The sequence below is a fragment of the Alligator sinensis genome, unplaced genomic scaffold (assembly GCF_000455745.1).
Source record: "Alligator sinensis unplaced genomic scaffold, ASM45574v1 scaffold134_1, whole genome shotgun sequence".
Taxonomy (NCBI): Eukaryota; Metazoa; Chordata; order Crocodylia; family Alligatoridae; genus Alligator; species Alligator sinensis.
This window is the reverse complement of record NW_005841920.1, coordinates 1,736,570-1,808,658: the sequence shown is the minus strand read 5'-3', so window position 1 is coordinate 1,808,658 and position 72,089 is coordinate 1,736,570. Positions and strand designations below refer to the sequence as shown.

Below are 72,089 nucleotides of genomic sequence, written 5' to 3'. Positions count from 1 at the left end.
GGCAATATCTGCAGAAGAATCAGGGCACAAGCAGGATCCACAGGAAGGATTGGGGGCAGGTGGGATCAGCGGTGGTAAATGGGGTCCATGAGGTTGTTGGTGGAGTCCAGGAGGGTTAGGAGGATCACAGGGGCTCACAGGGTCTGTGAGGGAGCTTGAGAGGAACCATAGGCTATGTTTAGCCCCCCAACATCCTCCCCAGGGAACCTGCGACTTTGTACCTCCCACCCCTCTCCCTAGGGATACTTTGGTCAGCTCCTGGCAGCAGCATTGATAAAACTGGCACGGGGAGTGACCTCTGGAATGCGGGGGCTGGCTGGTCTATGTGGGGACATGACAAAGGGCTGGGGGGCTAAAAATAGCCTGGTGCCAGGGCGACAGGTATGAAAAGCACAGCCCTGGGACTGGGGCCAGAAGCTGGACTTTACCAGTCATGAGGCTGCACAGGTAACTATACTGAAGTTCCATGAACTAATCTAACCTAGATCAATTAAGTTTGTGTGTACATCGATCTATCTTAGACCATGTTCCATCATTTTTAGACCTTTCTATTAGGGGTGTGCAAAGCTTCGGTCGCTGATACAATTCGGAGAAGATTTGGCCCTATTTGGAGGTCGAATCACCAAATCCAAATTGAATTGGGAGACAACCCCAATCAATTTTGAGCCTCCAAATCGATTCGGAAAAAGATTTGGAGATTTGGCAATTCGGAAGGCAGTCTTGCGGGGAGGTGGGGTGGGACTGATATCTGTAGCTGGCCAGTGACTGTGATCTTTCCTTGAGTCCCCTTCCAATCACAGTGCTCTGGGGGTAGGACGTAGAAACAGCACATAAGCCTCTGTCTGCAGCCTTTCTGTCCCTTTTGTGAGCTGTTTCTACCTGAGCATTGGGCCCCCTGTTACAGGCTACCATACCTGCTGTTTCCATCCTGCTGTGCCTTAACACACACACTCGCCCATGTCACAAGTTTTGCTTGTCAGCACCTTGAGGTGCAGTTTCCCAGAAACCCCTGCACCTATCTCCTTGAAACCGAGCAGGCCTCATGCCCTCAGAAAGGGCTACCATCCCTGCTGTTTTCATCCAAATCTGCCTTAACATACACACATGACACGAGTTTTGCTTTCAGCATCTTGAGGTGCAGTTTCCCAGAAACCCCTCCACCTATGTCCTTGAAACTTGACAGGCTTCATGTCCTCAGAAGGGGCTACAATCCCTACTGTTTTCATCCAAATCTGCCCCCGAATGACAAAGTTATAGGTATTTCAGTGATTCCCCATTATAATCTACGGCTGAATCACCGAATCTCTCTGAATCAGTGCAGAATTGATTCGGGACAGTGATCCAAATCTCTGAATCGAATCATTGTCCTGTGAATCAGCCAGATCCGAATCCGAATCGAATACTTCTCTTTGCACAGGCCTGCTGTCTATGTGTGCAGAACTTCTGTACTATTACAGGTTTAGATTGATTTCCAATCATTGAGATCAAGTGTAAGTGTAAGGTCTACACCTGCGCAAACTGTTAGTTTGGGTGGCCCTTTTTAACCCAATCTAACCCCCAGCCCTGCCTCCCCCGCCCAATGTCTGCACTTAGCTGTGAGGGCTAGAAACGAATGTTGCAGTGCTTGGCTGTTTTGAATTAGCATGGACTGCAACATTGGTGTCAGTTTTCAGATTTCAAAGTTATGGAATTTTAAATTGAGAAAAAAAAAGTTATTACATCACTAAAGTAAGGCTGGCTTCTTCATTCACTTTGGATTTACTTGCGGGTAAATTAGAACAGAAGGTGGCCCATACTTAGTGCAGTGCAGTACAGTGCTAAGCAAACACTACAAAATAACTTCAGTATGCTCCCAGGGCTAGGGGCCTCATTCTGATTTCACACCAATATAAGTCAGGAACAAATCCATTAGAATCAATGGAGTATTGTGAGATCAGTATCACACACATTGTCTGGAAGGAGGGAGCACATCCTGACACTGTATAGTGATCTCTCTGACTAACTAACGAACTCTGCAAGGAACAATGTCCATATCTGCTTTGAGCCAATTTTTGCCTCATCTCCTCTGACAGCCAGTATTTAACTTCTTGAATAGTCCATTGATTTCAGTGGTACAACTTGTAGGCCTAAATGTCAGTAAAGATGGCAAATTTTGAATTGCAGTAACTTGAAAAAACTGGGGAAAAAAGGAAGAATTAGAGTACCTCTGGAGAAAACCAAAGTTCAATGTGTTTAGGATTATTCTCCCCTTACTTTTACAGAAACCTTAAATCATATTTACTCTTTGTACCTATGTTTGCTATTGTCTAGCAAGGAAAGAATCTCCATTTATGTAAAGAATGCTTCTCTACCTAGAGGCACACCCCACTCGGTTTACTCAAACAAGCAGTGCCATTGACTTCAGTGATTGAAGCTAGAAGAATTTGGCTTCTAAGCCATTAAAAAAAAGTTTGTACTTTGTGAATTGCTAACAAAGCTTGCTATTCATTACCCTAAGGCATATAATTACACAATTGTTTTTGCATTTTGAGATCAATTTAATCTATGCTTAGTATTTTGTTCCCAGCAAGTATTTAAAAAAACCTCTGTCTATTTTTGCAGAAAATAGATGCTCAAGCTATTGAAGAATTCTATGGTCTGACCTCTGATATATCAAAAAATTCAGAATCTGGTTATATTTTATTCTATCAGTCACGAGAATGACTTGGAGAACTGTGAAAATGCTGCAAGTGGAGAAACTGATCAGCACTGTTAACTGACCACATCTTAATAGACTACATCTTGTATGGTTGAACAATTACCTACCATGTCTCCTACTAAATAGTTGATGTGTTTTTGACTATAACCATTCAATTTGACATGCAGCGCTTTGGGTTTCTTTAGTCTGACTCAAGAGTTAATTGCAGTCAGATCTTAGTAGAATTTATATGGACTAATATTTACAGATAACAGGATTTGAGGTCATCTGTTAAATACAACTGAGCTGGAATCACTTTTTCTATGGATGTGTGCATTATATGTAGGGCAAATTGTTTAAACTTTCTAAATGGCTTTGAAGTGTCAAATTAAAAAGCATTCCTTTGAACACATACTAAAATGTAGTTACCAGTGTTCAGTGTAGTAGGGATTTTGTCACATTACCTTCCACTGCTAGAAAGATATTCTTCCCAAATCCTTTAATCTTGGGTTATTAAAACTTTAAATGGGTAACCTCAAGACTAAAATCCATATAAAGAGATTTAAATCACAGTGGAACAAAATAATACTATGCACCTGGTCTTCTTTTTTTCATGAAATAGTACAGATGAGGTGATTGACAGTTTTTGATTCCAAGGCCTAGAAAGGTGCTGAGTGTTTTGTGGGGAAAAGTGAGAGAGAAGTTCTTCTGTATATGACACAGCTGAGGTACTTGTATAAAGAATGATCTTATCTTTCTGCTAAAAGGAACAATATGATGCTTTGTTTGCATAGCTGAATTTGCAGATCTTCCAATATTGTTTGCACAAAACATGTCTCATAAATCAGGGCTACAATTACACAACCTAGTTAAGTGATGCTGCTGGCATGGTCTATAACATTGATCCCATAGCATGCTGAGTACCAACAGCTTCAATTGGCATCGGTGGGATCTGTAGATGCTTGACACCTGCTAGGATGGGGACCATGCTTTTACAATTTAGAGCACCTTTAAAATAATATAATTAATAATTCATACTTGTAGTGATAGGTTAACTACATGCAGCATCAGGAGTAGGTGGGTGGGTCATGCTTCTCACTGGTGTTCCTGAGAGTGCTGAGGAAACAATGGAGACTTACCCTAAGGGTCAAATTCTGTTCCCAGTGAAGTCAATGATAAAGCTCCCATTATCTTTAGAAGAAGGATTTGGCCCTATAGGAGAGTTCAGTACCCGTGGAAACTGTCATCATTTCACAGTATTTACTTTGACTTATTTTCACTTTGTATGTATGTATGTAAATATGTATGTAGTAGAAATTCTTGTTCCTAGTAGTCTCTTTTGAGATGGCCGACTGCAATTTTATGGCTGAATCTCTTCTTTTTTTTTTTTTTAGATATATTGTTTAAAATACTGTTGAATCTTGAATCTCCATTTCTCTTATGAGAGTGAAAAACCTTCCTGGCATTACACGACTACTGTGAATGTGAAATTATTTTTTATTACTTTATAGTGAACATGCAATATTAGCCTTTGATATAACATGGTTTGAAGCTTATTTGGAACGATCACTGGCCATTTTGTAACATAAGGAAACAGCACTTTACAGTGGAGGGGAAAAAAACAAACGTGGATTTTTCATCTGTAAACGTGTAAACTATTTCTCATGCTGTTAGAGAGAGCAGACCCACAATGCAGCCTTATGGCCTTTATTTATATGGTAATCCCAGTGTTCTAATAGGAGCTCTCATACAAGTAAAGATTGGGAAATTAGGTTAAAAAAGTTATAGACACTTCTTTCTTTTATTCACAAAGGGTGTATCTACATAAGACGTTTATTATGCAGTTGCCTAATTAGCTCCACAGTAAAATGTCAGCAGCTACAAGTGCATTGCTATTAGGGCAGAGTAAACTAGTTAACTCTGCCATAGGATAGTACTGCCTGATACAAGTATTATCCTATAATGGAGTTATTTTCTCCTCTACAATGCATGTATAGACACTGACAGGGCTGGCTGAGACATGAGGGTGCTTCAGCATTGGGCCTGCCTGTCAGTTAGCCCCACAGTGAAGCACCCTTCTACTCCAGCCAGCCCCTCCACAACAGGTTGAGTTGGGCCAGAGCAGCCCCAGGCTGGCAGGCTGACCCCTGGGACCCCCGGCCAGCTGGGGCTCAGCTACTCCAGCACAGCGTAAGCAATATTATAAACAATATATTTAAACACTCCACCTGTGCAAATGGCGCGTCCAGGAGCAATTAATTCTGATGTGAACTGTGCTGGAGTTTATTCAGGCGCACTAATTGCATGTATAGATGTGCCCAGTGAGATACAAATGTCTATCTTTCAACAAAGAAGACAAATACTAGTTTTGGGTTGGCCTAATAAAGGTTGTTAGTTGTCTTTGAAGTCAATGAGATCCTTCTCCATTGATGTCCGTGGAGTTGCATTAGTCGCTGAAGCGAGTAAAACTGTCTTCCGTAATGGAATTTTAATGAACATTCATATCTTCCTGTATAATTAATATATCTACAACTTGCCTGGTGATTGAGACTATACTCTAGTTGTGAATAAATGCACTTTCTAAATCAAAGTTAACTAGTAAGACACATGTCCTGTACTTTGCAATTTTCTCACAAACGCGTTCTAGCAGCTTTGTTAAACTTTAAAATATACCACCACCACCAATGTATAACTTGAATATTTAGGGTTCATGTATGTATGAAAAACAGTTTTGCATTTAGAGATGATTTAAAGTGGAGCTAAATTTTGGGAAATGCTTTAGATATTTGGATTTACTTTACTGAAAAATATTTTTATTTAGTTAAATTCTGAATACTGAAGCAATATTTACGAAATAAAATCTAGGATTCTACATCTACTAATTTTTTAATTTCTCTGGATACAAGACGAGACTAACGGTGGATAATAAATATAGATAGTTACAGTATGCTAGTTGACAGTAACATTATTATGATAGGATTTTTCACATTTTATGAAAAATGAATAAAACAAAGTGTCTATCAACATTTTTGTGATACATTAGTAGAGACCCAAACGATTTTTATGAACATGCTGCAGGGATGTTAAATCAGAAAGTTTATGTTAGCTCAAGAAAAGATTTAAAACTTTGATACAAGTCCAAAAATCAATAGCCTGACATCAGCCTTGTAAAGACTGTAAAGTACAGGATGCTGATACTAATTTTGTTTTAGCACCAGTTAAAACAGGGAATCCTTGCTTTGACTGGTGATTATAAAATCATAACTTCATTTTTTTTTTATTATCCTCGGTTCAAAACTAGTCCTACAAGACGCCAAAACACCTTGATCCTGGCTTGCTTAACCATGCGCTATTTTAGGCAGATGTCAGTGGAAACATTGCTTGGTTTAAGTCAAGCACATTCTTAAGTGTTTTGCTGGATGGAGGCCAAGATACTCAGCTGCTAATAAATGCATAATGCCTTTTCCACATGTTTTTATATACATAATTCCAACCCATCAGGAAAGACTTGAAAAAATCTGGGACAATCAAAGCTTTTCTAGCCAACAACTGAGGGGTGTGGGGATAAAAGAGAAATTGTAGCACAGATGTTCAACAACATTTTGTGCTCCTATGCAGTGTCAGTTCTTAGTGTATTGAGCTTTGCCTAGATTAAGTCAAAAGATAACTGAAGTTCATTATTTGTGTCACATGCCATTGCATGAGATCCATTTTCTGTGTAACACTTTTCTTGTTAGTTGTATATTAATATGTGTTATTGCAATGTTCTTATTTATAGGAAAGAACATTTTTGGTTCTATTCCACTAAGCCTAAGGAAGCTTTTTAGTACACTCTGTAATCAGTTATCATAGAGGGTAAGCTCAAAACTGAACTTTTGTGTGTCATAGAATAAGCTGTCAGTATTTTGGATATTTTTTTATTTCTGGAGAATAGTAGTTGGCAATAGAAGAAGGGCTTAGAGAAGAAGTAGGTTAATGAAAGCAGGATATTTAGCTGAAAATAAAACACCCACAACCATCCCAGCCACCCATGCCATTTCAATGGATTTCAAGTGTATTTCAATAAAATAACATTTTCAAGTCTGATTCCTTTAGCAGCTGCAGCAAGAAAAAGCAACAAGTGTCTCTTATGCACTGAATTCAGTGAAGACAGTAACATGTGTACACAGTGCTGGAGCATGTTTGGGAGCACTGCTCTGAAAATGCCCCACCAACTTGCTCTTGTTCTGTATGTACCACATGTTGAAAAAAATTGCATAGCTGCTACTAGAATAGAGCACGCCTAAAATTCAGAGTGGCTCTAGGTTAACCCTAAGCATGTGTCAGAAAGCAGCTACATGCTAGTTTTTAGCTGTATGTATGCACGGAGTAGAACTGAGTGGGTGGGGCATGTTTTCATGGCAGTATTCCCTAGCATCTTCTTACCTGGTGCAGGCATACCTGAACTAAGACGTAACTGGAATTTCTGTTATATATTATAATAGGTTCTAGCATTTGACTACATGTGGCTTTTGTCCTCAGAGATTGCATTGCATTGCATTGCATTGCATTCTCATTTGTATTCATGTTACAGTATTGTGTGCTTGGGGCCTGATCCTGAGAGCTGCTGAAAACTTGCACCTCCCAATTATTCAGCACTTCTCAGCAACAGGCTCTTAATGCCTGGTGTCTTGTTTGCTGTTTTGTGGCCAAGGAGTTTGGGCACTATCTTTTATAATTTGTGTTTAGAAGTTTTAAGAAATTTTGTCTTTATACCTGCTATATTCTAGTATCTTTTGTCAGTGTTATTTTTTAATTTATTTGCTTTTTTATTTCTCTGTAACCATGCTCTTTACTGTATTTCTATAATAATTTGTGTAGCTAATATTATTTAGCCTTATGTTTTAATTGATATGTACTTTGATTTTTAATGTAATCAACCCAAGCACTTTAAGCAATAATGTCAATCTTGTGAAATTTCAATCAAACACTTTGCCTTTGCCTCTAAAATAAAGTTTGTAAAAAAAATTCTCTATCTAGAGAATTGTCTGTGAAATATAGCACACAGTAACATTTGAGTTGTATGTCTGTGATTCTCCTAGTGAGTCAAAAGATGGTTTCAAGTCTAGAATCAAAATGTGAATAATACACAGTATGAATTTATGTATAAAATAAGTATTGATTATGCTTAATACACACGCATTAGAAGTATTACTCACATTTAGCTTTTAAACTTAAAGTCAGTCTTTAGACTGATCATATGTTCGGTGGTAGAATCAATCAAATTATATTTCCCCCACACATCTGCCAATCCATAAGGGACTGAATATTCCAAACAGCTACAAATAGCCACCATTTAAAAAATCAACTCCACAGAAATGTTTACTTATTTTTCCCATATACATTAATACCTTTCCTCCCAAGTTACACTTGCCACTCTTCTCCCCCTACCTACCTAAAAATTACTTGATCATGTGTATAATGGCTCCGGGTTGCCATTGTATCTGAGCACCCGGCAGTTTTTAATGTTTTAAGCTAAGGAGCTACAGCTGTCATTGTCCCTTGTACTTGGCAGTGGTTCTGTCCTCTGCACATTCCTCCCCAAGCGGTCTGTACACACAGAGACAAGAGATAACTGGGTAAGAGAAGTCTTGTGGTAAAAGATTGTCAAAGACACGAGATTTTTTTTAGGTCAGTGTCCATGCTATCTTTGGATTAGTATAACACGCCCTACATACCATGCCAATAAAGCTCTTTCTTCTTGTCTGAGCATATGTCCATTGTTTATAATATTGCTTAGAACAATCTTAGTACCATTTTGGATAATGTCCTTTGTTTTTGGGCAGTGAAAAGACCATAATGTCTCTCATTTATAACAGCTTCAACTACATACTGGTATTTTTCTTCATGATTTAACATAGCACCTAACTTCTAAATGTTGCTGAAGAAGCTCTGACAGATAGCCTTTTAAATTTTCTTCCAGTTAACACACAGTACTTCAAAGAAATAATTTGAGTTATTTCTGGATACAGGAACCTATTAGATTAACATACCACCTTTGCATACAAGGTCAGGATACTTGTCAGAAGGCATTCACCTTCCTGGTGTGGCCATCTGGGCTAATCCTAAGTGTTTTTTACACATTAATGATTCTTTTCCCCCAGGAGGTTTGCTTACTGGATTTGTCTGAGCAATTAGATCTGAGACCAAACATATTTCCCTTTATTCACAGTCTTAGAGTTACTATCATTCTTTGGGATTTTTGGTTGTAGCTGTGTTGGTCTAAGGACATAGGCTGACAAGGTTCTTTGGGTAAATGTGATATCTTTTATTAGACCAACTAAATAGTTGGAAAAATTGTTCTTTGCAAGTTTTCGGGCACAAGCACCCTTCTTCAGGCACAGGGTGAGTCTGTTGGTGTCTGTGCGCTCTCCTGAGTAGAACAGAAACCAAATTGCAATATGCAGGTCTGTGAAAATGCAATTACGTGGCAGTGATGATCTGAGGGTTCCACTATAACCAGCCTGCCATCCGATAATCCCAAGTAACCTGTCTGCATTTTACTAGCTATATTCTGTCACCAGTTCTACAGTCCTCCTTCCCTCCCCCGCAACCTGTCTCACACCTATTGTCTCCCAATCCCTCAGATCCTCACTGTCACACATTTGCATGTTCACAGACCTGCATTTTGCAATTTGGCTTCTATTTTACCTTGCGGCAAAACTCACCAACCGGGAAGCAGCCGCACTGCTCCCAGAAGCGGCCACAGTGCTTCTGGAAGTGGCCGCAGCGCTACATCCAGCGCTCCCACTCACTGGCCAATGCTCTCAGGGTGGGCACTGGCGCTCCTGCCTGCCCCCCCTGCCCATCACCTAAGTGGGGAGTGCGGCTGGTCAGGGGGTGTGCCAGCTCTGTCAGGGAGTGCACGTGCACCCCTGTGCACCCCCTACACATGGCCACTGCCCCCTGGGCTATAGAGCTATGTAAAATCAGGGTCTGCAGCCACAGCTTGAGCCAACCAGCTGGTGAGCTCAGAGCTCAAGGACCTGCCCCTGTGGATATCTGGATATAAAGCAGCTTTATGAGCACTCGTGGTGCTCTGGAGAGGTGCCGGAGGACTGGAAGAGGGCCAACGTGGTTCCCATCTTCAAAAAGGGGAGGAAGGAGGACCCGGGAAACTATAGGCCAGTCAGTCTTACCTCGATCCTGGGAAAGCTGTTCGAGAAAATTATTCTGGCACACATCCAGGAGGGGCCAGCAGGGAAATGCATGCTCAGGGGCAACCAGCACGGGTTCATCAGCGGCAGGTCATGTCAGACCAACCTGGTGGCCTTCTACGATCAGGTCACTAAATCATTGGATGCAGGGGTAGCAGTGGATATAGTCTACCTGGACTTCCGGAAGGCTTTCGACACTGTCTCTCACCCCGTTCTCATTAGGAAACTGGGGGACTGTGGCGTAGACACCCACAAAGTCCAATGGGTCGCCAACTGGCTAGAGAGCAGCACCCAGAGGGTGGTAGTGGATGGGTCTTCTCGGCCTGGAAGGACGTGGGCAGTGGGGTCCCGCAGGGCTCGGTCCTCGGGCCCGCCCTGTTCAACATCTTCATCAGTGATTTGGATGAGGGGGTGCAAAGCACCCTGTTCAAATTTGCTGATGACACCAAGATGTGGGGGGATGTAGGCACAATAGAAGGGAGCAACAGGCTACAGTCGGACCTTGACAGGTTACAAGGATAGGCGGAGGAGAACAGGATGGGGTTCAACACAGACAAGTGCAAGGTGATGCACCTGGGGAGGAACAACCAGCACCATACCTACAGGCTGGGGAACTCCCCTCTAGTCAGCACGGAGGTGGAAAAGGATCTTGGAGTCATTATTGACTCCAAGATGAACATGGCTCGGCAGTGTGGGAAGGCGGCTAGGAAGGCCAACTGTACCTTGTCGTGCATCCACAGATGCATTTCAAGCAGGACCAAGGAGGTGATCCCCCCCCTCTATGCGGCACTGGTCAGGCCGCAGCTGGAGTACTGCATCCAGTTCTGGGAGCCGCACTTTAAGAGGGATGTGGACAGCATCGAGAGGGTCCAGAGGAGGGCCACTCGCATGATCAAGGGACAGCAGGGCAGGTCCTATGAGGAAAGGTTATGGGACCTGAACCTGTTCAGCCTCCAGAAGAGAAGGCTGAGGGGGGATCTTGTGGCCTGCTATAAACTAGTCAGGGGGGATCAACAGGCACTGGGGGAGTCCCTGTTCCCCCGAGCGCCGCCAGGAGTGACCAGGAATAACGGTCACAAGCTGGCGGAGGGAAGGTTCAAGTTGGACATCAGGAGGCGCTACTTCATGGTCAGGGCGGCTAGGGTCTGGAACCAGGTTCCAAGTGAGGTGGTGCAGGCTCCCACCCTGGGGGTTTTTAAGAGGAGGTTAGATGACCATCTTGCCGGGGTCGTTTGACCCCAGTACTCTTTCCTGCCATGGCAGGGGGTCGGACTAGATGATCTGCCCAGCTCCCTTCCGACCCTAGAAACTATGAAACTATAAAGCTCGTTTTCCTCCACAACACCATTCAGATTGTGGGGGGAGGCAACTTCAGTCTGATTTTGAAGTAGTGAATGTAAGAATTATTTATTGTAGCACTATGAGTGCAATAAATAAAAAAAATTTTTTAAAAAGGGAAACTTGCCAAGCTGCTGCTGAAAATTGAGGTAATATTTGGGACATCTGCATGAGGGGACACATTTAGGTATTCTGTCTCATGATTCATTATAAAATTCAGCAGCTCAAACTCAAAGAAAACCATTTTTCAGCATTAAACATTTCTAGAGTGTAAGAAGTCCTTTTTTTTATAACCAGGAGGGGTCTTTACAGGATATGTTTAATAATGGCCATTTTTTCCTTTATCTGTTTCACCCATATAAATTTTTTATGCTGATTCAAGACTGATCATGCTTTCTTTTGTTATGCTTTGTGATTGCCTTCATGTCATTAATTCCAGTATTAGAAGTATTAGTTGTGGAATGGTCAGTTTGACCGAAGACAAGAAAACAGGAGGTTTTAACTGTGTTCCTTGTTTCTGGTTCTTTTCTTTCCTAAGGGATGCAGTCATAATAAGCTATTTCAATAATTTCCATGCACAATATCCACTTTGGTATCTAAGTTATGAATGGAGCAAGAAATGTTAACATTATTAACATTGATTTATGATCCAGCTTTAAAATACTGAGCAAGGTGAAATATTACATATGTGTATGTTATCTACTGAGCATACAGTATACAAAAATACAGTTATGATCTGTATTTATATGTAACAGTCATGTTTTGTAGTTGTTTTTACATGTATTTAAAACCTACAACATCCACAGAACTGTAATGCATATCTATGTTTGATATCAAAGGAGTAACCAAGAAAACAATCTTTTTTCCTGTGTTAACATGTTTACATTGTAAATAAAATGAATTCCCTCAACCAATTCTTTTGGGTTGTTTTGCAGAGGCTTTTGTATGTATATTTAAATTAAAAAAATCTGATCCTATTTCTCTCTAATGAGGCTTGAGAGCTTGCTCTCAATTCAATATGAGCACATTGGTTATGTAAATAGACTTAATTAGTATATGACATGTTTCTGAATGCAGAATTATGAAAGCATCTGACATGTGGGGCTTTTCCTCTTCGGTAGAACTGTTTGTTACCTTTTACATGATGCGCTTGAGAGAGAATATTTCATAATTTGAGTTTGCTGCGTTTGAAATGTTTTAGGAAATGATCTTTGTATGCAGCACTTCAGTCTTTTTGATGAAATATGCATATCGTTCCATAACCTAACTGTACCTATTCAAATCACACAGTTGACCTTCCCAAAGTTAATGAGAAGAGCTAAAACTGAACAGAAGGAAAAGCAGTAAGAATTGTCTTCACATTTGATCAGCAGAACAACTAGAATCCAATCTTAGGTATGGGATTTATATGGGACTGGTAGTGCAGGGAAATGTTTGCGCATGGAGTCTGAAACCATGTCAAAGTGGAAGATCCCCTCAGCCTTCTCTCTTTCTCAAAATTATACATTAGGAAACACTTTACTTTCTATGCTGTCAGGCAAAGCCAAATCTGGAGTTTCTAGCCTTGTCTAAATGAATTCTTGTTCTGTCAGGATTCCAAAGAGAAGCAAAATCAAAATAGGTGTCAGACTATATGTTAAAAAATTTATAGCTAACATGCTACCAGATTAATGGCACAACAAAACATCAAAGAATTGCACATCTAAGACATGTAATGCTTTTGAAGACAAAAATCTTGAATTACAATCCTTTTTTTTCTTAGAAAGCAAGCTTTTAAATGTATAAGCATATTTAGATATTTAAATATGGAAGATGAGTAAAATCAAATTCCTTTTAGTTATTTTTAACATGTAAAATTTGTAGAATGTAATGCAGAAGAACCAAGTGATCTACACAGGATAATCTGTGGACAAGATCACTTCTGCTTTTTGTGGACACATCTCTGTTGAGGTTGGATATTACCTTTGGATAAATTAATTTCTCTTGTGAGGACAATTCTACCAATGTGACATTCAGCCAAAATGGTCTTCTTATCTTTGGATATAATATGATATATTAGGGTGGTTGTTTCCCGTGCACTTGGGAAACAATAATCTGCTGGAAATATCTAATTTTGATAAAAATAAAAGGGTGTTAAGAAAAATATTAGTATCATCAGCTAAATGTCTCACTCTGACTTAACACATCATACATTAGACATAAAAAGACACACAGAACTTTGAGGAACATGTTTGCTAAGAGCCTTGTGGTCACATCTAATTTCTTTGCAAAACTGGATGGTATTGAAAATATAATATATCATAATAAATACTGTCAGGCAATAGGACCATGAGGACACTTACAAAATGCAAGTTACAGTACACACCCTTAGCAACTAAAACTATTAACTAAACACCATCCAGTCAAACTGTAGCTGGGGATATGTGAAGGAACTACCATTATTTTAAGCAGCTTCCCTAGTTTTCTTTAGCGTCCTCAACCCTGGAACATAAACATAAGGTAAAATGTCGAAATCATTGTGCTGTTTGCACAGACGGCAATGCCACTTTGTACTGTTGTTGCATTTTCACATTTTTTCTTTCAGTGTGGGGAGTGGTTTTATCATTCAAGTGATCTTTTTGGACGTGGTCATGTAAAATAGTTGTTTGAGAAAAACATAATTGTCAGAGGTTGATCTAAATAGAAGAAATCTCTGTGAGCTATTTTTACTGCCTTTATATTTTCAGCTGAAGGTATATTTTTGTGGAAATACTGTAACATGTCTAACTGTTAAAGAATATCTAGTCAACCTAATAGAGCTAGTCAGAAATTTTCTGATGGAACATTTTTTTTGTTTGGAAAATGCTTATTCATCCAAAGCAAAACATTTGGCAGAAAATATTGGTTTTGGCTAAATTTTGTGTAGTGAAAATGGAATAAATATTCTACTAATTTTTTATTCTGGCCTTCTTGGAACAGAGCATTTCAACAGTCTGTTACAACATGAATTTCTGTTGTTGTAAATGGTATATTTCATAACATAGTCTTGTCTCACAGCCCTGGTAGAGCTCACTCCCCCCTCTGCGCGCTCCTTTTCTTGGGCTGCTGTATTTGAGTCCAGGCAGCTTAAACTTCTCTTGGACTGTGTAGGTGGCAACTGAATCGCTTCCCTTAGCCTCTCTGGCGCACTACTTTGGTTAGACTATAAGGTGCAAATCTACCCCACAATTCCAGGACAGAAATCAAACCGCTTAGCCCAGGGGTGGCCAACCCACAATACGGGTGCCACAAGTGGCACAGGCTGCTGCTGTGCGAGTAGTCCTGGGTGCTCAGTCCAGGGTGGTGTTGCACAGAGGCAGGGAGTGGACGGCTCTGTGGAGCTAAGCAGGGGCAGGGCACTGCTGGAGAGGTGTCAAGTGTCAACACCAAGAGCCAGGTTCTTCCTGGCTCTGCTAATTCAGGGTTTTGAATCCTTGCTTGCCATAACACTGTGGCAGTTGTGGGGCCAGGGATGGGTTAACCTGGCAGTTGGCAGTGACACCTCCTTTTGCAGCAGCACCAGTCCATGTGATCATAGCTAAAGGCCCCCTGCCTCCATGCCAGTGCCCTGGGGTGCAAAGTCTATCAGGGATCAGAGCAGCACTGGGGGAGGGACAAGGGCTTAACTTGTGGCACAGCTGCCAGAAGGGTTGGCCAGTGGCCACCACTATTTAAAGCCAGCTGCCTTAGCTCCCCTGACCATTGTTGATCCCCAGATTCCCCAGTGACACCTTTCCCCCAAATGCCACCTTTTGGGTACTGGGGGTTCATGGTTCATTTCTTCAGGGGCACACTACAGAAAACCAACATACAGGATTTCTGATGGTTTCAAAACCTCAGCATTTTACTTTAGTTAGCATAAGTAGTGTGCAGATCTGGACAAAACAAAGAACACCTGCATGCATTTCTGTCTCACTTTCCCAGCCTCTTTAGAGCCCTTTAAAGTCATCTGAGGAATCCCGAATCCCCTCTCCTGTGCTTGGCTTCTCCTCTGAATCCTGGTAACTCTCTTTTTCTCCTTCCACCCCTCACTCCCCATTCCCCAAACTTTTCCCTTCTTTCTCTCAAAGGGTCAGCAAAATATTCTCTCTCTCATTCTCTCTGGGTTTTTTTAACATCCAGTCCCCTTTGGCAGGTGACTCTCAGATCAGCCTTGTCAGGTGATAAAAATGTCCCAGCTGGTGATTTGTTGCTTAGCTACCACCACCAGGGTTTGGACTTGAAAAACTGGTTTGCCCTCAATAGCAGTCATTTCTGTCCTAGGTGCTCAATTTAAATGGAAAATTATTCTAGCTAAACAAGGCTACTTTGTTAACCTTGTGCCACATACAGAAGTTTTGCCTGTGTACCTCATGTGGTTTAATATGGAGATAAAGGGCAGCAATCAAGCCTCCCATTTGAATCTGAATTTACAATCTGACCCAGATATAAAAAATTGGTAAGCCATACCATAGAGTGGAGTACCCAAATCACCATCAATTTCAAACAAAGAGGTTAAAATTGGAGTGGAACATTTCAAGTTTAGAAAAATGAAAAGCTTTGCTCAACCCAACAATTTTGTTCAGAATTTTGTTTGGCAGAAATTTCAAATGTTTCTTTTTTTTGTTTCTTCTCAGAATAGCAGAGCCTGAGATGGCAGCTTCCTTCAAAACAGAAAATCCAGTTCCCACTCTGCTCTAGACTACAGATATTAAACCAGCACGCAATGTATTTGATAAAGACTAAACTCAGTTACATCTATGTAAATCTGGAGTTTCTATGTATATACTTACAGCTTCAGATGAGGATAAATGAGAATAGAAAGCTGGCACAATATTGCTTACAAGGACAATACAAGGTTTTAAGTATAGGGAATTGTAGGTCTTATGTGTTTGCATATTATGCTATTATGTGCAACACTAAGCATTGAAATAGATTTCAAATTGTAATTAGATGAAAATGAAATGAAAGTTAGCCCTGCTGCTTGAAAATGCCACTCAAGAGCTTATATGTAATCTTACTTTTAATCACTAGTTAATTTAATGATCACATGTGGCATTTTTCATCTTCAAAGTTGAAGATGAAATTAATTTTAATTTTTTTCCCACACTTTAAGCGGATCAAAATCATAGAAACCTAATCAGCTGTATAAATAGCAATCTAAGCCTTAATATATCTCATGGCTTGCATAGAATGTGGTTGGCTTTTAGTTAAGTAGGGTTAGCCAGGAGGAACATGTTTCACCAGTTTCTCATCAGCTGCATTGATGACCTTATTCCCTTCTGGATGCCATTCAAGGTGTTGATTTTGTGCAATATAACCCTATATAACTTGATCCCTGGCTGTCTAAGAAACAGCTTCTCTCTCCCAGGATCAGCCAAGGCAGTGAGTTTGCACTAAGATGACTTTTACTTTCCAAGATTTGAGTATGGGAGTCTGTCTATTCTTTGAAATAGCTGATGACCTTACAGGCATCCTAAAGGAAATTCTAGGTGGAACTCATGTGGTTAATCCCAGTTCTGGGTGTTTCTATTTATATTTTGAAACCAGCAAAAGTATTCTGTGATCCAGTAAAGTTATCATAATATTGACTCTTAATTCCTGCTCGGGAATGAATGGCTTGGGTAGAGGGTTAGACCAACAACTACAAAACCATGCTGGGTTTTGAGCTGCCTCTAAATTGGCTTTGCTGGCAAATCAAACCCTAAAGGTAAGCAGGACTCTCATTACTGTCGTTTACATCAATAGTTTATGTACTCGAGCACTGATTCCATTGTTAACATAAGGGAGGATAAAAGAAATGAAGAAATGTGTACACTATAGCAGTTAGTACAGAACTTCAGTCAGCATATCACTTCAGCATATGCACTCTTCTTCAACACTTAACTTCAGCATAACCTGAAAGTTTACTTATCCACAGTACATTGCACATCACTTCTTTAGTCTGTTATCATTCGAAGACATAGCTAGGTCCAATTAATCCTTGTGGCATACAGTCCTTGAATCCTCCATGAACTACCTCCAAAGGGGGTCAAAATTTGTTGTTCCTTCTCAGTTCTGAAGGAAAAAGATTTGTTCTTTTAGACAGCTGGAAGGGGAGACCTTATCCCCCATCATTTCTAACCCTCCCTCCTTAGCCTCTCTCTCTTAAATTATTGTATCACCCTTTTCTCCACCAACAAAATCTTAACATTGCATCACAAGAATAGGCAGTATTCCATAATTCCTTATTTCAGCAGAAGTATAAGTAAGTATGTATGTAGTAACAGAATAATCAAGCTTGGTTTACTGTATTAATCCTGTTATGGCAATATACTGAGAGGAGAGGCCCATTCAGGGATTATATTCCCCTATTATATTTAATCAGTTGTTCTGGCTTTCATGAGTTAGCAGCCATCCCCCACCCCACAGAGACGGGGAATTCTGTTTATCCAAAGCAAATATTATCCAAAAACACCACCTGAAAGTGAACTATATTTGCAGACATGCATTCAGATGTTGCTTATTTAACTTGAAATTCCATCTACATGATTTACCTGGATGAATGAGTTCTAGTTGTATATAGTAGCTTAAAAATGATTTTGGGATTCTTCAGTTTTGACAACTCTTACACACACATGAGAGTTCCATTCATACATAATGTGATTTAAGCTGTTAGCTTTGGTGTTGAGGGTTGTTTCCTCTAGGTGGATATCCTGAAGATGGAGTCAGGTATTTCCTTAAAATCACAATTGCTTGAAAAGAATGACACAATGTACTGTTTTCCTGAGCACAATAGGAAGCAAATTGTTTTCGTTTTCACAATCCCAGCACATTGCCCATAAAAGCTATATTTTAGCTTTTTTTTTTTTCTTTCAAATGCCATGTTACAACATAGCTGTTGCCTTGACTTTCTCTAGCCTCCTCATCCTTCTTTGTGCTGTGTCTGAGTGTTTTGTGATTCTTACACAAACACAGCTCTTCCAACACCAACCAGCCCTCTGAGTTTACATTCAGATGCCAAAAGGAACCCTCTCAGACCATCTGGCTCAGCACCTACTTCCAGGTTTGCCATATAGGTTTGTGATTTGGATAATGGCTTCTGCCATTTCAGCCCTCAATCAACAAAGCAGTATTGAATTGATTCTGGTATTTAGGGGCAACTTCAATAAGTTTTCTAAGTGCTCAGAGATCATAGGCACACTCCCTGGAAGCCACTCAAATTCTAATATAACAACCGCATGGATTCACAGGGCCTTAACCTAAGTGTCAGGCTCAGAATTGAGAATCTGTCATCTCTAATTTCAGTTCTGCCTATGTGTCATTTCTTTGCCACATTGGGCTAATAATGCAATCTCTCCTTGTCTTGATTGTTTTCATCTATGAAATAAAAATAATTATTTTCCTCAGGGAACTATTCTGTGGTTAAGCTACAGTAGAATGTAGAGCTGTGCTGAGATCTCCGGTTGTGTGCCCATGTAAAGCTTGCTACATTGCCAGGGATGGGTGTTGTTGTTATATTATCATACTTTCCTTTATTTATACAAGAAACCCTGACATCATTACATAAAGCAGTTGTTGCTAGCTGAATGTATTTTGTTAAGCAATGAGCTCAGTGCTGTTACAAAACACACAAAGACCATTCCTTGTCCTAAGAAACAGATGCAAACTAGAAATCTGACAAATTGGTAACACAAGGGGAAGAAAACAGGGATTTTATGTTTTTTTTTTTTTTTTTTTTTTTTTTTTTAAGGTGCCTTACTTTCATAAATGCAGCACATCTTCCATCAGTGAAGATTCACAGACTGAAAAGATAGTTGACAAGCACTTGAGGGGAACAGAACTTTACAAAGAGATGAGAAAGCTCTATGGACCTGCAGGAATACAGTCTATGAGGCAAATGTACTCTGAGCAGTTACTGAAGGGTGAGTGGTAGGAGATTTCCTTCCAAGCAATATGGCCGAATCCTGACCCCACTCAGAGTCATGGGAAAGAGCGAAGAATAACAGGAAACCCAACATAGAAGCTGTCATATCAGATCAGCCAATCATCTCTTCCTTCCAGCGTGTGGTTTCCTACACTGGCCAGCCCTAGAAGTGTCAGGAGAAGAAAGAAACAAACCCCAGAATAACTGGCTTATGGGGGGAAGTTCCTTCTTGAACTCAAGCAGCTAATTATTGCTTTTTATAAAGGTACCAGTTCAGATTCGATGGTTATTTTCACAGAAATATCCAGTCTATTATATTCTCTGCTTAGATTTTTTTTCATAATTTGTCTATGGAATTTCATTTAAATAATACTCATTAGGAGGTCACCCTTGAAAATGTTCCAGTTTTTCCTGAAATGATGAGCTGTTACCTCATTATCTACTCTATTGCCTACAGTATAGTTTCATAGTAACTGGGGTCAGGAGGGACCTGATCAGATCATCTAGCCTGACCCCCAAATATGATCTTTGACAACTGGAAAGATTTTAAGAATAACCTTTTAGCAACAACAAAAGCAACCCAATAAGAACAGGATAATGCAATAGAAAATTTGGGACAAGGCCTTTTGGAACAGTTTAGAGAGGGGTACAAGAATGGAGCTATCACTAGTGCCTATGCTGCCACTACTATATAGGGTGGATAACCCTCTTGTTACACTTCTGGAATAAACGGTTAATTTTAATATAAGTTTCTGAGCATGAGGAATGCTACGTTCTTTTGTTCTGTGTTTATTCAGCATAGCAGTATAGGACTTGAAAGCAATCCATTTGTGCTGATCCACTGACTTTCCACAGAGTTATTCCTGATTTACATGTGTGAAAGTGAGATTAAAATTGGGGTTGGATTATATTTTCATATAGGCTTGTAAACAGATTATATTAAGAGTCAAATCCTGCATTCTCTGTGCGCTCAACATTCTCAGTAAAGTCAACAGGAGTTTTCAGGTGCATAAGGAATATATGATCAGGCCTACACTATTAAAAAGGGTACTACCTGTAAAATTACTCACGCTTTTCTCACCCTTTTAGGAAGCCAGTTAAATGCTGTACTGTCATACCCAAGACAAAGAATGATTGACAACATCTTGGCCAGGAGAAGTGTACAACAACACAAGATGAAAAAACAAAGGGATGAAATGAAAAAGTAATAACACCAATCATTTATTCAAACTTTCTGTAAGGTTACCTCTGAAAGTATTTACTAATATATATTGAAATCCCCAGAAGTTTATTCTTTACCATCTCTACCTACATATTATGTGACTTCTATATAGAAAATTGTATCAGCTTAATTTTTTTTCAAGAAAAGACTAAGTTCTTTTTGTAAGAAAGCATATTTGCCCAGGCCAGCAGAGAAAGTTTAAGCTTTCTTCCCACAGTTAGTAAGTGCAGAAATGGGTCACACACTAATCCAGGAAAATAGTTTGATCCTTTAAGAAGTCTGAGTAGTCTGTTACTGGCATCCTGATAGAAGAAATCATTTGAGCCAAAGATCTGGTGCTCTTAATCTTGCTTTTACCCTTCGAAACAGACTCTAAAGGGATTAGAAGTCTGACAGTAGCAGACACCTACACAGTAAAAACCTATAAAAAATGAAAAAAAAAATGTTACTCTCTTCACCCAGAAGTAGTAGGTGATTGGTTATGGTAAATACCCCTTAAGTCAATCTGTGTCAATCTAGAAATGGTAACGGAAAAGTACCATTATTGTATCCACACAACATAATGAAAGTGTTCAATAAAATGCAACTTCTTAAGAATGGTAGAAATTGTAATTTGCCTTGGCTTTTCAGAAAGCTGAATGAAGAAAAAGTTCAGCTGGAGAAAGTGCTTAAGAAATTACAGTTAGAAAAGAAAATGTTTGGCAAAGGTATGGTATCACTCACACTGCATTGCATTATATCTTCCTATGTACAGCCTGTAACACCAAATATGTTGAGTCTGACTGAGATTTCTGGATTAATAGTTTTCTTCTGCTGTTTATTCTGCATATGAATGTTGTAAATAATACCTGTTTAAGTCCACATCCTGCAAACAAATGTGCATGTGCTTCAAACATGTGAAGTATCTTGCTCATGTGCAGTGCCCTGCTGAAGCTACCATATGTCTACTTACCTGCAGGACCAGAGCCTTAGTTGCTCTCAGCTATCCTAAATCCCATTGCCATGAGGTTGCAAATAAGGGCAGAATCTGGCTCAGTATTATTCAGTTGAGACAAGTGAATGATAAAAGGAAAGGTAGAGACTCAGATTGCACACCTGCACAAGGGACTAAGGATATTGCATCTCCCCTCCTCTTTAACCCATTGTAGCACTACATGCCTCAAAGGCTACAGCCCAGCTATAGGCAGTAAGAAAATAATTGCAGGCCTGCTTAGAAAGACTGGGCCAGCTGATGAGGATAATTGGCTGGCCCAGGGAAAGTTAAAAGCTCCCAGGGAGCTGCTAGGGAAATGCAGTTTAATGCTTTGTGGAACTGATTTGGAAAAAAAATGTTGTAGGTCAGTTACAAAACAAAAGGAAATATTCCAATTTAGGTCAAACCAACCTCAAACACAATAATTCATTCTGTTTTATCAAAGGAAAAAATACATTTTTAAAAAACAATATTACATTTCCCAGCAGAAAATTTCTAAAAAACTAAAACTGCATTTTTCAACAGAAACGCATTTTAACAAAAGACTCCTGATCAGCTGTTTCTAGCCTTTGACTTACATAGTTGCTTCCCTTTTTGTAATGCTTTTAGTGAATAAAACCAGCACGCTGGAGTCAGTCACTCCAGAGACTGCCCCAGGAGCAGAAGTAGGAAACTGGGTGAGAGGAGCAGCCCAATAGCCCCTGCTGTCTCCCACACAGGCTCCAGGAATGCAAGGAGAGTGGTATGCTTCATACTCCCTTGCATGGTAGAATAGGGCTCAGACTGAACAACTTTGTAATCACCTTTTGAATATATGCATAAGTCACTATCAAGTTGTTAGGTTATAGGGTCTGGATGACTCCAGGGATTTGTAATGGATTAAAGAATCTTCACCTCTACTCTGCCAGGTAAAATGCAGCACAGGCCACAGGTTTCTACAAGCTACTATTATCCCTGGTTATATTTTTACCTTAGATGAAATAATGTATCAGTCAGTCTAGTTTCCCAACAGATGAGATTAAAACTTTCAAAAATCCTGCCACAATGGGTCCTGATTGGCATGTTTATTTACAGCCTCAGCAGAAGCACCAATCTTAGTTTAGAGAGTCTCTTCCCCTCCAGAAATGGTCCCTCTATGTCACAGCTGCTATACCTTTATAATATGATGAAACTTCAGTAGATTAATGTCTATGAGTAAAGGCTGTAAGTCTTAAGGGCTACTAAACTGGTATGTTTAACAAACAGTGAATTCAGATAATTTTTTTAAAGAATCTCATGGCTGAACTTCTGAGAAACCTCTGTGTGCACATTTTTATGACAGTGCAGAAGGTTAAAGTCCCTCTAATAGTTTATTTTGTGCTTTTGATGTTTAAAGTGTCTTATCAAGACAGGGAAAATAAAGGTACTCTCCAGAGTCGAATTCACTCCACAGTGGAAAATCTGCCTGAACTAGAGGCCAGAGGCCAGAACCTCAGGTAGATAGACACTTGATTTTTCTTTTTTGAAATAAAAATTGTGGTGTTACATTTATTGAAGGCTTTCCTAAAACCTTATGGTTTTTTGATACATCTTGACTGAATAACAATGGCACAATCCCACAGCCACACCCTGTGCATAGATTTTTAAAAATTATCCTGGTAACAAGATGATTTTGGCCTCAGTGGGCATGTCTACATGTGCAATTAATGCACCTGAATTTTCTGCACAGAAAATTCAGATGCATTAAATGGTGCCTCTACATGCACCTGAATGTGAACCTGTCGGGAACAAATTTGATCCCAACAGGAGCAATTCAGTCTAGGGTTGCTTCTGCTTTGCTCTGCCCTGACTGCAGCAGCCAGGGGGAGCTCTGGGCTAGCAGGAGGCATGGGGGGCTGGTCCTGACCTCTGCAGGGTTGGGGAAAGCTGTCCCAGCTGCTGCTGGGTTCTGATCTCTACATGGCTGGGAGGCAGCTGCCTGACAGCCAGGACAGCTCTCCCTGACCCATGGAGATCAGAACAGGTCCTGATCTCCATGTGGCTGGCAGCCAGCATCCCACTGAACCGAGATAGCTCTCCTTGCTCCCTGTGGCCCCCCACTGCCTAAGATGACTAAGAGCAATCCAGTCCATGTCTACACTTGAACTTTGGTGCATTAGTTTAATGTAGCAATTTCCAGTACCTGTATCTACAGGTACTATAAAATGGCACATCAGCTAATCTGTGCAGTAATTGCTGTACACATGGTAATCATGGTGCTGAGTACATGGGAGGCCTGAGGACCCTGGCCCCCCTCAAGAGAGGGCTGTCACTTGAAATGCGTAAAACTTGCTATATGCCAATCATTTTAGGCCCCGCTCCAGCAAACATAAAAGTTGGTGCCTGTGATGGTAATTCTTTACTGCACATTAGATTAGTCTAGTGTGCAGTAAAGTATCTTGTGTAGATGTGCCCAGTGTGACAGTACAATGAAATATGTCAGCTAATTATACAATAATTTCACAAAAAACCCACTGCTTGGTACTGAACAAAATGCTAGAAGGCGTATTAAAGTGAGATGTCCTAGACTGGCAGGAGAACGGATTGAATGATCTAATAACTAGTTTTCCTTCTCTGACTTTCATGATTATATGATCTATTTCCATTTGGCACTGGCAATGTTTTCTATTCTTTTCCAAAAATATTGAACAACTTTTGGAAAAGAACAACTATTCTTTTCCAAAAGCTGGTAATAGATATTTTAGCAGGAACAAGTGTTTGGATTTAGATTAATTTATTTTGTTTACTCTATAAATACAATGATACCTAGGGTAATTCAGTACAGCACAATTCAGTGCCTTGTAGAGCTAGACAAGTTAGCTCTGAATGAGGTAACTCGTTCTGGAAACAGTCTAGCTGCATTAGTAAAGTGCTCTGCCCAGACTAATTATGCCTGCTGAGAAGGGTAAATATACTCTGAGAAGCAGGGTATATTAGCCTCATTGGAGTGCTATGCTAATGCAGCTAGACCACTTCTAGTACCAGAGCTAGCTATAGACAGACTATTGGTTCTTTATTAAAATGGAAAGAAAAGAACCATTTAAGATAAACAACAGGAAGACCCATTTTGATACTTTTGATAAAGTGAAGCAAACCTATATAATTAATTTTATATTGTTGTACAGGGGGGAGCTTTATATGGAAAGGGAGAAGAAGCTAAGGCCTTATATCGGAGAGTCCTTGACAGTTGGTGCTGAGCCCTATCAACTACGAGACATGAAAATGGTATGTGCTTTGAATTTCTAGTGCCATTTTTATTTTGTGCAATATGAGCAACCCCTGCCTTTGATTCTATTTGAGAGGCTTCAGATTAGAGATGGCTTTGAATCAAAACAGTTATCTGAATACTTTCAGAGAGCTCAGATTCAGATCTGCATCCATTGATAAATGTTGGAGTTTGGGTTCATCATTAGTAAGGTGCATTGTTTCAGGAGAAATGATAGATGGAAGCTAAGGCAAGGTACAGAGTTTCGAAAAGCCCAAGGCAGACTTGCACTAACTTTTGCAGCTTTTTCTAAGCACCCTAGATTAGTTCAGGAGTGAAGAGAACTCATGTTCATCACTAGGGCACAGCAGCAGCTTGCACTGGAGGAGGCCAGCAGGCTTGGGTCGCTCTCACCTGTTTCCCAGCAGCCTGCTGGCTGAGAAGCCAGTCACCACTGATTGGGCAGCGCAGCCCCACCCCCAACCAACTGTTGGCTTCCAGAAGCAGGCTGAGGGGAGGAACAGGGGCCCCCACTGTGCAGCGTCACCCCAGCTATGCTGACTTGGGTCTGGGATGCCAGCGCTGGAGCCGTACAGCTGTCCCTCCCCCATGCTGGGAACCAGGGGGGTGGTGCTAGCTCAGGGCTGGGCCTGTATGGTGGGGGGCTCCATTCTTTTCCCTTGCCCCCCACCCTATCCTCCTGACAGCTGCAGCCAGGAGCCATGGCTTGGAGCTGTGTGCTGGGAACCAGGGATGGGGGGAGCAGAGCCCCCCGCATTGCACAGACCGGGACCAACACCTGCCAGCCCTGACACCGCAAGCTGGGGGGGGGACATGGCAGGGTCTCTGATCCCCACCTGCCCACCCCCAATTCCTAGTGCTGCAGACAGTGTATGGCTTTAAGCCATGGCTCCTGCCCGCAGCTGTCAAGAAGGTTGGGGAGGGGTGGGGGAATGGAGACCTCCACTGCACTATGTGGGCCCCCGCTCTGCTGTGCTGGTGTGTGGCCAGGTCCATGTGGCAGGGGGGGGCTCTGTTCCTCCCATCCCCACACCTTGCCATGCAGGCAGGAGACAGACTTTTCTGGCTCTTGTCTGTGACAACCTGGGGGTGGGGCTGGCCCAGTGCTCACCGAGCAGATGAGCACCAGCTGAGGCTAGCATGCGACCGTGAGAGGGGTGCCTAGGATGCTGGAGGACAGCAAATTGAGATTTGCTATGGGATCTGGGACAGAAATTCAATATACCTCTCTAATCTAAAATAATTAAGTCTAATACGACATCCATCCAGGTCTTTCTTAAACCAGGTTCTGCCAGTTTCAAGCCAGTCTATGTGTGCTGAATTTCTTTTCTGTTACAGATGTAGACAGGTTTCCAATCATTTATACTAGCTTATGTGCACTGTCTGTACCTAGTCTAAATGAATAAAGTTAGGATAAATATGATATTTGTTCATTTTTGAGGTCAACTTGTCTAAAACTGAAGAAAAAATGGCAGACAAATATAAGATGAAGGATGATATACTCACAAGAGTCTCTGAACATAAAAGATTTCTTCTTTATCACTGCAAAATAATCATCTGCTTCAATTTGTTAGTCAGACTTTCACAACTAAATATTCTGTCTTTAAGGTTCAAGACATACTTGATGAAGTAGTGGAAGAACTGATGGATGACTACTTAAGGCACGTGCCTCTTGGCATGTATCCTTGCACTTCAGAATATTCTTCAGGGCTAATTAGAATTCTACTCGATGCTCTGTTGTCAGTTCATGATTTCTACAGGTTGTTCTTGAAACCTTTGCACATCCAATTGCATTATAACAATAGCGTCTTTCAATCTGCATTGTGCAAATGAGTAATCATCAAAACAGAACCACTATAGTTACAGGGAAACCCAATGTCTTATACATCCAGTACAGTACATTTTATCGCTGGCAAATAGATTTTGATATCAGGCTAGTTCATGTTGAAAATACCTTTTTCATCCTCTTTCAAGGTGTTCTCAGTGCATCTTTCCCACCTCTCAGATACAACTAGGGCTGTGCGAAGTTTTGGTCCCCGATTCGATTCGGCCTGATTCAGTGGCTGAATCTCTGAATCCAAATCAAATCGGAGGACCCTATAATCTCTCTGAATCAAATCGGAACCCTCTAAGTCGATTTGGAGAGATTCGGAAAGAATCGGCGATTCAGACATAGATGCAGCTTTAAATGTTTTTTCTACATGCCTTTAGGTAGCAGGCGGCTCATGAACCTTGTGATGCTGGGGTGCATGGAGTATCCCACAGAAGCACGTGGAGTGTCCCCAGTGCGCTTGGCAGCAGACCCGGAAGTGGACCAGAAGCACTTCTGTGTCCGTCGGGGAGCATGCAGGGGGCCCCCGCATATCCCCCTGGCTAGGCAACTAGTGCCTCCTGGGTCTGGGGGGGCACCCAGGGTCCCCCCATGGCTGATCGCTGAGCCAAAGGGGCATGGGGGGCCCCCTGCACGCTCCCCAACGGACCCGGCATTGGATCAGAAATACTTCCGGTCCACTTCCGGGTTCGCCACTGAGCACATGGAGCATCCCTGCACTCCTGTGGAATGCTCCATGCACCCCAGCATCACAGCATTCACAAGCCATTCTGGTACCTCAAGGTATGTAAAAAAAACATTTAAAGCTGTGTCTATGGCCAAATCGCTGATTCTCCGAATCAGCATCAAATCTTCAAATTTGGATTTGGCTGAATCGAATCAGGGACAGTGATCCAAATCAACAAATCAAATCACTGTCCCCAATTCAGGCTGAATCTAAATCGAATAGGACCTGCTTCACACAGCCCTAGATACAACCTGTTGTACTTTCCTAAAATGCATTTCACAACATCAATAGGCAAAATATATCTAGCAGTCTTGAAAGTGTTTACATTAAAGATTAGCCCAAAACAAACCTCACATCCCAAACCTCCAAATGATGCTGTTTAGTTATTGACCCATGTGCTTATTCAAAGTTTATTTGATGCAAGCAAGTAGGCTGCATTCTGTTCTCTTATGCAGTGCAACCTCCCCTGACTTCAGTGGGTTTTCACTAGTGTAAATGTGAGCAGGGTATATCCCACTGCATTGCCAGAACTGGCTATGGGATCTCATGACTGGCTGAATATTTTTGCACTGAAAATACAATCAGTGTGAGCCAAGATAACCTGAACCCTGGCAGAATATGATGTTTGGCAGGTCATAAACATTTTTGGCCAGGTACAGACATTACATTTTTACCAGTGTAAGTGATTGGAAACTGACCTATACTTGTAACAGAACAGAAGTTTGGAGCACACAGACTCATTTAAAAATGGCAGAGCCCCGTCTAATATTTGCCCCTCCCACCTCCTCTATGTCAAGGGCAAATGTGTGTTCTGTTCACTACTGATCTAAACTACACTACTTACAGAAAATCATATAACTTCAGTGACGTAACGTGGGTCTCTGGCACCCAGGGGCTAATGCTTGCATTTGTGCCCCCCCCACTTCTCATAGCAATACTTAAAGTCTCCCGCCCTGGCCCTGTTTGGTTTTCTGCTTTGGCCAGGAAGGAAATGAAAGTCCTGGCACACATGGGGGGAGGGGTGGTAGCCGGAATTTCCTCCCGAAACAGGTAAGTAAACACCCAACCCATGGAGCAGGCAGGCAAGTTACACAACAAACACAGCCACCACCCAGCTCTTTGGGGCCCCCCACGGCCACAGGTTCCATAGATAGGATGGGCCGGCCCTGGTCACATAGGCTGACACCCAGAGACCAGGCCCCTCCCCTCCCCTCCTCCCCATTGGTCTGCCACAGCATAACTTAGAATGATTCTGCCTTGGGCTTTTTGAATGTCTGCACCTAGCCTATATCATTTCTGCCTCATATTTCATAACAAACAACTTCCAGACAACCTGGGTATGAAAAGGATAAAAGAACTAAGATTAATCAAGAAACATCACTTGAAAGAGGAGTTCAGCTTACCATGGAGCAATTGGGTTTGGAGGTCAGGGGGGTTTTTGTTTGTTTACCTCTCCCCCCCCCCCCCCCCCCCATTCATTTTTGCTGAGCTCTAACCTCTCATGCAAGTCAAGCTGCTAAATCTAAAAAAGAATGTACTTGGTGATAGAATCTCTTTTGGCTTCGGGGACAGGGAAAGCTGAGGAGACTTCAGTATAAATACACTAAAACTTCAGAAAACACACAAATCTTTTCCTGTTCTGATGGAATATTTTTGCTTTTCTAATATAATGGCACATGCAAATTACTTCTAACTTTGGGTGCTACATTTTGCTGGCCATTTTCTTTTCTCCATTGATGAAAAATTTCCAGCATTCACTATTGAAATATTTGAAAGCTGAATAGTTAAACTGAAATTGATCTCTGGTTATTTTATAAGTCTTTCTTCATTATCACATAAATCATCAACCTTTAAACTAACTACTAAAAATGTCTTCTGCAAGAGTCTTTTGTATGCATCTCCTTAGCAACATACAAAGGAGCAAAACTTTCTGTTTTGACTGTATATGCTGTTTTATAGATGCCAGCAAATTATGTAGTCAGTATTTCATTTGTTAAATTTGAAAAAGACAGTGGCTGCTGTTGCTTTTGGAGCAGGAAAAAAGTATTGAGTGCCAAAGCCTGATCTCCATGTTAAAACTAAGAAATTGGAATTAAAGTAGATTTCCATGGCAGCATGGTTGGACACAGTTCTCCCCCTTTACGCCACTGAGGGGCATTATGGGTACCTCCAGAGGCGCACTGAATTTGTACCACACATTGTATTTCTTTACAAAGCCTCAAAACACTTTACAGCTATTAATTAATCACACCTTACATCCATGAAGTGAATAAATATTTTATCAGTTGTGAAACTGAAGCAGCCAGTATAAATTACTCGCCCTGGGTCATATGCTGAGTCAATGACAAAGGTTGCATTAGAACCTAATTCCCAGAATTAGGATGCTAATTCCCAAAACCATGCTCTAATCACTAAACAATACCACGACACTTGAACCTGCAGGCCGTTACTGTTGTAAACCATGGCAATGTAAATAAAAATAGCTATCCAAGTAGGCTAAAGCAGCAGCCTTCAACCAGCTTGAACCAGCTGAAGGTTTACAGGCATAATGCGACAGATAAAGATACTATATTTAAAGTGCTAGTCTCATAGCTCAGCTGAGTATGCAGTACAAACAGAACTATTATTGTGATAAATGTAAATGCTTTTAAGACAGATATTTTAGTTTAGATATTTGAAGATTTTATTCTAAATACCCCATTAGGTTTGTGATGCCAAAAGCCTGTTTTGGAAAGTACAGGTCATAGAGCCAAATACCACTTATTAAATGGTTCCTTCAGTATAGGAATACAAATAGGAAGAAATAAATTCCAGCATACGGTAAACATTGCAGATTTCCAACATTTCACTAGGAAATTATGCTTCCTTCAGGAGCATCTCTTTTCAGAAATGCAATATTAATTTCACTGTAGAACAAAATTGGATAATATCTTTCAATATATTTTAATTATTTTGAATGTTTTTGCTTTTTATTAACTTATTTCAATAAGAATGACCTAATTCAAATGAAAGATGCAATCTTAGGTTCCATTTTTCTAACAGAAAAGTATGTTTTAGACTATATTTCCAAAAGGCCCACTCCTACTTGGTGAATTTCAAAGGTTGGATCAGGCCTATAGGAAGAAGGTGGTGGTGGTGGACTCACTTCTCTGAGGCCAGTGAAACAATTTCTGTGTACTTAAGCAAGAGAAGGATTGAGTTCAAGACTGACAAAAATGTGGCTTTACTCAATTGTTATATGATTCTATCAAAATATTGCAGTTGGTTAGAATGTAATTGTGGTTTAGAAAATTGTCACTTGGATTCTATAGTTTTTCTCTCAATCATTTTTCTTTCAACTTTGTACAGTTTAAAAAACAAAACTCTAAGTTTGAGCTCAACCTGGAATCTTTATATTTTACAAATGAAACTTCATTGCAGACAACTCCAGTTGTAGATATCTTTTTAGATTCTGATTGTATCTTGACTGACAATGCAGTCAAATGAAATTATTTTTTTCCCCCAAGATGACTGATCAAAGTAAATAAAAGATTAACTTAATAGTCTACTATACAAGGAGTACTAAACCTTGCAATTAAGTAATAGGTTGAAAGCCCATAAAAAGATATAAAACTTTGTGCCAATATTTCCATTGTACATTCCTAAATTCAGGAGTTTATAACTTAAGCAACAGCAAGACCTCAGTCTGGTTGAAATTTATTATAGGAGGTGACATTTTTAACACCAACATTGTCATCTACTGTTTAGAACAAGGAATAATGAGTATGTCAGGAGACTTGAGTACTATTCCCAGGAATACCACTAGGTCACTTTGTCATTTAAGGCTAACTATTTAAGTGTTCTGTATATCTATCTTCCATCTGTAGAACAATAATAAAAGTGATTAAGGGCTTTTCTAAAGTGTTTTGAGATCACTGTATGCAAGTGTCAACTATTAAAATGTTGTTTGTTCATCTAGCACAGGGGCACTCAATCTCCAAGCTGTGGGCCAAATATAACCAAATATAACCCACAGAGACTTGGAATCTGGCCTGTGGGGCTCCCCAAGAGTCAGGATATTTGATGGCAGAGAAGCAGTTGCTGTTAATACTGCCACTCCTCCCTGGGGTCAAAATCCCAAGCCCCACAGGGTGTGTCAGAGCCAAATCACAACCTTTCCTCCACACAGCTGATTGGGACTGGGCCACTTCCCTCTGCACAACTGGTTTGGGACCAATCCATGCCCCCCTTTGTCCCTAACCCTATGGGTCCAGGCTATGCCCCCTTCAGCCTGCAGGGTCAAGTCACACTCCCTTCTCCCCGTGGGGCTGGGTTAGGTCCAGGCCAAGCCCCCTTTCCCCGCATGGCTAGATTGGGGCTGGGCTGCACCCCATCCCCCTCAGCAAAGCCATATGGGGCCTTGTCATGCCTGCTCTGGATACTAGATTGGGTCTACCAGCTGTATTTGGCCTACAGAGGGACTGGGCATTACCCTTCTGGCCCAGTGTACTAACAGGTTGAGCATGAGTACCACTGATCTAGCAGAACACCACTGGTTTTTCCATACTTGCATGGGCCGTTCAGGATTAAGAGTTTGTTTTGCTCTACAACACAAGGAACAACATATAGTTGTTGGGCGCACAGTTCTTAAACAGTTGTTCAGGCCATAACTATACTTTACATAGAAGAAAATAAGCTATTATAAAATGTGTACTTTTATTGAGAGGCCTCTCTGAATTTTTTTTAAGTGAGAACTTGGATTAAACCTTTCTGTGTATAAACTAGGAGGGATATTAAAATAATGAATGAATGAATGAATGAATGAATGAATGAATGATAAAAAACAGCTAAAGAATAAAAGCAGTATTTCTTTAGGTGCTTTATCAGGAAGATGGCTATTTACTGGTGGCTGATTTGGTATCGGTGTATATACAGTGAGTGTTCTCATTCTTCATCCTGTGCGCAAAATAAGTATCTGCAATTTTTTCTTTAAATCAGGCTAAAGATCATTTCCTAGAAAAAATTCCTGGATTAGAAATGGTTTTAAAAATAATAATTCTGTAATTCCATATTCTGCAATTGGGTTTGCACTGTGCATCTTTGTGGATTCTCCTGTGGAAGCCATGATCTCCCAATTTTATTTATAACCCAATTTATGTTATAAATTTTGCAGTCCTCCACAAATCCACATCTTCAGATGTGCCCATGTATATGGTAGATTGTCAGAAAGGGAGCAAATTCAGACTTTAACTGGATTGCTTTAACAGCCATTAAGGAGTAAATTTGTCAACCAGACTGATTTGATATCTCTCCAATGAAGTCAGTGGGACATTGCCAATTTACACCAAATGTAAAAAATATAGTGCCACATTCTTCCATTGATTCTTTCTCTCTTAAATATATATGGTTCCAATTTCAGACGTAAAAGTTAGAACAATTTGGGGGGGTGGGGGTTGGGTGTAGCTGTGTTGGTCTAAGGATATAGGCAGGCAAGGTTTTTTGAGTACATGTGATATCTTTCATTAGACCACATGAGTGGCCAAGAACTTTTATCCAACTAATCAGCTGGTCTATTAAAAGATATCACATCTACACAAAAAAAAATTGGAGCATTCATTTATGTAAAGAAACTCTTCAGAAGTTTATCCATAAAAACTTTTTGGCAATCAATAACATGGTAAAAAAAATCCAATTCCCCTTTCCTGTTTGCTATAAAATGGCTTGTAGAATTTCTTCTATGAGAAGACAGATCCAGATACCTACTGATCTCCTTAACATGTGCGGCCATGCAAAATTTATAAATACCTTTTGGTAAACAACCAAAAATCTCTTTCAAGTAAAAGGTTAAAGGTTCTATCTTAGCTATCTGAGAGCTGCTGCTAAGAATGCAGTATCTGTATTACTTGCCCTCTGTGTATAATTGTTTCTTGAATTTGTTAGTAGCTCATAGATGCCTTTGAAAATTCTGTCCCAGTGAATAGGAAGATAATTCCCACTGACTCCAATTTAAGCACATTTTAAAATTTCAGTACCATGTGCTTTCCTGGACCGGTCTCTTCTGTTCACTGTGGAGATTCGTATCAATAATATTTCAAAAGATAGAAATGAAGAGGACATCTATTCAGAAATAAGGGAGCAAGTGCTTACTTTTGTAGATAGTGAAGTTATGGGGAAATTAACTTATAATATTCCATTTTTTTCAACTCTATAGATTTTACAAACATCTAAAGCTGAAAAACATAGCATGCAATAGAAATGGTATCAAGATAGTATGGTAACAACCAAGATATCAGATTATATAGTATATTTGGTTTTAAAGAAAATTATATCAAATAGATATCAAAACAGATACAGATTTGCTAACCTTGTAAGAAGGGCTTTAAACTAGTTTCAATAGGGAAGAAAGAAGGATGGAGACAAAAGCACCTGGTAAGTAAAGAGCAACGGCCTAAACAAGGGCCTAGCAAGAAGAAGAAATATGTGGAATCTTAAGGAAACATAAGAAGGAAATTACTAGTAGAGTACAATCAGCAAGTCATCTGACAGTCTTACATACTAATGTAAGAATAATGGGGAATAAGAAAGAAGAAAGTATGGGTTAATTGGCATGACTTGACACACATGACTGAAACAGTTACATAGAGAGGTATACCTTGTTCGGGGAAAGATAGGTGTTGCTTTGTAGATTAAAGATATTTATTTGTTCTGAGGTCCAGAATGAAGTGGGAGGTAGACCTTTTTCTCTCCTTAAGTTAAAATGGGAAAATAGCAAAAATGACATTATGATGCATGTCTATTACAGACTATAAAACTCGAAAAAGGAGGTAGATGACATTTCTTTATACAGCTAACTAAAGCAAGCAAATCATAGAGCCTGGTGTGGATGAAGGACTTTAACTACCAAGGTACCTGCAGGATTGGTAACATAACAGTGCAGAAAGATGTCAACAAGTTCTTCAATTATATTGGGAACAACTTTTTGATACAGATGATGAAGAAGCCAACTGGAGGGAGACCTTTTCTGATTTGCTGACCCAACTCCTGCTCTGCATGTGCCAACTCCCTAAAATGAGGAATTAATTGGGCACCCACTGTCACACATTGGCTTTCTGCCTCAGGCATGCCTGGGGTGGAGCCAGGATTTGGTGAAGTGGGGTGGAGGAGCAGCTACCCATGCTGTAGGGGTGGCTACACGAACCACTCCCAGTCTTATTCCCTGTGTTCCATGCCCTGGATGTGGGCAGAACATGCCTGGAGCCTCTAGGAACTTGTTCAAAGTTTCCAAAGCAGGTAAGAACTGTCCTTTGTGCTCAGAGGCACATCCTTTTCCCTTCCCTTCCCTTCCCTTCCCTGTTTGCTGCCACTGCTTTCCAAGCTGTCCCCAAGGTGGAAGAAGTTTCAGTGATTCTCCTACTCACTCCAGCTGGGCTAGAAGGTAGCTTTCTAAGCTGGGACAGAGATCATTGTAGCAGCAGAGATGGGCTGGGGGAAGGTTCCACCACCCTGCCCAGTCTCCGCAGGAGCAGGGTACAGAAAATCTCCCCTTCCTATTGCCTCTGCTGCTGTCAATGTTCCCAGTTAAGCCCACCCTGAGCAGCCTGGCTGGAGCACAGGACCAGCTTTTAAGCTTTCCTGGCCCCAGGATAGCAAGGAAAGCAGTAGCAGCAGGTGGGAGATGAGGGGAAAAGAGGAGAGGAGGGGATGTGCCTCTGAGCTGGCAGGGATGGGGAAATGGGAGGGAAGGCGATGTGTCTTAGAGAAGGAAGGGGAAGGAAGGGGATTTTTATGTACTTTGTGGACCTTAAAAAAGTCTTCAGAGGCTCTTGGCATTGTGATCCAATCCAAAAAGCGTGGCGCAAATGCTCATTGAGATGTGCTCAGTACTGCTCTAAGATGTTCGTTTCTGGGATCTGGCACACACAGAGTGCATGGATGATTCTTCACAGCTTTGCATCCAGGGGGTGCTGTAAACATGCCCCAAGGTCAAAAAGTTATTAGGTGCCTAGCTCTTGTTTAATTCAAATCATCAGGAATTGGAATAAATGGGAGTGTAAGTACATAAATAGGATTTAGGTGTCTAATAACCTTTTTGGTTCTGTCTTTAACTTTTGGATAACCTGCATTCAGATTAAGGGAAATTGCTCCTAATTTTTGATAGAATTAATCATGAGAATATATACAAGATGAATTATATACAAGATGAATTACTACTTGCCATCTGATTAGGAAGTAACTGCACTTTAGTAGAGTTTTACTGAGGTGGATTTGTGGAGCCCTGCAAGACACAGTGCTGCGGAAGACGGTCCTGCTTCTGCATTGCTGATCAAATGGGTTATGAGAGTTGACCTCTTGGGAGCTAGAGAGCTGGATGGAAATCTCACTTATACTTCCTGATGCAAGGTTTTCCTTGATTGGATGATGGGAATGCATTACAAAACCAATGTATGGACAGAGAAGGTGCATCTTGCTGCAGGAAGATGGCATGCTGAGATTCATGGTGAAGAATGGGCAGACAGTGACCTGTTGGCCTTGGCTGTCCTTGAGCCTGAATCTCATCCAAGAATAAGCCAGACCCCAAGGGAAAGATGATCCCAGATGAAGGGCTGATGCATGGACCACTGGAATGTTTATTTAATGGCAAGGTTGATTGATGTGATTTTGGGGGGTAAATTTCTACTTCATCGAAGGTTGTATGAGATTTCTCCACCCTAATGCAAGAAGCAGGAATTTGAAACTCACTATCAGCAAGGAGACACCATTTGCCACAGTAGGATTAGACTCTAGGAACCAAATTCTGATCCTTTGCCTCACAAAAAATGCTAATTCCTGCCATGACTTCACTCATGGAGTCAGATACTGCTCAACATAAGTAAAGATATCCACTCTTGATCTACATCTATGCTGCAGTAGAACATTTAAGTATATACATGTTAGTCAGGAATTGCACACAACTGGAAAGCTCAGAGGAAAATAAACAGGAGGCCCATGAGCAGTATAGGCTAAATACAAAGTGATGAAAAAGCCATATATAATGGAAAAGTTTATTCTGATTCACATAAAACTGGGAGCATCTACACAAGATGCTAACTACACAGTAGCCTGATACTGCTATGCAGTAGCATTGCATGGCAAAAACTATGATGCGAGACTACTGCACAGTAGCATCACACCACTGCACAGTAACTCTGAATACTGTGCGTTTATTTAGTATTTGTTTATACAAGTACTAAATAAATGCACAGTAGCATCTTATCTTGATGCAGCCACTGTGTCACCTAGTACTTAGTACTACAACACTTCACATGTTTAATCAGTGTACCAATGCTAACTAGGAAATCTTCAAATACCAGCATGAATTATGGAAGTTACAGAAAACATTTGAAGTAGACACAATGTTTGAAGTAGATGTATGAGGAGTGATTTGCCCAAGGCTACAAAAGTAGTCAATGGTAAAGGGAACAAAACTAAGTAGTGCCTGTCTCGATATCATTTCTGACTCCCTCTCTGCTATCTGTTTGGGTGTCTATACCACATAGACATCCAGGAACCAGAGTCATGAAAACATACCATCTTCAATTGCTCTTGCTGAAAAAAATGCAACATGTCCTTTTTTGTCATTCACCCAGGGAGTACTAAGTGCTGCTCTCAGGCTCTGAATCTGCATCTTGCTCAGAGATGGATTATGATGTTTTGGGGCCCTAGACATAAAGAGGATTGGGGGGGGCCTCCAACCAATTTCCCTTCTGGTGCTGTTCCTGTGGAGGTGTGTGACCTAGTTCTCACTCACTACTAGCAAGTTAGTGAGCAATATAAAGTAAATAAGATGGCTTATTTGCACATTTATTTGCATATTTTAGTATACACAAATAAGTCATCTTTTTTGCTTTATATTGCTCACTGTGACCTGCCAGTGAGTGAATGAGAACTGGGTCAAAATTGAGGCATACTAATCATGTACCTGGTAAGATTGAACCTAGGTATGAGGGGGTCTCCCTAGGCATCTAGGGGGAAACCTAAGCATCTGGGGCCCCTAGGTGCCCAGCACTGCTTTAAAGGCTGGCTTTTTTTTTCCTAGCGCTTGACATGTTGATGAGTGGGATGTGTCTCTATGGCAGTACTCTCCAGTGGTCTAACATAGTGTAGACATGACCTTCCTTTTCTAGTCCTGTTTTCCACCCCACCAACATGAATATAATAACATTAAACCATTTCTACAAGAGTCAAATCAAAATATGATGTAACTTGCTTCGCACATAATGACATTGTTTTAATAGCTGGATGTAATGTATTTTCTATTTATAATCCACTGAACACTTGTTTCAGTTTAAGCTTTCTGACTAGTTCTGTCCCTTTCATTTTACTAAGATGGTCATACCAACCTGCTTATCCCTCACACATGCTGTGCACTTTCTTGTTTATTGACATTTCTATGTATCCATGTTCTTTTGTTATACCCATTTCTATGGAATGCAATAGCTCATTTTTAAAAAAAAGCTTTGTTTGGTTCTGGTGCAGATGTGCTGTATTTGCATACCATAGGTATTACTAGGTACTCATGTTTGGCTTTTCACAAACTGTCTCCATATCTGTCATCCCACTCTGTGGTTTGTAATTCGTCTGGATCAACATGTTTCAGATTTGCCACAGTATCCCTGGAGATTGTTGCTATAGTGCTTCCCTGGATTTTATTTCTGCTCATTCTTCAAAAGCAAGTCTTTAGAGATCTCTGTGGGAGGCTCAGAATTGCACTCAACTCAGGTTTTACTGTCTTTACTGTTCTGCACCCACTAGGGAATAATCTGCCTACATGTGTCACTATCATCTCTTTCACCCTTCCTATCCAGAATGCTACTGTCAAAACATTCTCCCTCTTTCTCCCCTGCGCTGGGACCACATGTTTGTTTGAATTCCTTGACTAATTTCTGTTTTCTTTCCCTCTCATTTTTGGGCAACTCTCCTTTAGAAACACCATAGTGCCTTTCCAATCACAACCCACCAAATATTATATTTACTTGCATGCCAGATGCATCCTTTCCCAAAAATCACCTCTCTCACTCACCCCCACCAAAACTGGGATGCGTCTCTTAAGCAGAAAAGCTGATTTCTGCACTGGAATAGAAACATAGCGACTCTGAAATGACTGCAGGGGTGCTCCTTCTTTCCATGGCTGCAAAGAGGAAGGGGCAGAGTGCACTTTGTAGCATTACAGTTGGTTTTGACCCTCTTGCAGCTGCTGCCAACTCAGTAGCAGCTGTGAAACAGTTAAAACTAACTGTGATGCTGCAGAGTGCATTCTTCATTCCAGTATGTCAGTGGCTGTGAGGGGGTTAGAACTGTAGCTTTTGACTGAGCAGCAAAGATCAGGATCCCCTTCAGTCAGGATTCAGCCCTGACTCTGGCAATTTTTTTTCTTCACTCTGTCTTCCCAAATAAAAGGTACATAATTTATTCGGGGGCATGTGATATATGAGACAATACACTACAGTACTAAATCTTTAAATATTAGGCATATCTTAAAAAACTAATACAAATATAAAGTGGCTAACAAAAAAGTGCTGCAAATTGCCTCTTATATTATGCTTTACATGGGGGCACATGACACTTATCATGCTTCTTGTCTGTGGATGTCTTTTTCAACCCCCTTTATTTATTTCTACTCACCAAGGAATCAAACAATTAGTTGTGCTCTTGATTTAATTTAGCACCCAATCTTTCTATCAGGTGCCCAGATCAATGGGATCCTAGGTAAATCCCAGATCAATGGGAATAGTGCCTACATAGCTTTGAAGAGCTGGATCAGAGTCAAATTCTGCCAGACTCACTCCTCCTGTGAGGATCCTTAAGCCATGTTATGTCCAACATAATCAATGGGTTAACAGTGGCAGAATCTGGCCCTTAAGAATTATGAAATCCAGTGTTTAGATTAGAAGATAAGGATCATACCTTTATTTATATAATATGCCTATCAATGTGTCCTCCTAGGGCCATAATAGGATGACCTGCTCGCAATGGATTCACTTCCTTCAAGGAGCAGTGTTTCTATTTAATCGTAAGGGTCAATGCAAGGGTAGCTGTCTAGAAACTCTAAGTTGTAATGATCTCTTTGCCCATTGCAGGATTTGACTTTCTGGAGCAGTTGAGAAACAGGCAGATAAAAATGAGTTGCATAACATCATCTGGTAGTTCAAATTTCTGAAGCTGTTTAACCAAAGGGAAAATCTAGAATGAAAAAAGGTGATGAAAGAATGTTATGAGTGGGATAAAAGGCTTATGAAGATGAGGAAATTCACAATTTTGTTTTGGCACAGTGGGGTAACTCCTGGAACCATTTGTTTTAATGTCTGTTCTGCCTTGTTGGAAAATCTGTGCAATAACCACTTACAACAATGCCAGGGCTATTTTGTGACTTTAGGCACAGCCTTGAGCAAAGGGAACACACAAGTTGTACTCACTCAGGGTGTTACCAGGTTGTGCCTCAGAAAAATGCAACCTGGAATCTGTATAACTCCCCTGAGTCCTATTTCCTATGTGGGGAGAGGAAAAACAAGATGGAGAAATGAAGGGCATAATGGTTTACTGTTTCTTGGAGCTGAGTGACAAATAGCTGTCCCACCCCACAAAAGTTTGTTATTTTAAAAATATTTGCATTCCGCATCAGGATATATCCAAGACCCTTGAGGTTGTCGTATTTGTCTGGGGTGAAGTCTGAAAAAGAAAGTGACTGACACACCCACCTCTGAATAACCAATATCCCAGTGGTTAAAGCACTCACCTGGGATGCAGAAAACCCAGATTCAAATCCCTGTTCAACCCATCCTAGACTAGCCAGCAGTCTAGCTTTAGGGCATTTATTTGTGATGTGTAAGACTGAGGTGTGAGTCCCTTAGCCAAATCAGGCAAAACAGGAATTTAAAGCATGGTCACCTGAATCTCCAACAAGTGCTTTTACCACCATGTGATTGGTGGTCACTATTTTGACATGTCTCAGTTCCTCTCTCTCTCTCATATTAACCAAAAATTCTATTCCTGTAAAAGCTGTTGCATATTTTTCCTGTAAACAACTTTGGTTTTAGGGAATCAACGTTTTTCATTTTAAAAACCTGTTTCATTGGAAAAAATCCTGATCTATTCTGCTACTGGTGTCCACGTGGCAGTACATTTACAAATGCCCCTGCACTTGCTCAGGGATGAAGGTCAGCAGTAACTGGTATCATCCTCATCCTCGCCTTCACCTTGTCTATTTACTCTTCCGGTAGAAGGCGCTGGCTATTTGAATTGACTGCTTCTGTACTTTAAATTTAGACCATTTGTCACCCACTGCATTAAACAACTCTTCAGAACACTGATCAAAACCTGTATTTATAGATGAGCAAAAGGAAATTAGATAAAACTGTTTGGAGCCCCTTAAAACTTTACGTCCATGGTGTTAATATAATTCAGTATCCATATGTGAATCTTAATGATATTTGCTTATCTTTGGGTGGCAGGGGGGGAGGAGGGGCAGGGATGTAGTGGGGAGGGAGGCAAACAAGTGATAAAAGATGTGATATTTATCAATAAGCTTCTATTCAGGACATAGCTTGAACCTAAAGGAAAGCACTGTGTTAAGAATCCTTTCCTAATTATACCACTCAGTGTTTACTTTACTTCTGAAGTTTTACTTCAGGCAAGAATAGTACTTCTTGCATGAGCCTGTTCTTTAATTTTGTATATCTATCTTAATATAAACTTATGTCATTCAAAAGGAGATTCTAAACTTTTCAGTGAGGCTAAAACCTACATTTATAAACATATCTTGGTGGAGTTATTTCAAGGCTGGTTATATAATATGTGTCTCTTAGAAACACCCAATGAAGGTTTATAAATATGTGAGCGAGGTTTTAAGTGCTAATGAAATAAATGGATCCAGGGCACTGGGAAGAGTCAGACGTGGTACAAGCAGTCACCACGGAAGCTTCTTACATAGTTTTACCAATGTTCCTAAATCCTGACCTGTAACATTTCCCCTTTTTCTACTGACAAGTGTCTGTGATCCAAAACTGGAGAGAGACTGTTTACAACTTACACAATAGCTTTGAAATATCTAGAATCAAGGAGGACTGTGGCCTGGTTCAGGAAGCTAAAAAGATAATGTTACAGCTGCAGTGTGTCTGGTAGATTAGAGGGAAGCAAAGTGAGTAGGGCAAGTACAGAAAGAAGTGAGAAATAAGAACAAGATGAGCAGCTCTCTGCTGTAACTCAGAATGCTTCCTGCAAAGCATTATGAGTTCCAGTGATCCCCAAACCAAACAGAAGTTGGGTCCCAGTGGGAGGCAGAGGCAGGGAGGGTTGGGGAATCCAGCTGCACTGAGCCTGCAGCTGGTTTTCCCCTAGTAATAACCCCTCCTCCCTCCCAGCCCAGGTGCTGTTTTCAGAATGGGAGGGGGGGAAGGGAGCAAAGGGAGCTCATTCTAGGGGTTCCCCAGCTGATGCTAGAGGGTGAGTTGGGTGGCATGGAGCCCCCCAATCTGAGGGAGGGACTCCAATCCAGCTGCCCCACTCTCCAGCACCAGCTGAAAAAAACCCAGATTGAACTCCCTTCTCTCCCTTTCCCCGCTCCCTTTGTGCAAATAGCACTGAGGTTGGGAGGCAGCACAGACACAAGTTACAGAAGATGCTATGTTTTGAAACATCTTCAGATTTTTGTGGGATTGGGGCCTTTTAAAGTGCTTTGCAGCCATACACTTCTGTTTGGTCTCAGCTGTAGACCACCTTCATATAGAGAAAATTGTCAGTTCTGTCTGAGCCCCCTGGTGTGATGACAGACTGTAAAAGGCTAGTAGGTGAGTAAAAAGAAAGAGGCAGTGCATGGCATGATAAAGGTCAGAGGCAAAGATAAGAATGATTAAGTAGCAATAAAAGTAGCAATAAAAGCAATAAAATAATAAAAGCAATAAAATGGTAAAAAATCCCCCCAAAAAGACAAATGACCACACATTAATATGAAGTAGGACCAGTTATAGCACAAACAACCTAGCAGAATTAATAATACAGCAAGAAATAAATGCTAGGACGAGTGGGTCAGATGATTAGATGGATGTTAAACTCAGTCAAACTAACAAAAAAAAAAGAACAATTATTTCTCTAAATCCAGGGAATAGAAAAATGTAAGGACAGAATTATTTAAGTGCCCATAAAAATCCATAGAGAGCACCCACAAGAAGAATTCTTTATTGGAAGCCCCCTCTTCTTGGTATCCCGTTTCTTTTGTTGTTACTGCAACTGTACGTTCTTTGAAGCTGAAATAATTTCTTTCATCCTGTTTTTCTTACCCTCTGGTTGAATTAACGGTGTAAATTAATTAAAAGCATGTTTGTGTAGGTAAAAGGTCTTCTATGTAATGTGTTAAGGAGAAACATACTTTATTGCCTAAACAGCTTCAAGTTGGACACATTCAGAGCTGTGTGTTTACTTTTCTATTGTGCTTCAGAGAAACAGCCTGAAGTCAGTATAATTCCCCTGGGTCATCCTTGGTATGGAGGGAGAGGTAGAACGAGATGGAGGAGAAAGAACAGGTATAGTGGTTTACTGCTGTTTAGAGCTGAGTGGCAAATGGCTCTCCCATCCCACCAAACGTTGATATTTAAAACATGCTTGCATTCCACATCGGGATAAATCCAAGAACTTTGTGGGTGTCGTGTGTATGGGGTGCAGTCTAAAGGCAAAAAAGAGCAGCTGATTCGCCCATCCCTGAATAGCCAATAGCTCAGCAGTTAAAGCACTGATCTTGGATACAGGAGAATTTCACCACTGAGGGTGACAGTTTTCATTTCTGAGGTGTCTGGTTTTAAATGGCTGCCTGGGTCACTTCAACTAACTTCTTTCATTCCTTCTTTCAGAAACAGCTGTTTTTCTTCCTGCCTGTACTCCCATTTAGATTCGTATTTAGATTCACAATTCCACCAATGAGACAGCATCCAGTTGCTTTTCTGGACAATGAGGGGTGTTTTAACTGGGGGGAGGGGCAGCCCAGGCAGCAGCCACCTTGTTGACTTCCCCTCTTACACTAACTGATATTTTTCTCTTACAAAAAAATTCAGTTTTTGTCAAATGGGTTTTCTATATTTTCAGTATTCTCAGAATATTTTCCCCTGCTGTGGTATAATCTGAATTGTTTCTTCTGAAAATCTGTGACTCCCTCCCGTTGTACTATCAGTGCTGAAAGTAGTTATACTTGGAGGTCTTATTGTATGTCACTTAACTTTTTCATATATTTCTATTAGACCCTTCTTCAAGCCCAACCTTTAAACATTCCTTCTTTTGATTGTATAAATGACAGGTCTTAAATCTCTCCTCTTTCCTCCTCTCCTCTAATCCACAGTCATTCTCAGTATGTTTTCCACTGCCATGTTCTGGTTTTTATTAAACAATATTAGCAATATTTTGTGTTGCTGTTGCTTTTTGTTTAATAGGGCTTTGCAAAAATAGCAAAGAAACGTTGATCTTTTCACAGAGGTTAGAAAGTTTTAACTTCACTGGCTTGACAGAAAGAAAAATTGTAGTTCTGATGCCATATTTATCTGTTGTCTAGGAAAAGTCAAATAGTTTCTGCTTCAAAGCTCCAAAATATGCATTGCCCAACTAGAGGGGTTGGTGCTTCATAAGAGAGATGCTGCAGGTCAAAACTTTTAGAGAAGTACTTGGAATATTAGAATCAGAAATTAAATCAGAAAATTTATACAGGGAAAAGCAATTCATAACAGAGAGTTGTATTTCACTGAGAGATGGACTCAAGCCACAGAATTTTGATTTAGGTCCAGATCTGGATGTTCAGGACCCCACAAGTTGAGAGGTTTGGATCGATGTGATGGTGCAACCCAATGTAAACGGAAGGGGAGGTAATTTAAAATTCAGACCTGGCCTGCAATAGAGATGTGCCAGTTAACACCAGCTGAAGAACTGGCCCAAAGAAACTAATCTAAGCTACTTTATACAAGATGAAGATCTGGGCAAACAAAAATGTAAAGGGAGCAGCACTGATACAGGGTGGCTGAGGAAGTCGTCCATTTTGTCTCTGATAAGGAAAGCAAAACAAAACAGGAAATTATAGACAAACAAGAGCCTCATGCCAAGTTGTTTCTCTGTGTGTAACTCCCAGTTACAGGAATTCGAGGCCTGGACTGTAAGAATATCAGGAGCAGACCCACAGAAAATTAAATATTTTGCTTTGGGTAATGGAAAGGGAAACATTATACTAGCACTGTGTCTGTGCTGGGATATGACAAAACCTATTTTTCTCATTGCTTCTTTCATATTTAAACTTAGTTTAGATTTATTCTTAAAATAGCACTGAAAAACTGTGGATATGAGCCCACAAACAAGGTCCTGCAGAGCAAAAGTGAGTAGGGTTTTGATGCCTATCAGCTGCTCTGGTACCTGTTCATGCCCCCGTGGTAAACGAGAGCTCTCATATGGTAACTTAGCCCTCAGAGTAAAAGTGCATTACACTTTTTCTGATTTTTGTCCTTTTCTGTTAGCACTGCTACCAGAATGACATTTTAAAAAACAATACTTAAAGGTTCACCTTGACTTAGAAACAAAAAATATCTGAGGTCAAAGTTCAAGGATGGGAAGAGGGAGGTAAAGGCAAAGTGACTGTCCCTTTCTCAGGTAGATTCTTTCCTTCCTGACAAAGCCACTATAGCAGGAGTGGGCAAAATGGCCAATATGGCAGGTGGCTGGACTCCATTTCCCAGCAGCTCCTGCTATGGCTGGTTCCCATAGAGACCCCAGGAGTGGCAAGGATGTGACAGTGCAGTGCCACAGTTTCCATGAAGACGGGCCCCAGCAGCACTGGCATGGTGCATGGCTGGGTGGGGAGCTGCGCCGGGGCTGGGGCTGGGATCTTGCATCTGTGACAGAGCAGGCTGGAGCTGAGGCAGAGCTGCGATCCGCTATCTCCAGACCATGCTGTCACTGCTGCAGAGCAGCTCCCCACTCAGCCACGTGCCCTGCCAGCATTGCTGGGGGCAGTCTCCATGGTAACCCTGGCCCTGCACTGTCATAGCCCCACCACTCCTGGGGTCTAAATGGAAACCAGCTGCAGCAATGCACACAGGGGCTGCTGGGAAATGAAGTCCGCTGTGAGCGCCATCCAGCCCATGGGCCAGACTTTGTCCACTCATTCACTGTAGGGTCTAATGAGAGGAGAGCTGACAAGAATGTTATGCAATCCTGTCTGTAGGAGATAGATGGTGGAGCACTGTGAATGCTACTTTTGGGGTGGCATAGTTAAAACTCTTGTGGTGAAGATGGAACTTTTTACTGAGGAGCAAGTTTCATAGATAAATTGTAACTGGCACTTGCTAATAGAAGGTCAACAGCCAGACAGGTTATTTCTAGATGTGCACCAATACATCGATCCAATATCAGATCGGCACTGATATAAGGAAAATTGACAGTATCGGCAACCTTTTTTTTGGCTGATGTGGCCGATAATGTGGCTGACAAATTCCCTGTGCATGCGTGCAGATGCAGAACAGCATGCAGGTGGCCAGGAGCGCAGCCCGGCAGCGTGGAGTAGCCACCGTGTCTGGCTGGTAAATCTGTTGTGAGGGAAGTGGGGGGTGGGCAGATCAAGGCCCCCATGGTGAGGGAGGGAGTGGGGCTAGGGCTGGGGCAGGTGCTGCACAGCCAGGGTAGGGCACGGGATGGAGCTGTGAGTGTCTTGTCCATGGGGTGTTGAGGGGGAATGGCTCCCACCACTGCATGTACCCCGTGAGGGCATGGGGGGCATGTGCCCCTGGATCTGCACATGGGGTGAGGGCAGGCTGCTGCTGTGTGCTGGGGCCAGGGACAGCACTGGGCTCTTCCTGGTGCGGGGGTTGGGCTGGGGCTGCATTTGGGGAGGGCGACAGCAGCACTGGGAGGAGGGGTTGGGGGGCTATGCCAAATTTTGGGGTGGCTGCAGCCCCCTCCCCCCCCGCATAGCCCTCTTCCCAGCGTTGCCATCACCCACCCCTAGTGAAGCCCAGCCCAGTGTGAGCTCGGCACTGCCCCAGCCCCAGCCTGCAGCGGCAGCTCACCCTCACCATGTGTGCAGATCTGGGGGCATATGCCCCCCATACCCTCCCGGGGTGCGTGCAGCAGCAGGAGCACCCCCCTCCTCGCACACCCAGGTGAGCCGCTCGCAGCTTCATACCACGCCCCACCTCGGCTGTGCAGCGCCTACCCCTGCCCCAGCTCCAACCCCAATCCCTCCCTCACTGTGGGGCCTCAATCTACCCCCCCCCTCAATCTACCCCCTTCCCCCCACAACAGACTTACCAGCAGATGCTGCTGTCCAAGCTGCCTGGCTACATATCTGAATCGAATCAGTATTGGCTGATATGGCTTGTTAAAATTGGCCATTGGTATCAGCCCAAAAAATCTCCATCGGTGCACCCCTAGTTATTTCTAACTATTAGTTCACATGCTGGAATCCCAGATTCTGTCCAAGGAATCTTTATCTGTCCCAGCATATTTCACATCTCCAAATAAATTATAGGGATTTCCATATTGTCTATAGCCTTTCCTTTTTAAACTCCCCACTCTCTTGCCTGGAAATTTACTGCATCCTCTTCTCTGCTATTTCAAATTTTAAATGCTTTTTGAGTCACCTCTGCACATTCACAGTTGTAGGAGTTGCCACTTAGTATTGACTCCCTCAAGTGAGAATGTACACAGGCCCTTGAAGGACACAAGTTTGTGGATTTTAGATCACTGTATCCTTCCTTATACTGTCCTCCTCTCATTGTGACATCCCACAGAAATTTCAGAACAATAAATCAGACACCAACCCAAGAATAGAACTGACTGAAACCCAGGATTTCTATTCTTTGAACTTTGAGGTTTCACATTTGGTTTTGTTTTAAATCAGATTAAAAATAAAAGCAATGACATTTAACTTGAATAAATATGTGGAAACACATTTGTTTCCAAGCAAAATGTTTAATTCAGATAAAAAGAGATATTCTGAGTTTTCCTAATTTTTTTAATTAAACCCTTGAGGTGAAAGTCATTTCTAAGTGAAAAATCAAAGTATTCATTTGGACTATGTCAAAATGGAACATTTTACCATAATAATAATAATAATAATGAGCTTCATTCAGTTTGATTTTTTTTTCAGAATAAGATGTCATCAAAATTGGTTCATTTCCACAACACATTTCAATTAAAATTAAACAGATATTTATTTATTAAACAGATATTTTCACCAATTAAAATATAAACACATCACTGGAAAAGTTCTGACAGATTCTAAGAACGATACTGATTATTCTGTTTCACAAATGCATGCCTATTCTGTTTTTTCATTCAGGAGACAAGGAAGGTGCTATACTCCGCTTTTTAGAGAGGCTTCTAGCAGATCTACTCTGTCGTGATTTTCCTTTTTCTGAATGTTTTTGTTTTGTAAGCAGCTCTTGCTTATGTGTACTAACAATGAAGACTATTTCAAGGTTCTGGAATGAATCCATAGAGGGCAAAACACATGCTTCCTATCTTATTCCTACCTTCCTACCATGTAGAGTCCAAGAGCAGCAGTATGGGTCATAAGAATTAAAAAAAAAAGAAATTACATACCATGCCTCACTGGGTACCAGGTTTAATTCATGCTGGGTGATTAATGTTGTCTGGGGATTAGACTATACACATACAACTTGACAATTTTGTTTTGTTTTGTGCCTGCAAATTTTTAGAATGAATGACATTCTACTTCGCCCTTTGCTCTCCTTTCAGCCCTAGCTGCTTTCTAGTGCTTTATTTTCTACTCCTAGGAATATTTGTAGAACACTGTAATAAATAAAAAAATCTAAAATATTCACAAGGTGGTGTAGTTTAATTATTTTCATTACAGTTTCTACTGATCAGTATTATTAAAAATATATTTTAGATTGAGGAGTAGATGGAGAATGGTTAGATAATCCAGTAAATATGTCAGGAAAAATTAGTGACCCAACCCAGCAACGTATTTAAACATGTGCTTAACTTTTAAAACTTAAAGTTCTATTGAAGTCATGTTAATGGTAGTTTTTTTCCTGAGTAAAAACTTTTTAGTTTACAGACATATTTGTCAAACCTTAAATTTTAATCAAAAGTCCAATGAGCAGTTTAGTGGTTCAAAAAATAAATATTTATAATGTTTTTAATTTCCTCTTAAGGAGACAGTGAAACCTGTACATATCACCACTGTTATTAGGCACTCTTCTGTCTTAATTGACCAATTTATTTTAATTATTTAATTATTTTTAAATTAATGTACACTCAATATTTTCATGTACAATTCTATTCTGTGTCTATCAGAAGGACATTTCAGTTCATGGGGGTTGTTTAAAACAAGTTTGAGCGTGATGATAAACAGATGGTCTATGGAGCCTTCATCAGGATTTACAGAAGTGATGATTAAATTTTGTGCCGTATAAAGCACAAGGGCCAGAAACTGTTTTCTAAAATTATTAGATTTCAACTTCTGCCAAAGACTGTGCAGTGCAACTTGGGAGGTTGGTAGGGGGCAATGGTAGCTACTGCCAACAGAAGTGTCATTTATGGAGACTACGAGATTGTTGTTTTCCAGGTTACCACTGAAATGGCAAAGCATCTGGGGCAGGAGATATTTACTCAGAAGAACCCAAGCTGGGCTTTAAGTTTTGATGTAATCCTCAGTGCCACCAAGGTAAGCAATGAAGAACCAGTAACTAACACCACAGAAGAGAGCAGGTACTACATTTTGTTTTATAGTACATACACTGTATATTAATAATAATAATGCCAATCTGTTTCCAGTACCTTAACTATTTCCAGATTATCTTGTAGTTGGGATTCACTGAAGTGGTTCTTTACATTTTTCTCCAAATGGTTGGAGAAACTTTAAATCAACATCAGCTTTTAGACAGCAAGGGAGTATATGTTTTATTGCAAATATACAGTTTTGTATCTGACTAACAATAGGATGGAGTCAGGTAAAGACCATCAAAACATTTTATTCAGAAAATGCCTTTTTGTGTTTTAAGAGACTTAAGAACCAGATAGATACCTGATTATGAGAAACAATTTCAACTGACTTGGCATAATGGACAGTAGGCTGCAGGAGGCAGTAACTAGAGTCACTAGACAGCTCTTAATGAGTCCTGCCTGTTCATTTAATTTTATGTTCTATCCCAATTATTTTCCTCATCCTTTGTCCCATCCCTTCTGCAGGCAGGAATGTAAGTTGTACAGGCAGACAGCCTGTGTAATCACCTGCAGTCACATTCTTCTGGGGTCTTCAGACTACATGCACCTGATTCAGAGCCACAAACAGCTCCCCAGCTGATTCCACATAGATTGATCAGAAAAAAACTATTATTCCTCAACTTCTTGTTCCCTGCTTCTCCCTTGGAAAAAATGCATTTTGTCTCTACATCTGGCTTCCTGATTCATGCAGGGAGGGTAAACTGAAGCAGAGAACCTTATAGGGGCTCAAAGGGGTTACCATTATCTAAAAGAGACTGCAAACAGGAAGGTGTATTTAAACGTGTGGGAGACTTTACATGCATTTGGTTATCATGTGCAACTAGGGAGATGGATGGGCCTTCACAAAACCTACAGCTGGCCTTGTTTGTTTTCTCTCTGGCCCTGATAGGATAATACATCCCAGAGTTTATATACCCATTTGATATTTTCTGAGGGGGCTTTTTAAAAGTTCCTGATCATATGGTGTCTAGAATTGCAATCCAAGTCTTACTGTCAAGAAAATAATGATGCTCTGTTGTAAATTGTTCACAGTATAAATTGCTTGATTTAATTTCTCAGACACAAAGAATTGCATTCCCAGTTTGACTGTATAGATACAGACTGCAGTTAAAAAAAAAACACAAAAAAACAAAACTGCTGACACCTTTAAGTATCAGTTCACTCCTTGCTTCTATTTCATCCCATTTGAACACACAGCAAGAAAGAAACTTGAAATAACCTCCTCTGTGCACAGTGAATTCTCTACTCTACCATTTCTTTTACTCTTTACACATGGTTTCCAGATGTATGGTAGTGATTATATGCTACTCTGAACAGTACAATGAAGCTTTATGAGACCAGACTGGTAGGGTCACAGGACTAGCTGCTAAAAACTTCTGATTTCACATAAACCTTGTCCAAAAGAGCTAGTAATTTGGGAGACTGGAGTTATCATTTAAGCCTTATTAATTTCTTTTAATATTCACAGCTGCAAACAATTAGACAGATTTTCCCCCATCCTCCTGTGCCAAAATAAAAAGTATATATTTCAATATATTGTCCCTGTCTAGCTCCCCACCAGTTTTTAGATGACTTCATACTCTGGGATATCTGTACCATTTTTTGGATTTTTACCTAAAATGTCCATTTTGCCAGACTTTTGTCTATGTCATGTTCCATGTGCACTGTAGGTAGATATGCCATCCAGCTACTCATTAAAGTCTGTTTCCTTTTGCATCTTTCCTGTACTGAGTCATGGAATATAGAATAAAATGTCCCAGGCGCAGGAAGTGTTAGTCTGATAACTAACAGATGACAGAGAGCATCTGCTGGAAACCATCCTAAATCAATGCTGCATTTTTCATGTTGCTCCCTCATTTCATGCAGAATTGAGTTGTTGAAGCCTGATTTTGAATTAGCCACATGCAGTTTTTTTTGTTCTACTTGGAAAGCCACGATAGACATTACACTTTACAACCCGATAATGTGTTACAACCCATAACATGATACATAACATAACATTAAATCTCGTTTAGGGGCCTGATCCTCATGTGATATCTACAGGTCGATGGATGTAGTTTAGCTGAATCAGATGTAGTTGAACCAGGTTCTGTGACTGGTTTTGTAATGTCTGTCATGCAACTGTGATTTAGGGTCTGTCTACGTTGAGAGTTATATGGTTTGTCCACCAGGTGTAGTTCCAGAGCCTGTAATTTCTTATGTCCACACTTCCTTGTTGCAGGTGGGTTTGAGTGAAGTTAATAGATAAAGCAGGTTCTGTTGCTGGAATTGCAAAGTATACAATTATCATCTTGGTATTTGCCAACTTGAAAATTAAAGTAGCCTCTTGGAGCTAATCGATTTACCTCTCATCCTCCATGGGTGGCACATTTATAGCCCAAGCATAAGCATGTGCTGAAGCTGCTAGTTCTCTGCCAGAAAGGTCTGCAAACTCAGATCTTCCAAAAAAAGAAATGCCATTTGTTCTGCAGACCAAGGGCTGTCTCTGTCTAGGCCAGGATGTGAAGAAACAGAGATGGAGTGTGGGTGTGGGGGGACTAACCAGTCTTTTTTTAAATGAAATGACAATGTGGTGAAAGCAGGTGTCTTTCCAATCCTCTGAAGGACATGGAGGAGTTTGGTATAGCTGCTAAAATCATGTGAATTGGGATCTGATTGCTCTGTTTGCTTGCATCTTGACCCCAATGTGCTGGGAAAGTCCCTTTCCCTCAGTGCTTGAGTTAGCACCAGAGGGGGAGAACTTCTCCCATTCTATTAAGCACTAAGTTGGAAAGTATTGTAGACGAATGAGATATTCACTGCTGCTTTGTGAACTGAATTAATTCCTGCCCATGACTGTGCCAGAAGTTCTAATGGCCTCCTACTCTGCTAACCTAATGGTCTATAATCTACCCTTGGTTCTTTCCTTCTATATCATCCTTCATCTGAGGATCACTAAAGCCCTGTACCAAATCCTCAGGAGAGCAGGAAGCGTCTCTGAAGGCACAAGTTTAATGCTTAGCACCATGGAACCTGACCAGGATTGTCACCTTCAGGCTTTCCTCTTCTATGTGACATTTCTGAGATGCAGGACCTATCCTATTGAGAGGTTTGTTTCATGAGCTGGTATATCCCAGGGAAGAGACTTACTGGAGGGCACACCGTAAGCCTGTGACAGAGATGGTAATAGAGCCCAGGAGCTTGTGGGGTGTGTGTTTGTGTGCATGTGCACATGCGTGTGTGCATTTGCATGTTTCTAGGCAACACAATTGCTTCCATTAACTTTGATTTGAACAGTGTGAGCAAGTCAAATAATGGCAGAACTACAAGTCCTTCACTTCATACAGTGTCCTCAGGGGCTCAGAGGAAGGTGCTTCTTAAAACAGAGGATGATTTTTAATTCCAGTGCCTCAGTGTAAACATACAGGTCTGGGAGAGATCTATTAGTGCTTTATATAGCAAAGTGTATGTCTTCAGGTTGGGGTGGGGGTCACTGGTCCAGACTGATCTGGGTCACTTGGTAAAGCAGGGCACAGTCAAACACAACATGCATTTCAGCATGGCATAACAGAAGGCATGAACAATGCCAGCTATACTTGCAAGAGGAGGGCATTCTGAGCTAGGAAAGCTGTGGTGTGGCAGCTTCTCACAGATAATCCACAAACATAAGCTCATGCTATGATGCTGTGTCCAATAGGGCTCCTCAGAAGCACAAGCAGGGACATGCTGAATAGGAGTAAGGGGACATGTGTAATGAAATTCCTAGTCCTCTGCCTGCAATCATGGCATGTGATTGGAAATTTGAGAGGGGGTGGGGAGCTGGGGAGGCCTGCAGTTATGGCATTGGAGGCGGTATATGCCTGCCAAATTTAACAGTATGGAGTAACCAGCCAGAAAATTTTGTCAGCTCCTAAACTTAGTGATACCAGAGCCCAAGGGTTCATTAACTCGAGTAACTCCAGTTCTGCCTCTTCAACTTCCATCTCCCTCTCTTCCAACTTGATCAAGGCTATGATCAGCCCAAGGTAGCCATGGCTTGATATGAAATTAGCTTGATAATGGGCACAGCAGTGTCCTGCCTACTAGCTCTGTTGCTGTTCGTATAAACTGCTCAGCTATCACCTTGGTTAGGGTTATCATATTTCCAGTATCAAAAAAGAGGGTACCTGTTGGGGGGCGGGGCGGGGAGAGCATGGGGAAGGAGGGAGCAGGGGAGAGAGGGGGCAGTGGGGAGGGGTAGAGAGGGGGAAGGGGTATATGATGGGAGGGTAGTGATATGCCCATGTGCTGCCCCTGCCCCTCACTTCTAAGCCACAGCCCCCCCAGCCCTCCTGCTGCCTCTCACTCCTGACCCACTCTACTCCACCCCCCAGCCCTGGTGGTGTCCCTTACTCCTGACCCGCAGGCTCCTGTGCCCCCCAGCCCTGCCAGTGCCCCTCACTCTGACCCGCAGCCCCCTGCCCCCCCAGCCCTGCTGCCCACACAGCTCCCAAGTGCATACGTTCTCTCGCTCTCTCGCTCTCTCTGTCTCTGGCTCTCTTACCTGCAAACAGCTTGAAAGGGCCTGTGTGCAGAGCATGATCCCCAACAGCCAGTCGCCTTGCCCTGCTGCTCCTAGCCCCAAGCAGCCAAACTGGAAGTACCTAGGAAAAGCCAGAGGCAGAGCAAAAACCCAGACATTTGCTTGCATTTTAAAAACCCACCTGGACAGGAGGACAGGGGACCAAAAAAGAGGACACGTTTGGGAAAACCTGGACATATGGTAACCCTAACCTTGGTATTTGCCAACAGTGAAAGTAGCTGCTTGACATATACAATAGCGGGATGGGCAATGCATTGTTCTAGGAGCTTTCCTTCTCATCCTCCAAGCAATCACTCTTGGGGTGGGGTGAGGGCAGTGGGGGTTGGTATGTTTAAAGACCAAACTTAAGCTGGAGTGTGACATGTATTGAAACTGATAGTTCTCTGCCAGGAATCATGGCAAGTTCTGCAAACTTGGGTCCTCCAAATAGAGACAGTTCTATTGCTACCAGCACTGTACCAATGCTGAAAATTCAAGTATGTATACAGATATAATTCAAGATTGTTATGGTCTCAGCAATGGAAGGGGAAAAACTTCCATTTATTATACTAATAGTTTCATAGTTTCATAGTTTCAGGGTCGGAAGGGACCTAATAGATCTTCTAGCCCGACCCCCCGCCAGGGCGGGAGAACAACCCAAAAACACAAACAAAACCACTCACCCTAAAAACAAAAACGGGACTCAAATGAGTCCAGCCAGGTAAGTATCCAGCCTCTTCTTAAAGATCCCCAGGGTAGGGGCCAGCACCACCTCCCTTGGAAGTTGGTTCCAGCTCCTAGCCGCCCTGACTGTGAAGTAGTTTTTTCGGATGTCCAATCTGTACCTCCTCTCCATCAACTTGTGCCCATTATTCCTTGTTATGCCAGCAGGGGCTAGGGGAAACAGCGTCTCCCCCAAACCCTTCTGGTTCCCCCTAGTGAGTTTATAGACGGTCACCAGGTCCCCCCTCAGCCTTCTCTTGTGGAGGCTGAATAGGTTCAAGTCCCGCAGTCTCTCACTGTAGGGTCTGCCCTGTTGTCCCCGGATCATGCGGGTGGCCCTCCTCTGGACCCTCTCCATGTTGTCCACATCCCTCCTGAAATGGGGCGCACAGAACTGGACACAATACTCCAGCTGCGGCCTGACCAGCGTCGCATAGAGGGGGAGGATCACCTCCCTGGCTCTACTCGAGATGCACCTGTGGATGCACGACAAGGTCCGGTTAGCCCTGCCAACCATGACCTCGCATTGTCGGCCCATGTTCATCTTGGAGTCAATAATGACACCAAGATCCCTTTCCGCCTCCGTGCTCTCAAGTAGGGAGCTCCCCATCTTATAAGTGTGCTGCTGGTTCCTACTACCCAAGTGCAGCACCCTGCACTTGTCCGTATTGAAACGCATCCTGTTCCTGTCTGCCCACCCCTGTAACCTATCCAGATCCTTCTGCAATCTCTCTCTCCCTGCTAGCGTGCTCACCTCCCCCCAAATTTTGGTGTCATCAGCGAATTTAAACAGGTTGCTCTCCACCCCAACATCAAGATCGCTGATGAAGACATTGAACAGCGCAGGGCCCAGGACCGAGCCCTGAGGGACTCCACTACCCACCTCCCCCCAAGTCGAATATGATCCATCCACCACCACCCTCTGAGTGCGACCCTTCAGCCAATCTGCAATCCATCTGACCGTGTAGGCATCTATGCCACAGTCGCCTAGTTTACTAATTAGGATGGGGTGAGAGACGGTGTCAAAGGCCTTGCTGAAGTCCAGAAAGACTACATCCACCGCGACACCTGCATCCATGGCCTTTGTGACCTGATCATAAAAGGCAATCAGGTTGGTCTGACATGATCTCCCCCTAATAAATCCATGCTGATTGCCCCTGAGCATCATCTCGGATGCCGGCCCATCACAAATGTGCTCCTTGATGATCTTCTCAAAGAGCTTCCCCAGGATTGAGGTAAGACTGACGGGCCTATAATTGCCCGGGTCCTCCCTTTTCCCTTTTTTGAAGATGGGGACCACATTAGCTACCTTCCAATCGTCTGGCACCTGGCCCAAGCACCACGATCGCTCGTAGAGCCGTGCCAGGGGCCCTGCAATAACCCCAGCCAGCTCCCTCAGCACCCTGGGGTGGAGAGCATCCGGACCCGCTGACTTGAACGCGTCCAGCCCCTCCAGAAGCTCTCTAACCCGGTCCTCCCCAACCTGAGGTCTGAAGGCGATCCCCTCGCGTCCGGCTTCTATCACAGCAGGGAAGTCCCGGTCCCTGCACAAGAAAACGGAGGTGAAGAATTGGTTAAAGAGGTCCGCTTTATCCTCTGACGCAACCACCAGATTGCCCCGCATATCCTGCAGGGGCCCCACATTACCCGGCGCCTTCTTCATCCTCCCAATATATTTGAAAAAGGACTTTTTGTTATCCTTAATCCTGGACGCTAATCCGAGCTCTATCTCCGCCTTGGCCTTCCTAACAGCCCGCCTGCAGGCCCGAGCAGAGGAGGTATACTCCTCTTTGGAGATTACACCCCCCTTCCACCGGGCGTACGCCACCCTTTTGGCAAGCAGGCATTCCCGGACACCCTTGGTGAGCCAGGGGGGCTTTTGGACACTCCTGCCCGCCTTGCTTCTTGTCGGGATGGACACCCCTTGGGCCCCGAGTATCGTTTCCTTAAGGAACGACCACTCCTCTTGGACGCTGAGTTCCTCTGCCCTCAAGGACCCCAGTTCCTCTCCCACTAATCTCCTCATCTCACTGAAGTTGGCCCTCCTGAAGTCTAGGGCCACCACCTTGCTGCGGGCCCTTGACACTCTACGCTGGATGGTGAATTCCAGCACGCGATGATCACTATTGCCCAGGTGGTCAAGAACCTGGAGGCCTCTTACCAGGTCGTCGCCTGCGGCCAGGACCAGGTCCAGCAGAGCATCTCCTCTGGTGGGACTGTGCACCTCCTGAATCAAGTGGAGGTCCTGCAACTCGGCCAAGAACCTCCTGGAGCGGTCCGTCCCGGCTGACTGCTCCTCCCAGCAGATGTCCGGGTAATTAAAATCGCCCATGACAACTACATCCCTTGCTTTTAGTGTCTCCGCAAGCTGGCCTGAAAATTCCCTGTCCAGCTCCTCCTCCTGATTGGGGGGTCTGTAATAGACCCCCACCGTCAAATCCCTCTCGCCTTGCCCCCCCTGGATCTTGACCCAGAGCACTTCAGCTCGCCCTTCCCCTGACCCCATACTGCTGGCAGAGGATGTGTAGTGCTCCTTGACATAAAGTGCCACCCCCCCCCCTTTTCTGCCTTCTCTATCCCGCCTGTACAGCCTATAGCCCCTAATGTTAACTGCCCAGTCATGGGATGAGTCCCACCATGTCTCTGTTAACCCTACGACATCTGGATTTGAACTAGCTATTCTGAGGGCGAGTTCCTCCTGTTTGTTCCCCATGCTACGAGCATTGGTGTACAGGCATTTAAGGCCTTGCAAGACTGTGTGCCCCCCCACCCCCTGATTAGCCAGACCATCAGGACCCCTGTTACTTACCTTTGCACCCCTTGCCCTGATGGCAAGACCCCCATTACTTACCTTTGCACCCCTTGCCCTGATGGCAAGACCCCCATTACTTACCTTTGCACCCCTTGCCCTGATGGCAAGACCCCCATTACTTACCTTTGCACCCCTTGCCCTGATGGCAAGACCCCCATTACTTACCTTTGCACCCCTTGCCCTGATGGCAAGACCCCCATTACTTACCTTTGCACCCCTTGCCCTGATGGCGTCTCCTCGTCTTCCTGCAGCCCCCTCCCCCGGCGAGTCTAGTTTAAAGCTCGCCGTACGAGATCAGCCAACCTGGAAGAGAAGATACGCTTGCCATTAGGGGAGAGATGAAGCCCATCCCGCCCCAGCAATCCCCCCTCCCGAAAGCATGGGTCGTTGTCAAGGAACCCAAGGCCTGCCCGGCGGCACCAGCTGCGTAAGCGCTGGTTGACCTCACCAATGCAGGTCCCATGCCTCTGTCCCCGCCCCCTCACCGGAAGGAGAGAGGAAAAAACCACCTGCGCCCCCGTCTCCTTCAGCCTGGTCCCCAGAGCCTCGAAGTCCCTCATAATACGGTCAGGGTTGCCTCTTGCCGCGTCGTTTGTACCCACATGGACGACAACCATGGGGTACCGGTCTGCAGGCCGGATGCAGCCCGGGATCCTCTCCGTGATGTCCCTGACCCGAGCCCCAGGCATGACGCAGACCTGCCGTGACATGGGGTCGGGCCTGCAGATCGGACCTTCCAGCCCTCGCAGCAGGGAGTCCCCGATGACTAGGACCTGGCGTTTTTTCCTCCTGGTGTTGTCTCTCCTCCCAGTCTCTGTCTTGCGTGGAGCGGCATCGTCCCCTGCAGGGCCGACCCCTCTGCCCTCATCCTCATTTTTTTAATAAAAAAGTCAGAGTCCATGTTAGGTTCAGTGAAGGAAATGTTAAGGTAAGAAAAAACAAGCTTTTAGCTCTGTAAAGAAACAATCATAGCATGAGCTCCATTTAAGTTGTAGCAAAAGACTGCAAGGGGGGGGTTGTTGTTTTTTTAGGGGTAAAAATGATGTAGGTTGCTGGAAGCATAAGTACTCCTAATGAAGGAATTTTGTCTTAATATCTTTTTTGTGTAGTGTGCAGTGTGAGGAATTAATATTTTGATAGGAAGAAAAGTATACAGATTTCCTGCATAATTAATCTCTATTGTTTTCTAGTCTGATTCAGTGAATAGCGGCGACATGCACCCCAGAAGTGTAAAATACAAGGGATTTCAAAGCATTTTGTAGACAGAATTAAGCCTCAAAATGAGCTTCTGAGTAACATTGAGCTTTACTCAGTACAACTGTATTTGCCTGTACAACACAGCAATACCACAGGGTTATTTAGGACGGGAAACTGAGGAAGAGAATTTGCATTTGAAATTGAAAGAGAATTCATGTCGGTATAATGTAATTACGCAAGTTATGGTAATGTTAGATTGATGTTATAGCTGTGGTATTCCAGGAATCATGCAAGAGGCAATATATTTCAGTGGCCAGGGCCACCTGCTTGCTAAGGCTGAGAACTGGCAGACTTGCTTCACATGTGAGACAAAGCACCCCGAGAGGGGTTAGAGCCATGTGGGCTGGACTGGCCCTTCTGGGAAGGGGCAACGCCTGAGCAGTTTTCATTTCTGCTCTTAGGGTAAAGTTCACTTACGTAGAGCCAGCTCTGAGACAGGTGCTGGGCAGACTGGTGGCATGAAGGAGCTGAATGCAAGGGCCTCTGGGACTTCGGAGCTGGGTCCGAGGACAAACCCCGTAGGTCACCTGGGGGAGCTTTAAAAATCTCACCCCAACCCTGGGGAAGCTCTCTCAGGTCCTGGGTCCCATCCTCTCCCCTCCTCCCCCAGTTTGGCTGGGCCTGAGGGAAAGCACTCCCTGTTCAGCAGATGTTCTAATTAATATCCCTGTTCATGTAGTTCATTTCTATATGCCTTTCATGGTTTGAGGAATGTGGCGAGTGAGGTGTGTAACTAACAGCCAGGGCGGGAGCCAGGCACCAAGCTGCTGGGGACCTGTGGGGGCAGCATGGGTGTTAGGGTCCAGGAGGGTGGCTGGGGGCTGGGAGCTCACACTTGAGCCCTAGGGCCCCCCAGCCTTGCTCAGGCCCTTCAGTCTGTGCTGGCAGTTTGTGCAGTGTGACCCCCTGAGGCCCTAAAGCATTTTTTCAGCTAAGCTACAGTGAAGAGGTGGCTGAGATTTCATGGTCCTATGCATTATGCCCTGTTAAATTTACCCACATGTTAACCTGCTATAATTTTACCCTTATGATAACTAGAAATACAGTTGTTATAGGCAAAATAAGAATATCCACACAGCTTTTAAATTTCACAAGCAAATGGATAGAACCTAGAAGTCTAGCACAGTGGTTCCCAACCTTTTTTATACTGCAGACCGGCAAACTCACTCAAAGAATTTTGGCAGATTGGGTATCTAATTTACACATTGATATTTCATTTACATATTTACATTTATTTTTTATGTGGGGGGGGTTGTGAGGATTGGATCGGGTTGGAGCACCACAGCCATGGGCACTGGGGGACCCTGCAGGGAGCGGGCTGTGCAGAAGGTGGCCCAGCAGGACCCAGGTGGGGCTGCCTGGGAAGAAGGGGCTCCACTGCCTTCTCTAGAAGCAAGCAGCAGAGCCTCCTCCCCACCCTCTGCCCCAGGCATTTCCCCGCCTGCATCCCCCTGCTCCCAGCTGCAGGTGGGGCTGGGGGGTCCTGCCCGGCCCGGCGCGGGCCCTGGTACCTGCCGTGTGGGCCCTAGTACCTGCTGCGTGGGCAGTGCCTCACCGGACATGGCCATGGTGGTGGGAACGGGACAGGGCGCACAGAGCTGGCTGCCTCCCTTCTGGGGCTGCCCCACTGTGCCATGACCCAGCAGCCAACCCTTTGCAGCCCAGCACTGGGCCACGGGCCCAGTGGTTGGGAACCAGTGGTCTAGCACATAGGAACAATTAGTGAGCAATCAACTTGGTAATTGGTACCACTGTGAAGTCAAGTAGCCCCTTGACCACAAACAGTGGTGGGATTTAACCCCTTAACTGTCCCTCCCCCAAGAAGAAACCAGGCTCAGAATAGCAAGCAAATAAATGTTATTCTTTACAGAGAGGAAAGCTTTAATTTATTTTCTATACAGACAGACAGACAGACAGACATATATATTATTAATTACAGCTAAATTAAAGCTAAGCTATTAAAGTTAACTATTTAAATCTTAAATATTTAAGCTTTTAATATTCATTTACTTATTTAACGTGTTTAAATATTTAAGCTTTTGGAGTATTTAAATTACAGCTAAGTAATTACAGCTAAATTAAAATTAAATAGATATATTTTCTGTCTAGAACAGCGCCACTTGAAGCATGAGAATTCAAAGTACATGAATCTACTTTGTAAAAAACATCATGGCGTGTAAGCGCCATCCAGTGGTGCTATGAGATACATAACAACACACAATCAAATGAACATGTATCACCCCCCTAGACATGGGAATGCATCTAAATCAGATGCAGTTGAATCCACTTTTGGATAAGTCACTTGCACGTGTATCAAGACCTTCAGACGCCCACTATATTCTGTTTTTCCTCTGCCCTCTGAAAACATGTCTTTGGCAACTAGTGACAGACAGTCCATGCATTACAGAAATTCATCAGTCATGGCTGCTGTGTAGCTCAGTAGACTTTCTAAATTGTTATATAATTCTTGGACAACCAACAATACATGAACAATACAGCACCACTCAACAAAGTGGGACTCAAGTCTGTTGAGAACAGGAAACTGATTTGAGACAAGTGGTGGACAACTGTCAAAATTCACACAGTTACAAAGATCATAACTTTAGAATTTCTTTCAAAGAATCAGGTCTTTCTATCTGGCTGCTAACTAGTGAATGCTAAGCTGCATAGCTGCATTGAAAATTAAGTAAATACTCAGGTGATGCAATCACAGCTACATTGTACACAGTACCAGAGATACCTGGTTTAAAAGTAGCTCAGGTATTTCTGCTTGTATTTGATGGCTGTGTCCAGACATGCAGGGGCACAAACTTACAGCAGCAAAAATACTAGTGGCAGAAATTTGTGCCACTACTTTGTGCTCAGTACATGCCCCTGCACATGTGCTTTGTTGTGGAATAAACTGTCTCATTTTAGGCAAACTGCCCTTGCCCAGCTCCTCCCTGCCCCCCAGCATGCTGGAGCAGCAGGAGCACAAATGAAGCAGTAGAGTTTCTCTGGGTAGCAGCCAGAGCATCTCACTGGAGGACCAAGCCTCTGTTGTTCCAGCGCACACTATTTTCATGTGCTATGTATGGCTTTTTTTCCCTGGTGCTTTTTTTTTTGCTACCAGGAAATGCTGGTAGCAAATTTTGTCCCCAGGCTGCAAATTTGCAGTGTGGGGCATGTTTTAATGCTTCATATGTGCAGTTTGTGGCACCATAAACTGCATGTGCCTGCATGTCTGGATGTGGCCCATGTCTGCAAGGCAACAATATAGCACTGGAGTGGATAGATAAAACAGGTCCAGGTACTTTGCTTGAGTGTTTATGTCTGTGTGTACTGGGAAAAGTTGCATTATGTATGCCATGATCTGATTTTCCTTTTCATGATTAAATCCATATTAAACTGTATCCTATCTTTCCTTTGTTACTGGATTAGGTACCTTCAACACTGTCTTTGACACTCCTGGTTACTGGATAGTGCTTTGGTCCCTGCCTTTATCCTGATCTAATCTTATACTGATTTTATCACTGAAGATCATTCACTCATTCATTTTAATAACACATTTTTCTGAACCGATTCTTAAATTAATGCTTATCATATGATGGGGTCAAGCAAGCAAGGCCTGATTTTTAAATGATTTTATTGATTGAAGATTCAAAATTCCAGCTCAACAGAATAACTGTTCAAATACATATTTTTCTTAATTCTATGAAAAACAAGCCTAGGAAGAAATAAAGTAGACAGTAGGTGTGTCTACATGTGCATATTAATGTGACACAGTAGGCTCTGGTGCAGATCATGTTGGAATGTATTGCTCCTGGGTGCCACATTTACACATGCACCTGGAACCACAGCACATTGAGCCAGTTCACAGGAGACCTAGATGGCAGGAGGTCCATGGGGTCAGCTTGCTAGCCCAGAGCTGCCCCAGCCCAATTCAACATGCTGTGGAGGTGCAGTGAAGCACCCTCGTGCCCCAGCCAGTCATGTCAGCCTCTACATCTGGTCCTATGAAGTAAAAAACTCTGCAACAGTATAGTACTTGTATTTACAAGTACTACCCTGCTGCAGAGTTTATTAGTTTACTCCAGCTTAATAGCCCTGCATGTGTAGACACTGAGATGTTTAATGTGGAGCTAATTAGGCAACTGCAGTAAATGTCTCATATAGATATGCCCAGTTAGTAGAATTCTTATAATAAAGCTTAATAATGCATAGGAAACAAATATAATCACATCTGAAGTATAAGTAATTGTCCTGAGAATAGTTTTGGAACCATAGTAGGATTAACCCTTATAGTAGAAGGGAAATAATGGGTAATAAGCTATGCATGTTTCTTATTAGGAAGAAAGAAATACCAAGGAAAGGAGAGAGAAAAAGAATGATGATGATCAAATCTATTTTGTCCTACAACACATCAAAGTTCAAGATCATTACAGGTAAAGTACAGTGTAAGTTAAGAAAAAAAATTAATACTGGGCATTATTGGGTAATGTCTAGAAATTAAGTGGGTGATTTACTGACGTCATTTGTGGCGTTAAAAGAATCCACTATCTTTCTCATATTGCTTTTCTCTTTAATTAGCAAGAAAGAAGTATGGAAATGTATGTTGGAAGAACATGTTGAAGATGAAAGTATGAAGAGAGGTGGATATGTGGATGATGGATTCAACATTTTAGGATCATTTTAGCATCATTTAGCTCTCACTGAAGTCAGGAGTTTCTTCCACTGACCTTACCAGAATCAGCCCACAAGTTAGTTCCCTAGATACTGTTTTAAAATTCTATTTTTCTATTTTTTAAATTATTTTTCACTTGAAATACATATACACGTTCATACACCTGATAAGAATGACAAATACCTAAACAATTGCATCGGTCACATACGTATATCTGTTCTATTGTTACTTTTCCTTCACAACTGAGAGCTTGATAGGAATGTGATTTTGCTTGAAAAGACTGGTTTGCCAGAACTGAAATGTTTCTTGAAAAGGCAGCAGCTTGGAAGTCCACGTTTCTAGGGTGTGTGGCTCTAGGGAAGCCCTATGAGGCTGACTGTCCTAGGACTTTTAAGTTCTTGGGATAGCTGGTTCTTCATGCAGTGGGAATCAGACCAACAGAGCAGCTGACAGGCTAAGGAGTCTGGGAGCCATGGAGTTCAACAGCTGTGCAGTAGAGCCTGAAGACCACTTCAAGACTTCCAGGCTCTTGGCTCTGTGACAGGGGTTCTCAGGGCTTCTAGGTTCCCTGCTGCAGAGTTGGAAAGCCCTGTGAACTCATGATTGACTCTCCCATGCAAGCAAACTATCTGAGATCTCCATAATGAGCGCAGAGTATTGTTGGTGTTACTTGTTTTTACGTTGTTGGCCCGGATCCTGCAAACACTTCTACCATGCTTAAACTGTAATCACAAGTGGTTTGAGTAATTTCAGTGGGACTGCTCACATGCATAAAGTTACTTACAAGCTTAAGGCTTTGCAGAAATGGACTGGGCCTTTCTCCTCCTTCCTAATAAAGACAGAATGGATGGTTGCAGTAAAGAGATCATAGATGTATTAGAATATTTTATTACTGATAGTGGGGGAAACTTGGGGGGAAGGGTGAAGGGACCTGTACAATGCCACAGTCACTTTAAGCTACTGTAAAATATTTAGTTTTTTAGGCATCCAAACATTGCCTTTGCTCCAGGTGAAAACATTTTAAGCCTGAGAAAAGAAAAAAGGTCTTCATGTGAATATTTAGTGTAGAAATAAACTTATCCTCAGTTCAGCAGATACAAAATACAACAGAAAACTCTCAGATCTAAGATAACTACTTTAGTAAAGGACTGAATTTTCTGAGTGCTAAATTGAAAACCAAAGCTAGCAGAGTCTTCTTAGGAAAACAGAAATAAATGTATTAAAAAAAACTTGTGGTACAACCAAGTCATTCTTTTAAATTGGTATGACTTACATTAGTTAAATGAAAAGCTGCACCTCGCACTTTTTTCAAACTAGAGTACTCCAAAGCAGAAAATCTTGCTATCGGTTCACAGAGTCAGCATACAATGGTAGGTCTGTCAGGGTACCTCCTCCCAGGGACAACAGCTCAGACTAGCAATTTGAGCAGAACCAATTTGAGCTGATCAAGGTTTGAAGGAGAGAAATACAGGCAATCAAATATTGAAGTCAGGCAACTAGATGACATCTGAGTAGTGGCTTCCTGTTCTAATGGGCAGGATTTAATTTTTTTTAAATCAATATTGGACTAGGGGCACTACCCCATGTTCACATCTGTCTTCAGCAAGATGGGCCTTATGGCTCAGTGAGGCTCCAGCCTGAAGAGTGCAGCCATGCCGTATGTGGTGCTGCAGACCTGTCTGCAGCACAATACACTGCACATTCAGGTGTTTCCTGCACTGCTACCTTACAGCGTGTGTGTGTGGAGGGGGGCTGACTCCAGGAGATCCTGGGATCAAAAATCCTGCACAAAAAAAAGCAGGGTGGTGCACATGGAGGCAGCACGCACACCCAAAACCAGAGCCTAGCTGGCCAGAGCCACGCTGCAGCTGCCAGCCAGGCTCCCAGCTGCAGGAGTGACATAGCTGCACCTTTCCCTGCCCCCAGGGCCCCAGGTAAGGCTGAGCACAGTTGCTGGACCCACCCTCCTCTATACCACCCAAGGTAACCTGCCACATGCCAGAGGGCGCATGGCATGCATGTTCCCAAGGACAGCTAGCAGTGGCACAAGATGCCCCCAGTTGTCCCCAGGGAATCAAATGTCCGTGCTTTTCTGGACATGGCCTGAGTCATGGCATTGAAATCAGTTTGAGCAGGGCTGACCCACTGTAGTAGTAATAGTTTCATAGTTGTTAGGGGCTGGAAGGAACCTTACAGATCATCAGGTCCAGACCCCCTTCACTTGGATAGGAAAGACTGCTGGGATCAGATGACCCTAGCAAGATGGGCATCAAGATGTTTTTTGAAGATTGCCAGGGTGGATGACTGTACCACTTAGGCCTTTTAGTTCAAGTAAAATGCTTAATCATAAATTATTGATCAAGCACCTGTTTTTTGTTTTATATAATAGAAAAGGCTAGAAGGTAACTTGTTCTCATATCTTCCTTTAGCAGGAAAGATGCACAAGTTGTTATGAAGGCAGATGATTTGCCTTTCTACTCTGGGGGCTCCTTGCACTAGCTAATCTGATGAGGCCACTAATAATTTTACAATGAGAAGTTTAAAAGCTAAAGGAAAATGCATTCCAGTTCTATTGTAGAGGACATTTTTATAGGCAGTCAGACAGCTAGGCAGACTCATGTCGGCCCCCTTTCTGACATTGCTGAGTGGCAAAATCTGATGTTAGCTGTAATATTATCAATTGTTAGGATCAGAAGAGAACCTATTTGAGTTCACCAGCATTGCAAATAAATTAATTAAAAAATATCTTAGGTAAGCATCTCTTTGGATGGACCAAACACAAAAAGACTTGGTTATTTCTGCAGCTGTGAACCCTATGCATGAACATCATTTTAGAGAAAGTCTTTCAGCTTTAATCTAAAACAGATGGTGCTCTGACAGGGGCCAGGACAACCCACCCTAACATGAATAAAGTGGTACTTATTTCTCTCTGCGCATTTTACAATTTAAGTTTATTTGAAAATTTTACTGTATTTTCTGGTTATCTCCCCTTCCTATCCAATACAGGACCCTTCACCAATGGACAAGGTCTTAACATTTCTTTCATTTGCAACATCTACCATGTGGATCAAAGAAGAGCTAAGGCAGGCTCAAAGTCCGAGGAAGTGCTGAGCCCACAGCAGGACAGAGCAGGGGCCACAGAGCCCAGACAGGGGCCAGGTTCCCAGCACCCAATAGGGATGCAAACAGGAGCCAGGGGCCCAGTGGACAGGGGCCAGGTGCCCAAAAGAGCAAGATTAGAGCTGGTGCCTCAAAGCCAGGTCCAATGCAGTGGGCCCAGGCTGGAAGGCCCGGCTAGAGAAAAGGGGCAAAGACTGAGGAGGCCAAAGCCCCAACAGGACAGCTTGATGGAACAGTGACACCCCCATGGCTTGGGGCATAGTGTAGGGGAGGAACAGAGACACCCAATTAGCCCTTAAGGCTGTAGGTGCCCTGTAGAGGCACAGTGAGGCTGTGTGGGCCCACTGAGCCTGAGGGCATAGTCAAGACCAGTGGGGTGCAATGGCACCCCAGTGGGGATTTGGCTGGCCTAGGGCTCATGCTAAGGCCTGTGGGCAGCCTCCCTTTTAATTGCATAATTACATCAAGGCATGGTGGGCGAGACAGAAGGGAGGACACCCTAGAGCCAGAGTGGAGCACAGTTGCAGAGCCACCAGGGGGCATCATGGCTGCCCCTGAGACCCCAATGTGCTACACTCATACGAACAAAGAAACAACCCCCTCAACATACAAACAAGCCAATAGATCCTTAGTATGAACTGTCCATAGTAATTCAACCTAACTAAATGCTATGAAATCTCTCCTGATAAATAGATCTGCTGGGTTATGGAATAGTCTACAGAAGTAATTAAGTGAGATATCTAAAACCAGTAAAAACATTCAAAGATATAATTGTGGACTAGTAAGGTTAGGCCACATATTCTGACCTGGTCTTTTTCATCTCTAACTTCTTTGGATAAAGCCAAATGAGACTATAATTCAACTGAGGAAGTTTGTTGATGTTTATAATGCAGATTGACTCTTATGTCCTCTGATACCCTTTCAAAAACAGTTTTTTTTAAATTTGGTACAATATAGTCCTCAGTGTTACACAGAGGATAAGGGTAGAGTTTGCTAAAGAGATAGAGCCATGCATCAAAGTCAGAGGAGAGAGAGTATGGGGGTGTCAGTGAGGTGATTGGTCACAGAAAGAGAGAAGAGAACCATGTTTGATGAAGTGGTGTTCTAGAGAGAGAAAACAAATGAGAGCAAACTGCAAGTGACACAGAGCATTCAAAGAGAAGCAACTGTGATAGAGAACAGCTCAAAGGCAATGCAAGAGAAGAGAACCATGTGTCAGCAAGTCCTGAGTTATGGGAGGAGCAAGAGATAAAGAGCACATGGATGGTGGTTATCTTTTTAGAGCTGGGTGGCCTTTTCAGAGAGATTGGGAGTGAGGGAATGGAAAGGTAGGGCAGGGGTAAGATTGGCCAAAGAAAGGAAGGGCCTGCCAGCAAGGGTTGTGGGGGTGGCAAGGGGATGGAGAGAGTAGAGTGAGGAAGGCTGAAGATTTGTAAAGTGAACGAAGTATTGGAGTTGACAAGAGGCATAGAAAAATAATGAGTGCTAAAGCTCATGGAAGCAGTGGAGAGCAAAAATGAAAAAATAATGGGAGATGGAAACAGCGCCACAAACTCAAAGGGCTTTTATGTAAGAATCAAGGGTGAGAATTAGCAGGTCCCTTTTAATAACTGCAAATCAAACAAGCGTAGGTTATAAGAGCTCTGAAACAAGGATCATGTCTTTCTACAAGATTATACAGTGCCCAGAAAAATGGTACAAACAACAAATCAAGGAGTTTTGTGAAAAATAAAATTATAGATTCAGATATGTTAGGGGCTGGAAGGGACCTCTCAAGATCATCAGGTCCAGCCCCACTTCACTTGGGCAGGAAAGACTGCTGAGGTCAGATGACCTCAGATAGGTGAGCACCCAGACAATTTTTTAAGATATCCAGAGTAGGTAATTGTATTAGGGGTGTGCGAAATGGGCTGTATTCAATTCGGATTTGGCTCGAATTGGGGACAGTGATTTGATTTGTTGATTTGGATCACTGTCCCGATTTGATTTGGCCAAATCCAAATCTGAAGATTTGATGCTGATTAATAGAATCAGCACTTCAGCCATAGACATAGCTTTAAATGTTTTTTCTACATACCTTGAGGTACCAGGCATGGCTCATGAACCCTGCGATGGTGGGGTGGATGAGGTGTCCCACAGGAACACAGGGGGTCCCGCGTGCTTGGTGGTGAACCCAGAAATAGACCAGAAGTACTTCCAGTCCACTTCCAGATCCACTGCCGGGCGCACAAGTCCCCCCCACTCTCCCAGCTCAGTGATCAGCTGTGGGGGGACCCCAAGTGCACTCCCAGACCCAGGAGGCACCAGTCACTGAGCTGGGGGGCAGGGCGGCCCCCTGCACACTCCCCAGAGAACCCAGAAGTGGACCAGAAGTGCTTCTGGTCCACTTCCAGGTCTGCTACCAAGTGTGCTGGGAACACCCCGAACTCCTGTGGGATGCTCCATCCACCCCACCATCTCAGCATTCATGAGCTGCCTGGTACCTAGAGTATGTAGACAAAATATTTAAAGCTGTGTCTATGTCCAAATCATCAAATCGTTCCAAATCTCTCCAAATCAATTCAGGGGGTTCTGATTCAATTCGGAGAGATTAAAGGGTCTCCTAATTCAATTCGGATTCAGAGATTCGGCCACCAAATCAGGCCGAATCTCCACCAAATCAAATCAGCGACCGAAGCTTTGTACAGCCCTAGAGTGTACCATATCTGGGGGAAGTCTATTCCAGCCCCTGGACACTTGAGTTGTAAAGAGGTTTTTCCTTATGTCTAATTTAAATTGGTCTTCTAGCAATTTATGACCGTTAGTCCTAGTCTTCTCCTGGGGAGCCCTGGTGAACAAATGTTCTCCCAGTCCCTGATATGCATCCCTTATATACTTATAAGGTGCCACCAAGTCCCTTCTGAGTCTTCTCTTTCTCAGGCTGAACAGACCCATGTCTCTCAGCCTCTCATCATATGGCCTGCTCTTCATACATCTAAACGTGTGTAGCAATTCTTTGGACTCTCTCAATCCTCTCCAGATCTTTCCTGAAAAGTGGTGCCCAGAAATGGACACAGAACTCCAGCTGCAGCCTCACCAAGACTGAGAAAAGAAGAAGGATGACATCCTTAGTTTTGTTTGAGATATATCGGTAGATGCATGCCAGTGTTTTGTTTGCTTTTCTGCCTATGGTATTGCATTGGTGGCTCATGCTCATTCTATGGTTTGTCAAGACCCCCCAGGTTTCTTTTGGTTTTGATGCTGGTAAGTGTAGCACTGCTGAGCCTGTAAGCTTGTTGAGGGTTGTTTCTCCCCAGGTGGAGCACCTTACACTTCTCAGTGTTGAACATCATCAGGTTTTGATCCGCCCACCTTGCAAGCCTATCCAGGACAGCCTGTGGGATATACATGTGTTCAAAGACAAATCCAACTGTCAAGTTCCTTCTGCTCTTAGAATTAATTTTGGATCAATGTAAATATTTTGCTTGAGAAAAGTTTCCAGGTGGTGGGCATGATACATTGCAGATTTTCTAGATTTTCTAGAGCACAAGTTATTGTTGGGATATCTGAAAAAAGAAATGAAAACATTGTTCAATGCCAAACTCCAATGCCCATTTTGAATCAAAGAAGGAAATCTTAAGCATTAAACATGAACAGAAGTGTTGTCATACTGTGACAAATAGGATAATATTTCTGTAGTCTGGCATACCTGTCATTGCAACCTTACTTGACACTATAATGGAAAGTGGACTCCTGCATAACTTAAGTGATCAGCTAGGCAGTGGAAAAGGCCAGTGAGGGGGGGTCCCCTCTCTGACTTCAGCCATCTAAAATATTATAATATCAAGATTAAAACAAAGCCATTTCCCAAGAAACCAACTGAAAACCATTCCATATTTAATTGTTTATATTGCTACTTACCTGTCAAACCTTAATATACATAACATGTAGAGCATGGTTCAACAAAAAATTGGATGTAATACTATGTGGCATACAAGAGACAGAATGGTGTGCAGATGCATGGTGGTTTAATTCCAGTGGAGATTGTCAGGGAATTTTTATTCTTTCCAAAGTTTTTAAAAACTTTAATTTCAATATAGTATTTTTGGGTTCTATATAACTATTACATTTAAAAAAAAAGTTTTATTGAGAGAGAACGGTAAGTCAGTACACCTCTCTTGATTTTAATATAATTACACCAAAGATACATAAGAAGTTTTTACGAAATTGCTCTCTTAATTCCAGCCTAAATGTCAAGAAAGAAATTTCCTTGTAATTATCCTTTCAGTGAAAAATATCAATTTTGAAAAGCCACAAAATTGATCTTTTTTCCCCTTTTTTATAACATCTGTTTGCAATTGCAAACTCATTGTAATTTTTATGCTTTGTCTTTCTTCAAAACAAATGTGTCAGTGCTATTTTTCATGCTGTTTAGTGCCTACAGCCTTGCAGTTGTGACAAACCACAAAAGTATTCCTTGTGGGTGGGAAATCCACCCAAACCTATGTCAGCTAAAAGAAAAAAACAGCACCACAGCAACTGTCAAGAAAGTTTTGAATCTATTTATGGAGGTCAGTTGAGGTCCTGAATGATTGGAAAAGGTTAAATATAGTGCCTATCTTTAAGAAAGGGAAGAAGGAGAATCCAGAGAACAGTCAGCCTGACCTCAATACCTGGAGAGATCATGGAGCAGGTCCTCCAGGAATCTACAGAGAGGCACATAGGAGAGAACAAGGTGATTAGGAACAGCCAGCATGTATTCACCAGGAGCAAATCATGTCTGGCTAACCTAATTTCTTTCTTTGATGAGGTGATAGGCACTGTGGATGATGGGAAAACAGTCATTTTGGCATATCTTGACTTTATTAAGGCTTCAGACACTGTCTACCACAATTCTCATTAACAAGCTAAGGAAATATGGATTGAATAAAAGTACCACAAGGTGGATACATCATTGGTTGGATCATCATGCTTGATGAATAGTTATCAATGGTTCAGTGTCTAACTGTGAGGCGGTATCATGTGGGGTTCTCCAGGGGTCTTTCCTGGGTCCATTATTGTTTAACATCTTTGGGCATTTATACATGTGCTCCAGGAATGAGGTGGGATGTTTTAATTAGAGTGGCTCTGAGGACAGGATGAGGGACAATGGCTTCATGCTGCAGCAGGGGAAATTTAGGCTGAAGATCAGAAGGAATTTTCTAACTATGAGGGTGATCAAAGCATTGGAACAGACTACCTAGAGAAATTGTGGAATCTCCACCCCTGGAAATTTTCAAAATCAGGTTGACAGCTAGTTGCCTGGAATGTTTTAATCAGGGATGATCTTGCCTTGAGCAGGGGGCTAAACTAGGTGACCTTGTAAGGTCCCTTCCAGCCCTACTTTCTTATGATTCTATTCTAAAGATAGAACGTCTACATATAGGCTATCCTCCAACCTGTTCTCTTCTCCTTCAAAGATCATCTGACAGTAGTATAGCATTGAAAACCCACTGATCCCTAGAATATGTTTACTGGTTCATGTTTACTGATCATGTGCTCTTTGCTTCTACTGTCACCACTTTCCATATGCCTGTGGTTACAGCACAAGTCATGCTATACTTGTTCCTAGATGGTAAAACAGTGATGTTAACTCCCATTATTGGATTTCTTAAAAGGCATGGAATCCTAACTCTATGAAATCATTACACATTTATTTGCCTGAAATTGAGCCTAAAACTATTTTCCTTCAGTTAGGCTCGGAAGCGGCGAGAGATGCGCAGGTGAAAGCCCACTGCACCCCCGCTCCCCCAAAGCCCCCCAGAAACCCTCCAGCAGCTGCGGAGCCCCCCGCCAACCCCCAGCACAGCCGGAGGTAAGCGGGGCCCATGGAGAGAGGGGGCTAACCCCTTAGTGAGTGGGAGGAGGCGGCTGAGTGGAGCTGGGCTGGGTCAAGCCCCGCCCAGGCCCCTACTTCACCCAGCCCCCCAGGGAGCCACGCGAACAGGCTGCGCAAACAGGCGCACTTCTCTGCCGGAGCGTGAGTTAGCGCGGAGTTCGCACGGGAGGGCTCACGGGAGGGCCCAAGACCCTGCCTGCGCACCCCCCAGGGTAGACAATCGCAGCCGCAGCCAGCCTACCAGAGGCATGACACAGATGGGCACGTGCCACTCCCC

At 42.6% G+C, this 72,089-nt stretch overlaps 2 protein-coding genes across 7 annotated transcripts in view; both read left to right on the top strand.

Moving 5' to 3' along the window:
* Positions 1–9,842, top strand: part of USP46 (ubiquitin specific peptidase 46) — a 72,093-nt gene extending 62,251 nt beyond the window's left edge. For all 5 annotated transcript variants that reach the window (XM_025198341.1, XM_025198340.1, XM_014517662.2 and 2 more), the window contains one exon: positions 2,602–9,842. In XM_025198341.1, coding sequence (XP_025054126.1) covers positions 2,602–2,703 — 102 coding nt within the window. In that variant the 3' untranslated portion in view covers positions 2,704–9,842. The remainder of the gene's footprint in view (positions 1–2,601) is intronic.
* A 5,789-nt stretch (positions 9,843–15,631) lies between these two features.
* On the top strand, positions 15,632–64,572 carry LOC102382794. Of its 2 annotated transcripts, XM_025198354.1 has the most exons (10): positions 15,632–15,667; positions 15,846–15,936; positions 18,941–19,112; positions 20,204–20,318; positions 20,967–21,043; positions 22,685–22,784; positions 24,453–24,552; positions 48,683–48,781; positions 62,502–62,596; positions 62,742–64,572. In XM_025198354.1, the coding sequence occupies exons 3-10, from the start codon at positions 19,043–19,045 to the stop codon at positions 62,845–62,847; spliced, it is 762 nt and encodes a 253-aa protein (XP_025054139.1). In that variant the 5' UTR covers positions 15,632–15,667; positions 15,846–15,936; positions 18,941–19,042; the 3' UTR covers positions 62,848–64,572. The 2 variants fall into 2 exon arrangements, with proteins under 2 accessions (XP_025054139.1, XP_025054138.1); XM_025198353.1 differs by lacking the exons at positions 15,632–15,667; positions 15,846–15,936; positions 18,941–19,112; positions 20,967–21,043 and adding exons at positions 26,162–26,232; positions 28,440–28,536 and having other exon boundaries at positions 20,266–20,318.
* Positions 64,573–72,089: the final 7,517 nt, after the last annotated feature.

What these genes read in the sequence shown, in the direction of transcription:
- LOC102382794 (XM_025198354.1), top strand. Translation starts at nt 19,043, where the DNA reads ATGAGAAAGCTCTATGGACCTGCAGGAATACAGTCTATGAGGCAAATG. An exon ending in GCCAGAGGCCAGAACCTCAG is followed by an intron (nt 22,785 to 24,452) that starts GTAGATAGACAC and finishes ATTGTTGTACAG; the next exon opens with GGGGGAGCTTTATATGGAAA. An exon ending in TAATCCTCAGTGCCACCAAG is followed by an intron (nt 48,782 to 62,501) that starts GTAAGCAATGAA and finishes GTTTCTTATTAG; the next exon opens with GAAGAAAGAAATACCAAGGA.